The following is a 72089-nucleotide window of genomic DNA, read 5'->3' as shown; positions in this document are numbered from 1 at the left end:
CTTAATCTTTGAAATCAGAACACAACTCTGCTGCCAAAAACTTCCTAATCTTCTACATTGATCAATTACACAATTATAAAAATGTTGGAACATTAAAAGTCATTCTAAATTAACCCCTTCCTCACCTTATAGGAAATAAAACAGGTCCAAGAAGGATAGATGACTTAAACAAGGTTATACAACTAGTAGTGAAAACCAAGGAAGACACACCATCAGTCCAATGATTCAACTTTTTTCTTAGCTGAATTAACATTTTCCTTCCTTAAATTCCTAGGATTTTTTTAATCTAAAAGAAAAATTATATTAGAAAGAAGGAGACAGACCTATTTATCTTTCATATTGTCTAATAACTATTACTAGATTGTAGGAAATATTCAAAAAGGGGTTAAGAGAATAAACTATGGCATCTTTCTGCTTCTCTCAATGAGAAAAGGCAACTATTAGTACTTAGAGGTTTTACTTTTGAAAGATAATACAACATAAGAATTCATAATAATAGTTAAGGAAAACAACAAAGACTACTCTTTCCTCCAGGGAATGGAAATAGACACTTAGCAAAGATGGTAAGTATGTGGAAATGTATATCTGATCCTTCAGGGAGATGTCAAATTTAATTCAGAGGAAAATGTCTCTCAAATATTTTCCAAAGTTCCCCTTTGAGACCCATTTTTTGGTGGCCTTTATATGATAATGGCAAATATAGGTGCAAAGTAATTTTTTTTTTTTTGGTACTTACTCACTCAGGAGATTTTTTATGATAGCAAATATTTTCTTTCAAGTGCATATTTGGCCTTTTTACCAAGAAGCCTGGGCTTCCCTTGTGGCTCAGCTGGTAAAGAATCTGCCTGCAGTGCGGGAGACCTGGGTTCAATCCCTGGGTTGGGAAGATCCCCTGGAGAAGGGAAAGGCTACCCACTCCAGTATTCTGGCCTGGAGAATTCCAGGGACTATACAGTCCATGGGGTCACAGAGACTCAGACACAACTGAGAGACTTTCACTTCACTTCACTTCACTGATCTTCCCAGATAGCTCTAGTGGTAAAGAACCTGCCTGCCAACGCAGGAGACACAGGTTCAATCCCTGGGTCAGGAAGATCCCCTGGAGGAGGGCATGGCAGCCCACTCCAGTATTCTTGCCTGGAGAATCCTACGGACAGAGGAGCCTGGTGGGCTACAGTCCATAGGGTCTCAAAGAGTGAGACAGGACTGAAGCTATGTAGCACACCAAGAAGCAACTTTTAAATGGGGGAATTTTTCATTTGTTTACAATCAAGGAGGAAAAGATATTAAGTTTCATTGATATATGATTTTTTAAAAAAACCATCATTCAATGCTGACCTTCAAAAGCTTATACAAAAATTCATTAGACAACTTACAACCAGACGGTAGCTCAGTGATTGTGGAGTCCAGTATTTTCCTGACTATGTCCACATGTGTCTGCAGATAGCATTTCAGAGGAAGTATCGGGAGTTGGGGGAGAGGAACGGGAGGGGAAAGATAACCATAACAACAAATACTGTTACACGCTCAATTTAGTTTAGGAAAGTCTGGGTTAATCAATAAATATTTAATGAGCACCAAGTATGTATCAGACTTTCTACTAGATGCTAGAGCGAAGCATGTTTATGCCAGGATTTCTTAGAGCTTCAAACATGCTAATGTTTTTACTAAGATGACCATATGTAGTTTGCCTGGACAATTAACCAGTGTTTTTTTCAGCATCACTAGTACCCCCTTTTCATTCCTGTCATCTTACCCATGACTCTCTAAGTCTGAGTGGTACACAGATCTTTCCTAAACTTACATGACCAATGAAATACTTGTATCTACATTCCTAAAGCCATCTCTTAGAACAGCAGTCCACAAACACGGTTCAGGAAATGCTGACTTACTCCGTTCTCTCCACTGATAACTAGGAAACTAGGGCCAGAGATCTGAAGCCTAGGATACCTGGCTCCTATCTCTGATGTGCTTTCCAATACACTGCAGATTGCCACAGATAAAACAATCAACATGAAGCTGAAAAGTCTTATTATTAGATAACAGGTATTATGTATTTTCTCCAATTAAAAAAATTAATCGCCCAATTTGCATACCAATTCCAACTTAAATAGAGTTCAACTCAAGTATTTTCTTTTAAGATCATAACTATAAAATTAACCAAAGATGGAGTCAATGAGAAAACATTATCTTGTAGTCCACTCTTAAAGTTTATGTCAAGTTTATCATTTCCTATTCTCTGCATTTCTTCTACTCTCTCTAAAAAATATAAGGTAACTAATTTCTTTGTATCTTCAAAGCCTAACTGGCCTCAGATGTGTTTGGAGCCAGGGTAGGGGGGAAAGGGGGAAGAAGCTAATTTTATCAACCAACAACTTTTGAGTACAAAGAGTTATACTCTAATATTTCCTCCCCTTTATGGTTCCCAGGTTTGTTTGTTTTTTTTTTTAAAGTAAGGTTGCTACTTTCATGGGCTATTTGATACCTATGAATACACTAAAGAGATTAAATTACAATATAAATCCCTTATTCTTTCTGAGTTTCTACAAGCTTTTAAACAAAGGCTATTTTCTAATTCTGGGTCCACCAAAAGTTTTAACTCTAGAAAAAAACAATGCAAAAAAAAATCTATCTTTAAAAATCAGTTATTCACATTTGGGGTCACATTTGGCCATTCCTATTTCTCGCTGTTAAGGCATTTTAGGTAACTTAGCTAGCTCTTTTAGAGAAGAGGGAGTAAAGGATTACAGAAACTTTAAAAAGAAAGCTATACCTTAGGAGCTAAGACATATCAATAGCTTTTTCTTAGGGAGCAAATGGTAGAAAATACTAGTTAAAATAGAGTTTAAACTCCTGAGAAATTCATCTCTGTATATTTTTCTTTTTTTGCCCATGACCAAGAAATGAGAGTTAATAATAAAAATAATCTTAGTCAGAACAAGATAACCAGTCAAGCAAATGGAAAGAAAATTACAAGGTGATGAAGGTAGAAGAGCATTTTTAGAGAGAATATGTTCTTGTAGCTGGTGATTTGATTTGCAGCTGGTGACATGAGAGAGATGTGACAGGACGGTTTTCTCCTAATCAGAATGGAGGTTGTGACTGTGTGGCAGAACTGTGAGAATACAGCACTTTCTACTGTGACTGGAAAAAGAAGGCTTGCCCAGGATACTTTATCATTTGAAATAATAAACTTATTCAAGTCTAACTACTGTGCTCAATTAGAACCACCCGTCTAAAAAAAAATAAAAGAATACAGGTACTGATTACATCAAACGTTTTCATTGAGAAGTTGACAAGGACACTCATACAGTTTATCGCGGCTGATCTCAAAAGCTTTCCTGTGTATGAGAAACAGAACTACAGGCCTTTTTGTATAAGTTCCTGTATATCTTGTCCATGCTGTTCTCAAAGATGGGTCGGTGGGATTTTCCTTTATAAGAGGCTGCCCTGTTGGACCAGTATTCACCATCATCCAAATGGAGAGTGCCACGTGGCCGTTGAAATGAGCTATACTCTGGGTCGCTGTCATAGGCAGAGTCTCTATATAAAAGACCTCTTTTCAGTTCCAGTTCCTCTTCTTTCTCTGGGTCTCGCTCATCATATAAATGTCTTTGATGAGCCTGATGTGATTTCAAGACATTCTTTACCCGGTCATGGATCTCATCACAGTTGGAAGGTGAACACCAATCAGAATGGAACCTTTCCCTGAGAGAAGCTCGATTTAACACAGGGCTTGGAGAATGCTTCGGCATGGTAGAGGGTGCTGAATGAACAAGTAAGGTCCTGGCTGAATGATGGGGCTTACTGCCTGACCTTGAACTCAAATAGTCTTCACACCTTTCCAAAGAATCATCGAAGTCTCTCCCATGAGGTGTTCTGATGACCTTATAATCCTTGGGTCGACAGCAGCCAAGACGAGAATGATCATTGGGCAGCCTGGACCATCCATCTCTTTCACAGTCTCTGCCAGGAGATCCAAATAAAGCATCGGCCCTGGGACTTGGGGGATCGACATGTCTAATCACAAATGGAGGTTTATCTGTTTCTTTCTTGAATTCATAAGGGCCGAGATTTAAATGGGCCAGCCGCCGCCTGGTGTCTTCTGATAGCTCACACATGCGTCTTTTTGTGTAAGGAGATGGAGAGTGTGATTTTGAAGAAATTGTAGGCTGTTCGTAGCTTTTTGCATTTATGCAATACTTATTTCTCTCAGGTGACTTGGATTTTTTCTTCTGTGACCTCGATGTTCTGTTTTGCAGTCTGCCGTGTGGTTTTTCAACTGGAGCCGTATGGTAAACGAATTTATCCTGAGTGCGGCACTTCCTTGAACTTATCAGACATTCAGTAATCACTGAGGTTGTAGAAAATTCCAGCTTTGGAGCAATTCCTCGAAGGCCAGAAATCCTCCTCATGGTAACCTGGCGGTTTGAATCATGGTGTCCAGAAATTTGATTTGGACCCGGGAACATGAAATCTCGTGTATTCTCATCATATGTAGACAACGTTTCACCCACTGGTGGAACTAGCTGAATCAACTCAAACAATGCTGTATCATATTCAAGCTGTGCAACCACATCTCCAGGGTCCACTGCTTCAGGGAACACCTTTTCAAACACCATTCTGGCATTGAAGACCAATGGAAAATTGGCTGGGACACATTGTGTCTTTTTGTATTGGCCAAACACACAGATGCTAAGATAGATGTCCTCCTTGTCTTTCAGCACCACTCCTGGGCAAGTTACAGAGCGGATCTCCAGCGCCAGGGCGCATTGCAGCGCCTTCACCTTCGGCATCCGGGCGGGGTTGGGGCGGCGGGGACAGACCCCGGCCGCGGACCCGAGGGAGGCGAGGAGACGCAGGGCGGGGCGGGAACGGGGAGGAGACGAGGTGGCGGCGGCGGTGACGGCTGTGGCCCCCAGGCCGGGGCCCGTGGTCCAGCCTGGGTCCCGCCCGAGCAGCAGCGGTGCGCGGGGCGCGGACTCGTTGTCATAGCAGCCGAAAAAAATAACTTTTTTTTAAAGTATGGTAAACTGAACTATTTTACAGTTAGGAAGGTTCCATTCATCAAGAAACATTAGAGAATGAAAGGCAGATATACGAGTCTAGAAGAGTATTCAGATAAATGTGGGAGTATGAATTTTCCCTGGATTTCTTATTGTTCCTATAAAATGTCAACCCTTGGCTGGCATTTGGGATTGCTAATTGGCAGTTGAGAATGCCAATTCCCAACTCTTCTCCTGCCTTAAGAATTAGACCTACAGCCATTTGGCTAGTTAATTGCTCTGATCCAAAAAGATAATAATAAATTTCTATCTCCCCTAGCAAGTCAAATGGTTACAGACAAAGACTGTCTTTAGGTTAAACACCAAGGTTCCAGGAAGACTAGAATTGTTTCCCTAATTATTGTACACATCAAGGAAGAAGGAAACTCAGGAACTTGGCTGCCATCTCTAAATTGTAAAAGCTAAGATCTGCGTGGATCTTTCTGACTCCTAGAGACATTTTATTTCCCTATCAAACGGCTAAAGAGAAGACCCTTTCTGGAAGGGAGCAGACAGCTGCCTCCTTTTCCTTATAAGCAGAGAATTATTTCTCCTCGTCTGCTGCCTATGGGCTTCCCAGGTGGCGCTAGTGGTAAAGAACCCACCTGCCAATGCCGGAGATATAAGAGACACAAGTTCAATCCCTGGGTTGGGAAGATTCCCCAGGAGGAGGGCATGGCAACCCACTCCAGTATTCTTGCCTGGAAAATCCCATGAACAGGAGAGCCTGGCAGGCTACAGTCTATGGGGTCGCACAGAATCAGACACGACTGAAACGACTTAGCACGCATGCATTGCCTGTGGGTTTAGAATTGCTCACACAGGATATCTGACTTGGTTGTCATCATGTCACTGCAGTGACTAGACTTAGGGTGAGGAGACCTAATATACTTATTATTTATTTGTGTTAGTCGCTCAGTCACATCTAACTCTTTGAGACCCCAAGGACTGTAGCCCACCAGGTTCCTCTGTCCTATGGGCTAATAAAGTTTTACTAATAAAGGTTGAATCAGATGCACTTTCTTAAGATCAGAGGATTACACAGCTACTCACCAAATGTTGAAAATGTTAGTCACTCAAGCATGTCCCAACTCTTTGTGACCCCAGGGACTGTAGCCTGCCAGCTCCTCTGTCCATGAGATTTCCCAGGTAAGAATACTGGAATGGGTTGCCATTTCCTTCTCCAAGGTATCTTCCCAACCCAGGGATGAAACTGGAGTGTTCTGCATTGCAGGAGGATTCTTTACTGTCTGAAACACTAGGAAAACCCCATTATTTATTTACTGAGAGGGGTCAAGACCATACCCATGGAAAAGAAATGCGAAAAGGCAAAATGGTTGTCTGAGGAGGCCTTACGAATAGCTGTGAAATGAAGAGAAGTGAAAAGCAAAGGAGAAAAGGAAAGATATTCCCATTTGAATGCAGAGTTCCAAAGAATAGCCAGGAGAGATAAGAAAGCCTTCCTCAGCCGATCAATGCAAAGAAATAGAGGAAAACAATAGAATGGGAAAGACTAGAGATCTCTTCAAGAAAATTAGAAATACCAAGGGAACATTTCATGCAAAAATGGGCTCAATAAAGGACAGAAATGGTATGGACCTAGCAGAAGCAGAAGATATTAAGAAGAGGTGGCAAGAATACACAGAAGAACTGTACAAAAATTTCTTCACGACCCAGATAATCACAATGGTGTGATCACTCACCTAGAGCCAGACATCCTGGAATGTGAAGTCAAGTGGGCCTTAGAAAGCATCACTACGAACAAAGCTAGTGGAGGTGATGAATTCCAGTTGAGCTATTTCAAATCCTGAAAGATGATGCTGTGAAAGTGCTGCACTCAATATGCCAGCAAATTTGGAAAACTCAGCAGTGGCCACAGGACTGGAAAAGGTTCGTTTTCATTCCAATCCCAAAGAAAGGCAATCCCAAAGAATGCTCAAACTACCGCACAATTGCACTCATCTCATACTCTAGTAAAGTAATGCTCAAAATTCTCCAAGCCAGGCTTCAGCAATACGTGAACCGAGAACTTCCAGATGTTCAAGCTGGTTTTAGAAAAGGCAGAGGAACCAGAGATCAAACTGCCAACATCCGATGGATCACTGAAAAAGCAAGAGAGTTCCAGAAAAACATCTATTTCTGCTTTATTGACTATGCCAAAGCCTTCGACTGTGTGGATCACAATAAACTGTGGAAAATTCTGAAAGAGATGGGAATACCAGACCACCTGACCTGCCTCTTGAGAAACCTGTATGCAGGTCAGGAAGCAACAGTTAGAACTCTGGACATGGTTCCAAATAGGAAAAGGAGTACATCAAGTCTGTGTATTGTCACCCTGCTTATTTAACTTATATGCAGAGTACATCATGAGAAACACTGGGCTGGAAGAAGCACAAGCTGGAATCAAGATTGCTGGGAGAAATATCAATAACCTCAGATATGCAGATGACACCAGCCTTATTGCAGGAATGTGAAGAAAAACTAAAGAGCCTCCTGATGAAAGTGAAAGAGGAGAGTGAAAAAGTTGGCTTAAACCTTAACATTCAGAAAACTAAGATCATGGCATCTGGTCCCATCACTTCATGGAAATAGATGGGGAAACACTGGAAACAGTGAGAGACTTTAATTTTTGGGGCTCCAAAATCACTGCAGATGGTGATTGCAGCCATGAAATTAAAAGACGTTACTCCTTGGAAGGAAAGTTATGATCAACCTAGAGAGCATATTAAAAAGCAGAGACATTGCTTTGCCAACAAAGGTCCGTCTAGTCAAGGCTATGGTTTTTCCAGTGGTCGTGTATGGATGTGAGAGTTGGACTGTGAAGAAAGCTGAGTGCTGAAGAATTGATGCTTTTGAACTGTGGTGCTGGAGAAGACTCTTGAGAGTCCCTTGGACTGCAAGGAGATCCAACCAGTCCATCCTAAAGGAGATCAGTCCTGGGTGTTCATTGGAAGGACTGATGCTGAAGCCTGAAACTCCAATACTTTGGCCACCTCATGTGAAGAGTTGACTCATTGGAAAAGACCCTGATGCTGGGAGGGATTGGGGGCAGGAGGAGAAGGGGACGACAGAGGATGAGATGGCTGGATGGCATCACCGACTCCATGGGCATGAGTTTGAGTAAACTCCAGGGGTTTGTGATGGACAGGGAGGCCTGGTGTGCTGCGATTCATGGGGTTGCAAAGAGTGGACACAACTGAGCGACTGAACTGAGGGCTTACTATATAGCACAGGGAACTCTGTTTAATGTCATGTTTCAGCCTGGATGGAAGGGGAGTTTTGGGGAGAATAGATACATGTGTATATCTGTGTGTGTATATATACATATACATAGGAGAAGGCACTGGCAACCCACTCCAGTACTCTTGCCTGGAAAACCCCATGGCCGGAGGAGCCTGGTAGGCTGCAGTCCATGGGGTCGCAAAGAGTCAGGCATGACTGATTGACTTCACTTTCTGTTTTCACTTTCATGCACTGGAGAAGGAAATGGCAGCCCACTCCAATGTTCTTGCCTCGAGAATCCCAGGGAGGGGGGAGACTGGTGGCTGCCATCTATGGGGTCGCACAGAGTCAGACACGACTGAAGCGACTTAGCAGTAGCAGCAGCAGCAGACATATACGTGTGTGTGTGTGTGTGTGTGTGTGTAGTTAAGTCCCTTTGCCTTTGTCTACCTGAAATTATCACATTGTTAATTGGATACTCTAACACAAAACAAAGTGTTTAACAAAAAAGTGAAATAGATGATAGTAAAGACTGTATAGCCCAGGGAACTCTACTCAGCACTCTGTAATGACCTATATGGGAAAAGAATCTAAATAAGAGCAGGTGTGTGTTTATGTGTAACTGAGTCAATTCACTGCACACCTGAAATTAACAGCACTGTAAACCAACTGTTCTCTAATAAAGATTTTATAAATAAATAAATAAAATTAAACTCATAGATACAGAGAACAGACTGGTGCCAAAGGTGGGGGATGGAGCTGGGAGACATGGGTAAAGAGAGTCAAAATATATGAACTTCCAGTTATAGAATAAATTAGTTATGGAGATGTACTATATAGTATGGTAACTATAGTTACTAGTATTGTATTGTATATTTGAAAGTTGCTAGGAGAGTCAATGTTAAAAAGCCTTTATCACAAGAAAAAAATTCTATAACTATGTACGATAACAGATATTAATTAGGCTTAGTATGGTGATCATTTTGTAATATATATAAATATCTACTCATTATCTTGTATTAATGCAATGCTGTATTCAGTTATGCTAATTGTAAAATTAATTAACTTTTTAAAAAAAAACAAAGTGAGTCCATTTGCAAGAAGCAGCATAATGGACTGAAATCAAATTCCTAAATGAGGAGCATGTTGCCTCTGAGAACCAATTAAGCATGTAAATGCTGCTGCTGCTAAGTCACTTCAGTCGTGTCCGACTTTGTGTGACCCCATAGACGGCAGCCCACCAGGCTCTTGCCGTCCCTGGGATTCTCCAGGCAGGAACACTGGAGTGGGTTGCCATTGCCTTCTCCAATGCATGAAAGTGAAAAGTGAAAGTGAAGTCGCTCAGTCATGTCCGACTCTTTGCGACCCCATGGACTGCAGCCTACCAGGCTCCTCCGTCCATGGGATTTTCCAGGCAAGAGTACTGGAGTGGGCTGCCATTGCCTTCTCCGATGTAGATGCTGAGACTCCTTTAAAATAGCAAATGCTAATAAAACTGGAGAATTGGTTCCTTACTACATCAGATATAAATCATTCCTGGGCAGAGGAGTATTGTTCAGAAATTTTAGTGCAATAGCGGGGCCTTGAATTTTATAGGATGCAGTGGACCAACTCTGATTAGAAAGTTTTATGAAAAGTTTTGTTTATCCCATTTGAAAGTATTGTTTGAATGTCCTTGCAGAATGATGTTATCAATACAATGTCACAGCTGTATTCCTGGAATAAGTTGGATGTGGTTAAGATCTTGCCTGCAGAGTTATGTGTAATAGGCAAGGCAGTTGGAATATCTCACAGGGAGGCAAGTGAAAATGTACTATTCCTACAGAAGGTGAAGGCAAATAGCTTCTGTGAGCCTGTAGAACTCTAGAATGTATACATAAAATAGAACATTAATCAAATCTTCCATAGAAAAATATTTTGCAGGTGCTGATTGGATGGAGTATTAATTTCAGAAAAAATAAGTATCAGATCTTAATGGGGGATACCATGGCATTAAAGTTGTTGTTGTTGTTTAGTTGCTAATTCGTGTCCAACTCTTTTGAGACCCCATGGACCATAGCCCACCAGACTCCTCTGTCCATGGGATTTCCCAGGCAAGAATACTGGAGTGGGTTGCCATTTCTTTCTCCAGGGGATCTTCCCAACCCAGGGATCGAACCCACATCTCCTGCATTGGCAGGTGGGTTCTTTACCACTAAGCCACCAGAAGCCCCAAGGCTGTGATAATCCACTGTGAAGTTACATTCATTTATATCAGGGTTGAGTACCGGCCAACTAGTTTATTAAAGGGAGAAATATGGGAATGATGACTCGGGCAGGCACACCAATCCCCTGGGCTCTCACTCCATCACTCTCAACATCCCAAACCTCGTGACTGTGCCAGATTCTTTCATGGGACCCTTATGGTCTCTCAGGAACTTCTCTCCTCAGCCACATGTTTACAACTTGTTCTCCAAGCTGTCAACTGAGGTTTATTTGCACCTTTTGTGCTTGGGTCCACAGGGCATCTTTAACTTCTTTAAGAAATTGATCCCCGTGTGCCTGCTCTAAAAAGAGCAAATAAAATCCATGTCACTCTAATGAACATAGAAACTGCAAAGAAGCCCACCCATATCCTGCCTTCTAAGAACTCTGCAATAATCTTTCTTAGAACAGAAACATTACGGTTGTTTTCAGGTTATTAAAGTCCTCTTTTCTAATTCTATTATTGCCGGGAGAAGGGGGCGATTATTTGCTCTTTTTTGTTAATTATACATGTGAAGGACTCTCTGTCTCAGAAACTGTGATTTGATTCTGACTCAGATTCAAAAAATGGAAGTAATACACTTGCTTCCCAGTTAAGCTCTAAAAATTCGGGTACTTCCATTGAGAGAAGAATTGAATATGGATGGGAAGCCAATTTTTAAAAATGCTAAATTTTATACAACTCAGAGACTCACATGGCACATCTCACCTTTGATTCATCTCTTGGGGACAACAAGGTAAACAGCCCAACACAGTCAATCAGATCATTGAAGGTGTGAATACTGTATGTTTTAAAGTAAACCATCCATTTAATCCATATACCTCCAACTGTGAAAATCTGGATGAAAATGAAGCATTTGCCAAAGACCACAGGTTAGTACAGACAAGGAAGGCAGGGTTGTAGCAGGATACAGGTCAATACCTCCAAAAGCTACATGGAATAATGGGGAAGTTGACAAAAATGATTGTGAGGGTCTAATTCTTGCAGCCATGAAATTAAAATATGTTTACTCCTTGGAAGGAGAGTTATGACCAACCTAGATAGCATATTAAAAAGCAGAGACATTGCTTTGCCAACAAAGGTACATCTAGTCAAGGCTATGGTTTTTCCAGTAGTCATGCATGGATGTGAGAGTTGGACTGTGAAGAAAGCTGAGTGCCGAAAAATTGATGCTTTTGAACTGTGGTGCTGGAGAAGACTCTTGAGAGTCCCTTGGATTGCAAGGAGATCCAACCAGTCCATCCTAAAGGAGATCAGTCCTGGGTGTTCATTGGAAGGACTGATGCTGAAGCTGAAACTCCAATACTTTGGCCACCTCATGTGAAGAGTTGACTCATTGGAAAAGACCCTGATGCTGGGAGGGATTGGGGGCAGGAGGAGAAGGGGACAACAGAGGATGAGATGGCTGGATGGCATCACCGACTCGATGGGCATGAGTTTGGGTAAACTCCGGGAGTTTGTGATGGACAGGGAGGCCTGGCGTGCTGCGATTCATGGGGTCACAAAGAGTCGGACACGACCGAGCAACTGAACTGAACTGAAACGAATTTTTCTTACTCTTACACATGTGAATTAGAGTGGCCTTTTACATTGTTTTTGCTTCTTAATCAGAAAAATCTAAAGAGGCACACAGGATACCACCAGTAAAATTTCCTTCCTTGGGGATTACCAATTTATGTAGAAGGACTCATTGTCAGAAACATGAATGTTCCTCTTCCTGGGTTTGGTATGCCAAGAAAATTTGAAGCATGATAAATTTATCATCCTTAGTTTGCCTCTGAGGACTCTTTGAGGCTTTGAGCAAAATCTACTCAGAGATGCTGTCTGTGGATCTCTCAAGATTTCTATTCTCAGAAATGTAGTCCAAATCAGTGTGTTCAGTTCAGTTCAGTCGCTCAGCTGTGTCTGACTCTTTGGACCCCATGAATCGCAGCACACCAGGCCTCCCTGTCCATCACAAACTCCCGGAGTTTACTCAAACTCATGCCATCGAGTCGGTGATGCCATCCAGCCATCTCATCCTCTGTCGTCCCCTTCTCCTCCTGCCCCCAATCCCTCCCAACATCAGGGTCTTTTCCAATGAGTCAACTCTTCACATGAGGTGGCCAAAGTATTGGAGTTTCAGCTTCAGCATCAGTCCTTCCAATGAACACCCAGGACTGATCTCCTTAGGATGGACTGGTTGGATCTCCTTGCAGTTCAAGGGACTCTCAAGAGTCTTCTCCAACACCACAGTTCAAAAACATCATTTTTTCAGCATTTAGCTTGCTTCACAGTCCAACTCTCACATCCATGCATGACTACTGGAAAAACCATAGCCTTGACTAGACGGACCTTTGTTGGCAAAGTAATGTCTCTGCTTTTTTTTTTTTTTTTTTCATTTATTTTTATTAGTTGGAGGCTAATTGCTTTACAATATTGTAGTGGTTTTTGTCATACATTGACATGAATCAGCCATGGATTTACATGTATTCCCCATCCCGATCCCCCCTCCCACCTCCCTTCTCCACCCGATCCCTCTTGGCTCTTCCCAGTGCACCAGGTCCGAGCACTTGTCTCATGCATCCCAACCTGGGCTGGTGATCTGTTTCACCCTAGATAATATACATGTTTCAATGCTGTTCTCTTGAAACATCCTACCCTCGCCTTCTCCCACAGAGTCCCAAAGTCTGTTCTATACATCTGTGTCTCTTTTTCTGTTTTGCATATAGGGTTATCGTTACCATCTTTCTAAATTCCATATATATGTGTTAGTATACTGTAATGGTCTTTATCTTTCTGGCTTACTTCGCTCTGTATAATAGGGCTCCAGTTTCATCCATCTCATTAGAACTGATTCAAATGAATTCTTTTTAATGGCTGTGTAATATTCCATGGTGTATATGTACCACAGCTTCCTCATCCATTCGTCTGCTGATGGGCATCTAGGTTGCTTCCATGTCCTGGCTATTATAAACAGTGCTGCGATGAACATTGGGGTGCACGTGTCTCTTTCAGATCTGGTTTCCTCGGTGTGTATGCCCAGAAGTGGGATTGCTGGGTCATATGGCAGTTCTATTTCCAGCTTTTTAAGAAATCTCCACACTGTTTTCCATAGCGGCTGTACTAGTTTGCATTCCCACCAACAGTGTAAGAGGGTTCCCTTTTCTCCACACCCTCTCCAGCATTTATTGCTTGTAGACCTTTGGATAGCAGCCATCCTGACTGGCGTGTATAATGGTACCTCATTGTGGTTTTGATTTGCATTTCTCTGATAATGAGTGATGTTGAGCATCTTTTCATGTGTTTTTTAGCCATCTGTATGTCTTCCTTGGAGAAATGTCTGTTGAGTTCTTTGGCCCATTTTTTGATTGAGTCATTTATTTTTCTGGAGTTGAGCTAGAGGAGTTGCTTGTATATTTTGAGATTAATCCTTTGTCTGTTGCTTCATTTGCTATTATTTTCTCCCAATCTGAGGGCTGTCTTTTCACCTTGCTTATAGTGTCTCTGCTTTTTAATATGCTATCTAGGTTGATCATAACTTTCCTTCCAAGGAGTACACGTCTTTTAATTTCATGGCTGCAATCACCATCTGCAGTGATTTTGGAGCCCCCAAAATTAAAGTCTCTCACTGTTTCCAGTGTTTCCCCATCTATTTCCATGAAGTGATGGGACCAGATGCCATGTTCTTAGTTTTCTGAATGTTAAGATTTAAGCCAACTTTTTCACTCTCCTCTTTCACTTTCATCAGGAGGCTCTTTAGTTCTTCTTCACTTTCTGCCATAAGGGTGGTGTCATCTGCATATCTGAGGTTATTGATATTTCTCCCGGCAATCTTGATTCCAGCTTGTGCTTCTTCCAGCCCAGGGTTTCTCATGATGTACTCTGCATATAAGTTAAATAAGCAGGGTGACAATACACAGCCTTGATGTACTCCTTTTCCTATTTGGAACCAGTCTGCTGTTCCATGTCCAGTTCTAACTGTTGCTTCCTGACCTGCATACAGGTTTCTCAAGAGGCAGGTCAGGTGATCTGGTATTCCCATCTCTTTCAGAATTTTCCACAGTTTATTGTGATCCACACAGTCGAAGGCTTTGGCATAGTCAATAAAGCAGAAATAGATGTTTTTCTGGAACTCTCTTGCTTTTTCAATGATCCAGCGGATGTTGGCAGTTTGATCTCTGGTTCCTCTGACTTTTCTAAAACCAGCTTGAACATCTGGAAGTTCTCGGTTCACGTATTGCTGAAGCCTGGCTTGGAGAATTTTGAGCATTACTTTACTAGTGTGTGAGAAGAGTGCACTTGTACTATAGTTTGAGCATTCTTTGGGATTGCCTTTCTTTGGGATTGGAATGAAAACGGACCTTTTCCAGTCCTGTGGCCACTGATGAGTTTTCCAAATTTGCTGGCATATTGAGTGCAGCACTTTCACAGCATCATCTTTCAGGATTTGAAATAGCTCAACTGGAATTCCATCACCTCCACTAGCTTTGTTTGTAGTGATGCTTTCTAAGGCCCACTTGAACTTCACATTCCAGGATGTCTGGCTCTAGGTGAGTGATCACACCATTGTGATTATCTGGGTCATGTCTTTTTTGTACAGTTCTTCTGTGTATTCTTGCCACCTCTTCTTAACATCTTCTGCTTCTGTTAGGACCATACCATTTCTGTCCTTTATCGAACCCATCATTGCATGAAATGTTCCCTTGGTATTTCTAATTTTCTTGAAGAGATCTCTAGTCTTACCCATTCTGTTGTTTTCCTCTATTTCCTCTATTTCTAAATCAGTGTGTAGGAGACTTTGAAAATGGCAAAGAAATAAAAGTAAATGCTAATGAATTTGATTTATTAATGCTGTAAACTTGTTCATGTAGTCAAAATAAAATGATAGAATATTGAACTAAATGTCTTTAAGTCCTAAAGCACTGTTAGAAACTCACCTTACAAAAGAACTGGTGTGTGCATGCTTATTCATGATCAACTGTTTGTGACCCAATGAACTGTAGCCTACCAGGCTCCTCTGTCCATGGAATTTTCTGGCAAAAATACTGGAATGAGTTGCTATTTTCTTCTCCAGGGGAATCTTCCCAAACCAGGAGTCAAATCTGTATCTCTTGTGTCTCTTGCAATGAGCTAACAGATTCTTTACCAAATGTGCCACCTGGGAAGGGGGCGGGGGGAGTCTAGAAATATCAGTTATGCATCGAGATCTTCAGAATTATCTACTTGGGGAAATTTCTATTGGTTGCTGGAACAAGGGAAGTCAGAGATCTGTATAGTAATGGAGATGAGGATCTGTGGCATGTATCCATCTAAACATTAAATAGTACAAGGAGGGTGAATATTACAGGGAAGGGGAAATAGTATAGGGAAAGCACCAGAGGGGAGAGGGAAGCACAGAAAATAGAATCAGGTAGAAATATTTCTACCAAGTGCCCAGAAGTATGAGATTAATAGAGTCAGAGAAATGTGACTTCAATAGGGAGATTTTGTAAATATATTGGAAGGAAAAGATGGGTACAAAAATTTATTCTTCCAAAAAAAATTAAGTAATTATTCTGTAACAATTCTCTTATGTATGCAGGAATATATCAACTCGAGGAATTACAAAGACTTTAGGAATAAGGTCATTTACATGAGCAACAGGGGGGCTTCCATGAAACAAGTCCAGTCCAATGGACACTGGTTTGGGCCAACTGGATGGAGAGTTATATATGATCTGATTCTGTTGATTACAATGAGCTTTATCTCCCCAACCCCAAGAAACTTTAGTTTTCATCATTTTCACCTATTCCCGTTAGATCTACTCTAGGTCAACAATGAAAAACCGAACCACATTTACTGAGTTTATTTTGTTGGGCCTCACAAATCAACCTGAGGTCCAGGCAGTGATATTTATCTTTCTGTTTCTCACCTACATGCTAAGTGTCCTAGGAAATCTGACTATCATCATTCTCACTCTAGTAGACTCTCACCTCCAGACCCCCATGTATTTCTTCCTCCGGAACTTCTCCTTCTTAGAAGTTTCCTTCACATCCATTTTTATTCCCAGATTTCTGACCAGCATGACAACAGGAAATAAAGCCATCAGCTTTGCTGGGTGCTTAATTCAATATTTTTTTGCTATCTTTCTTGGGGCAACAGAGTTTTACCTCCTGGCTTCCATGTCCTATGACCGCTATGTGGCCATCTGCAAACCCCTGCACTACCTGACCGTCATGAACAGCAGAGTCTGCATACAACTTGTGTTCTGCTCCTGGCTAGGGGGATTCCTAGCTATCTTTCCCCCAGTCATCTTGATGAGCCAGGTGGATTTCTGTGCCTCCAACGTTCTGAATCACTATTACTGTGACTATGGGCCCCTCCTGGAGCTCGCATGCTCAGACACAAGCCTCTTAGAACTCATGGTCATCTCCTTGGCAGTCGTGACTCTGGTGGTTACTCTGGTGCTGGTGACACTCTCCTATGCATGTATTATCAGGACCATCCTCAGGATTCCTTCAGCCCAGCAGAGGACAAAGGCTTTCTCCACGTGTTCCTCCCACATGATTGTCATCTCACTCTCTTATGGCAGCTGCATGTTTATGTACATTAACCCTTCTGCAAAAGAAGAAGGTGCTTTCAACAAAGGAATAGCTGTGCTCATTACTTCAATTACTCCCTTGTTAAATCCCTTCATTTACACTCTAAGAAATCAGCAAGTGAAACAAGCCTTCAAGGACACCATCTCAAAGATTGTAAGGCTTTAACAAAACAAAATACACTTCAAGGAAAGATATACTTCATTTAGTAAATATGTATTGAGTGTCTACTATACTTCAAGTGCTGACCTGGCACTTAAGGATAAAAATATGAAAGGCATATGTCCAAATTTCAGGGAATCTACAGTTTAATGTGATAGAAATGCATACAAACTAAATTGTCAAGTTTGCAGTTTACTTATAAGTCACAAGCTTGCGTGCGTGCGTGTGTGCTAAGTCACTTCAATCGCGTCTGATTCTTTGTGACACTATGGACTGTAGCCTGCCAGGCTCCTCTTTCTGTGGGATTCTCCAGGCAAGAATACTGGAGTGGGTTGCTATGCCCTCCTCCAGGGGGTCTTCCCCACTCAGGGATTGAACCAGCATCTCTTATGTCTCCTGCACTAGCATATGGGTTCCTTACCACTAGCGCTACCTGGGAAGCCCCAAGTCATAAGTTTACAAAAAATAAAAGAGTATGATAAGTGTTAATAGAGAAGGATGAATGAGAATGTCTAAAAATAACAACTGGAAAAAATTAGCTGTTTTCTGGAGTAAACTGGACATTTGGGAGTCAAGAGATGTTTTAAGAAAGGAAGTGATGCTATGAGCATTGTTTCTAAAGAAATCTAGCATTACTGTTCTTCATTATGGAGCTGTAAAGTCTTGCTTCTATTAAAGTGAAAATATTTTTTATTATCCTTCTCTTTTTCATTTATCTTACAACTGCAGCCACTGAAACTACCATCCTCCTGTAAATTAGGTCCACTGTTCTCCAAATGAGGCAAAAACTCTCAAGATTTTATCAACTTACACACTCGTTTTCTAGAAGTTGTGGTTAGAGTTCTAGAGGCAAGGTTTACATCCTCTTACCTGTTGTTGCTTTTCATAGCTGACATCTTCCTAAGTTAATGGCTGAGTCACTCACTCTGTCTCTCTCTCTCTCTCTCTCTCTCTTTGGTAGTCTCTGAAAAATTTTTTTTCAATAACAATTTAAATTTTCATCTTTTTGTTTACTTTTGTTAGGTATTATAAAGGACAAATTTTGTGATATGGCTTCATTCTTTCAACTTTTCCCCAAATTTTTGCCTTTTTTATATAACCCATGGATACCTGTTTCATAAAGTGAAAAAAAATATAAAGTATCATACAGTTTTATATCTAGAATGTTCCAAATTATGAATCTTCACAACCAACTGGGAACAGACTACCCTACCAAGGATTCCACACGTGGATTTTAGGTAACAACAAACTGAATTTGAAGAGATGATGGTAGGGACTCAACGTCAATGGAACTTAGGACATTTTGGAAAGCTGATTATTTATACATAGTTTAGTAACACCCTAATTCATTGCAAAATGCTGATTGAGATGCAAGTGGAGCATCATCTGATGTATTCACATGTTTTATTTGTGGTAATAATATTCAGTGGAATGATGCTTCTTAGTCACCTAAGGAAAAAGCTGTACCGGCCTGATTATGAGAGAAAGTTTCTAAAACCACAGAAGATAGTGAAGAGTGCATAATATTTTTAATAAATGAACTTTTTTGTAAGCCATGGCCATTTTGAATATCTGAGTTTCCTTGATGGCTAAGCTAGGGATTGTGTTAGTTGCTCAGTCGTGTCTGACTCTTGCAACCCCACTGACTGTAGCCCACCAGGCTTCTCTGTCCATGGAAGTTCTCCAGGCAAGAATACTGGAGTGGATTGCCATTCCCTTCTCCAGAAGGACTTCCCAACCCAGGGATCGAACCCTGGTCTCCTGCATCACAGGCAGATTCTTTGCCATTTGAGCTACAGGGAAGTCCAAGCTAGGGATTTGTGATGCCTTTTAATTTATTCCAAATTCACTGAATTATTATTAATTAATAGAGAAATGTTCTCAAATGGTCACACCTGAATCATTAACTTCTCCCACATCCACATTTCTACCAAAGCCCATGGTGAAATGGAAGACAATGCCATATAGTGGTTGAAAATACAGGCTTTAAAAACAGAAAAAGAGACACAGATGTACAGAACAGACTTTGGGACTCTGTAGGAGAAGGCGAGGGTGGGATGTTCTGAGAGAACAACATTGAAACAAGTATACTATCAAGGGTGAAACAGATCACCAGCCCAGGTTGGATGCATGAGACAAGTGCTCAGGGCTGGTGCACTGGGAAGACCCAGAGGGATCAGATGGGGAGGGAGGCAGGAGGGGGGATCGGGATGGGGAACACATGTAAACCCATGGCTGATTCATGTCGGTGTATGGCAAAAACCACTGCAGTACTGTAAAGTAGTTAGCCTCCAACTAATGAAAATAAATGAAAAAGAAAGAAAATACAGGCTTTAGTTCAAATCCCAGATTTTCAACCTTCTACCCAAGTCTCCTTGGAACAGTTTTTGTTCCTGCCTAAAGCTTATTTTTCTCAACTCTAAAATGTGGATAATAAAGTGTCTATCTTATAGGGTAGTTTTGAGGATTAAATAAAATAATAGGTGCTGGGAGCCGGCACATGAGATCCCACCCATGACAAGGTCATGAGGGAGAAAACCTGACAGGCAAGGTGGATCAGGTTTTCAGGGATTCCAAAAAGCTGCCCCCGGCGCTCACCTTAAAGATGATATCTGTCTTTCTGATGCTCCCTAACTTCTGTGACACAGGCAGAAGGCCTTCCCTGATCTCTTCCAAAATAAGGATCAATTTAGAACTTCAATAAGTTTCCCAGGTGGTGGTATTTTATGAGATTATCCAGGGTGAAAGGAGTGTTTTAATTTAAACTCCTTTGCTGGTATTTTAGTTTGTTTGGCAAATGCATTTATGCCCTTGGTACTAATATGCATGACTGCTCATAATACCCTAATCATAAAACAGCATAAGAACCTGATCACATAAAGGCCCTAATAGGCATAGAGCCCTTCAGGGAGTGAGGAAGCCCTATTAGAAAACACAAGAAAAATTATTCTAAAAGTGGTTATTGGGTTAACATTTGCTTGCTGTGTTTTTGCTCTTAATGTGCTAAGGTTGTGTTATGGAAACCATTGTTAATATAGTTATAGATCTAGAAAAATAAGAGCTTAGCCCTAGTGTGGTACCAATGAGATGGTTGTTAATTGTCAGCCAGGAGTGCTAGGCAGAGGCTGCCTCACCAAAGTCGCAGAGTCAGTGTGGGGTAAACTTCTTAGATAAACGCAACTGACAACTTCTGCAGAAGGATTAATTTTTGTGTTAACAAGGTTATACTTCTACTCTGTACTGTTGCCCTATGAGACTGCTACCTTTCAGTTAAGGTCACCATAGAATCAGAAAATAGGTTTACATTCACCTGCCCTGCATAAAATGTTAATAGGCCTAAGGCCAGAAGATAATGCACAAGACCCTCATAAACAAAGAAGTATGCAGAAAACACCCTGGTTTCGTGAAGGACAAGCTGATGTAATGTTAAACTATCCTCCCCTCAGAAATGTACTAACTTAGGGTATAAAAGCTACGGTAAAAAATAAAGCATTGCCAGACCCTGCTGCACCCCCCGTCTGGTCACTCTCTCTCTCTCTCTCTCTCTCTCTCTCTCTCTTTCTCTCTCTCTCCCTCGCAGACTTGGCCCTATCAAGGCTGGTCTCACGTGTCTTCTCTCGCCGACGCCGTTCATCCCGAGGGTACCCCCTGGATCCTGCCGAGGCTGGACCCCGGCAAATAGGCATAAAATTTTTGAGTCATTATTTATTATGTTTAAGAAATGACATACATTATAACAGTAAGGTAATGATAATCAATGTCCTTTTCAAGAAACTCAGGCTTAACTAGTAAGAATAAACATTAAATTGATTGGTTTAACATAAGCAGGAATGTAAAAATGCTGGTCATTCTATTTGAAATCCCTATGCAACAAGACCCATTTATTTCCATTCCTTTATGTCCACTTGCATCCTTGGATAACTAGACTATTCACACATTTGATAAAGCAAAGTAGAGCATTTGGTAGCAGATTGTTAGGACTAGGCTACCATCAACCCCATGTGACCTGGGTATCTCTGAGTATAAACGAGATGAAGAAGAAGAGGACTTGGTGTAAATCACAGTACAGTGACACTAGCCAAGGCTTCACCCAGCCTTCATAACATAAACATCTAGAAATTAGTTGGGGAAGGAATTTATCACCTTTTAAATGTACTTGTTCAAAAAAGAGAGAGAGAGAAATAAAAAGACAAGTCATGCTCTTTTGAAACTGTTCATCTTGCTAGCTTTATGTCAGTACTTACTGGGTAAGTAACTCAAGTCACAAAGCAAAGGAATGAATTTACTGACTCTGCAGCTGAACTTTTGGAATGTTCAATGTCTACATTGAAGGTTGTAGGTTGGTAGGTTTTACCTCTCCTGTCACCACTGTAGACAAGAGTCAAAAGAAACAGCTTTACCTACCTAGTATTCTCAAGATAATATCAGAGCAGTGCCAGGGTGAGGAGAAAATCAAAACACCGGGCATTCATTCTTCTATCCTCTCCCCAAAATCCCCAAGGTTGTGGACTTATGAATTACAAATCTAAACAAATGGTCTTTTCTGAATGCTGCTTCTTGCAAAGAGTTTAAAATGAAATTTTAAAATTTTTAAAAGAACTTTTTAAGAAGCCAAGTAAGGTAAGAACTGTTCTATAATGACTTGGACATTCTGACCTGAGGATCAGCTTTGTTTTCTTTAAATTCATCCAGAAGATCACAGACAAGGGCTTAAGCTTCAGCCCACACACATCACTGGACGGGATAGCTGAAGCTACACAGAGGTCATGAGTTTAGAAGCCAAAAGAACTACCTATCTGAGGAGTGCATCCACTGCGGGTTACGGTAAGGGCTGGGGGCAAGATTACACAAAAGACAATGTGTGATCCAAAGAACAGAAGCATCAAGAGCTTAAAATAAGTATAAGTTCCTCAAAAAGACAGGAATGATACTGATAAAATGAAGGATAAAACATTATAAAAATAACTAGGTAAAAAATACTGCTGAAAACCATAAATGAAATAAAGAGGAGACTAATACAGGAAAGAAAAATATAAAACAAAAATAATGAGCTAGAAGATCAGATCTGATAAACCCTCCCATAAAGCAGTAGATAAACAACAGACTGGTTCCAAATCAGGAAAGGAGTACATCAAGGCTGTATATTGTCACCCTGCTTATTTAACTTACATGCAGAGTACATCATGAGAAACACTGGGCTGGATGAAGCACAAGCTGGAATCAAGATTGCTGGGAGAAATATCAATAACCTCAGATATGCAGATGACACCACCCTTATGACAGGAAAGTGAAGAAGAACTAAAGAGCTCTTGATGAAAGTGAAAGAGGAGAGTGAAAAAGTTGGCTTAAAACTCAACATTCAGAAAACTAAGATCATGGCATTCAGTCCTATCACTTCATGGCAAATAGATGGGGAAATAATGGAAACAGTGAGAGACTTTATTTTGGGGAGCTCCAAAATCACTGCAGATGGTGACTGCAGCCATGAAATTAAAAGATTTTTGCTCCTTGGAAGAAAAGCTATGATCAACTTAAACATATTAAAAAGTTGTTTTTTAATAAGTAATGTCTCTGATACAGAAAAGTAAACAAATATACTTTGCCGACAAAGTCCCATATAATCAGAGCTATGGTTTTTCCAGTGGTCATGTATGGATGTGAGAGGTGGACCATAAAGAAAGCTGAGGACCAAAGAATTGATGCTTTTGAAATGTGATGTTGGAGAAGACTCTTGAGAGTCCCTTGGATTGCAAGGAGATCCAACCAGTCAATCCTAAAGGAAATCAGTCCTGAATATTCATTAGAAGATGCCAAAATCTAGATAATAAGTGTTACAGGTGGAGAGAAGATTAGCAAAAGGAAATAATAGTGTATTTCCTATACTAGAGAAAAATGGACATCTCCAAGAATGCTGAAACAAGATGTGCTCAGTCGCTCCGTCATATCTAACTTTGTGACCCCGTGGACTGCAGCCTGCCTGCATGGCAGGCAGTTTCTTTACCAACTGAGCTATGAGGGAATCCCTACTGTAAGGTTAAAAGAGATAAACTATGCAACATGTTTACAATAGCACTTAGCACTTAGCATAATTGTTCAGAGGGTAAAGAATTGGTTCAGAGGGCAAAGAATTTGTCTGTAATGTGGGAGAACCCCAGTTCAATTCCTGGGTTCGGAGAATCCCCTGGAGAAGGAAGTGGAAGCCTACTCCAGTATCCTCACCTGGGGAATCCCACGGACAGAGGAGGCTGGCAGGCTACAGTCCATGGGGTCACAGAGTCAGACACGACTGACTGACTATTAATTTAACTTTTTTCACATAATTAATATTATACATATATTTGACATTTTTTAATTTCTGAATCTCATCTCAAGAAGGCACTTTGCTCTACAAGAAGTATCTCTCACTCTCTCACACACTCACACCCTCTCTGCATCATCAGTTTCTTCCACTTTTCTAGATTTATTTCATGAGCATAAAAACATTTTCTAGTATTCTTCTATATTTTAAAAAAGAGTTAAAGTATTATTAAGGAGTACCACTTCCATCAATATACTCGATATAATTTGACTTTAAGAAACATGTAAACCTATATATTTAAAAATAAAATACCATATCTGCCTAGCAGATAATTTACCTTCTTTTTATTAATACCATTTCTATTTTTACTCAGCCTTTTTTTCAATGTAATATTAAGACCAATGCCCAAGTATTACATGCCTACTCAGGGTTAGGGCAATAGCCATACTGAATAGTTGTTCTTGAAATAACCTAATTAGTTATATTGGTCTATTCAGCTATTTATCTTCATTTAATGTTCCAGGCCTCCACTACCCAATAGAATAGCTACCAGCCATGTATGGCCATTGAGATGTGGTTAGTCCAAACTGAGTTGTGCCATAGCTGTAAAATGCACAACAGATTTCAAGACTTAGAAAACAAGTAGGTAAAAATATACCACTTCTATTTTATACTGACTATATGTTTAAATGTTAATATTTTTGATATGTAGAGTTAAATAAAATAAATTATAAAAATTAAGCTCACCTGTTTGTTTTTATCTTCTTAATGGTACAACCAGAAATTTTTAAATTACAAATGTGGCTCACATAAATTTTTGTTGCACTGTACTATTTTAGGTTTTCAAGTTCTTTCACATTGGGGAATTGTAAAAAAAAAAAAAAAAAAAGGAACTACTCCTGAAACAAATTAATTTGTTTTCTAAATGTCTTTCACTCTTTTTTCAATAAAACCCTCAACTACATTTGAAGTGTATGCCCCTGAGTCTGAGAAAATGAAGCTCTTTTTGGTCTTTGTGAAGTGAATAGTATCTGCTCTCACCAAATACAGATTTGCTAGCATGCATTGCCAGATATCATAACAGGAAAAAAGAACATTAACCTGGATTTATGAAGCAAATAGTGAAAATAGATGATACAGGCACTGGAAGAGGGAAGATATTTTTTTAAATGGCGTGTTTACCAGTGGTAATTGAGATAAAAGATTTAAACATAGAGATAGACACATAGACACATTTGAACATATAGATAAATGGGAGACAGACAAAGAGAGAGAATGAGAGATAGAGAAATTAGGAAGTTTTCCCCATGTGTAAATCAAATCATTGTACATGGGATTGCACCAACTCAATGAAGCATAAATGAATCCTACCCACATTTTCAATTAGGAAAAGTTCATGAATTCTATAGATAATCCCAGAAATAACTAGTTCTCTTAATAACATATCAGAAACAAATACTGAAAATAGTAATTACTTTTTTTTTACTATATGAATAATCACAAGCATTTTCTCTATAAATTACCCATGGAAACATGCCTTGCTTGAAAACATCCCAGTACTTAACTTTGATATTCTTCATTGTTTCACCAGAAAGCTATACCACAAATGACATTTGTGAACTTCATGGTTTAACAAAAACATACCAGTAGGGTCATCTAAATGCATTCCTAGTCCCTTACCCCCAGAACCTATACTCACCATATATACACATCTTTCTAAAATTATTAAAAAAATACCATCATATTTTAAAACTTGGTTATATTTCTGTGCATTGTAGATAGCTGAAAGGATGCTAAAGTTCAAAGAGCAAGGAGGAGTTAAGAAGCCTCTCTTGCTCTGCAAAAATGGGTACTCTGATTTTCACTGGACAAATAGACTACTCTTTTTTATTTCCTTCATCAGCAACAGGAGTGCGTAAAACAACTAAATAAAAAAGTCCTTAGAGGCCCTGACTCAATGCACTAGTGAATTCACTCTAGTGAATTTAAAACATAACTTACTCTGCCAAATAAAATCACAAACTAAGCACCAATGAGGATAATTTCTGTAGAGTGAAAAGCATAATATAATAGTAACAAATTCAGTTCAAGAACAAAAATAAGAATTCCATGGAGAAAAGACAGTCTCTTTAATAAATGGTGCTGGGAAAACCAGACAGGTATATGTAAATGAATGATATTGAAACACTCCCTAATACCATGCACAAAAGTAAACTCAAAATGGATTAAAGACCTAAATGTAAGACCTGATACTGGCAGGCAGATTCTTTCACCATTGAGCCGCCAGGGAAGCCCTTATACCAGTAGATTGTCATAAGTAACGTGTGTATTGTAATGCCCAAAGTAACCACTGAGAAAATTATACAAAATGATATGATCAAAAATCTTGAATTAGTCAAAATGGAATCTTAAAATGTGTTCAAACAACCTACTTAAGTGCAGAAAAAGACAAACAAGAAGCAAAGGAAATAAACAGAAACAAATAAAAGACAGATGAATCTGAATACATAATTATCTTAAGTATAAATGGTTTAAATACATCACTTGAAAGGAAGAAATTGGCAGAGTGGATTTATTCCTAAAATTTACCCAAATACATAATGTTATTAGAAACTCAACAATATGCATAGATTGAAAGTAAATGATAGAGAAAAATGTATCATGAAAAAAATCAAGAAAAAACTGGCATGGCTATATTAATATTAGGTAAAGTAGAAGCGAATAAAATTGCAAATGGGAAGTAAAGGGAAATTATATAATGATAAAAGCATCAATCCACCAGGAATCAATCCACCAATCCACCTTGCTTTATTTATTATTGCATTTATCATCATCTCACTTATTTTAGGGGCTTCCTGGTGGCTCAGATGGTAAAGAATCTGCCTGCAGTGCAGAAGACCTGGGTTCGATCCCTGGGTTCAGATGATCCCCTGGAAAAGAGAAAGGCCACCCACTCCAGTGTTCTGGCCTGGAGAATTCCATAGACAGAGGAGCCTGGTGGGCTACAGTCCATGGGATTGCAGAGTCGGACATGACTGAGTGACTTTCACTTTCGCTTATTTTATATTTACCTGTGGATTCATTTATTGGCCCTATGCTACATCTAGGCGGGGGCTTCAGTGGCTTTGTTGACAGCTGTATATTGTTGTTGTTGTTTAGTAGCTCAGTCGTGTCTGACTCTGCGACCCCAAGGACTGTAGCCTACTAGGCTCCTGTGTCCATGGGACTTCCCAGGCAAGAATACTGGGTTGTGATTTCCTTCTCCACGATACCTGTATATCCAGTGCCTAAAATGTTAGTTCCACATAGTATTGAAGCTGAAGCTCCAATTCTTTGGCCACCTGATGCAAAGAACTGACTCATTGGAAAAGATCCTGATGCTGGGAAAGATTGAAGGCAGGAGGAGAAGGGGACGACAGAGGATGAAATGGTTGGATGGCATCACCGACTTGATGGACATGAGTTTGAGCAAGCTCTGGGAGTTGGTGATGGACAGGGAAGCCTGGCGTGCTTCAGTCCATGGGGTCGCAAAGAGTCAGACACAACTGAGCGACTGAACTAACTGACTGATATGGTAAGTACTCAATAAATATTTGTTGAATGAATAAAAGGGTTAGCTTATTATCTACTGAGACCTGTTCTTTAAGATACAGGCACTATATATATGGAATTTTAAAAGATGGTAACGATAACCCTATATGCAAAACAGAAAAAGAGACACAGATGTACAGAACAGACTTTTGGACTCTGTGGGAGAAGGCGAAGGTGGGATGATCTGAGAGAATAGCATTGAAACAAGTATACTATCAAGGGTGAAACAGATCACCGGCCCAGGTTGGATGCATGAGACAAGTGTTCAGGGCTGGTGCACTGAGAAAGCCCAGAGGGATCGGATGGGGAGGGAGGCAGGAGGGGGGATTGGGATGGGGAAACACATGTAAATCCATGGCTGATTCATGTCAATGTACGGCAAAAAGACCACTATAATATTGTAAAGTAATTAGCCTCCAACTAATAAAAATAAATGAAAAAAAAAGATACAGGCACTAATCACTTTAAGTTCAAGGTCTTTAAATGCTTAGTTACACTACAAACTAAAATATTCCAACATCAAGTTAGAAATGACCAAACGTTTTACTGATTCTTCTTACAGCTTCTCATGCAAACAGAAACTTCTGACATTAAAGTGCTTCCTGAAAAAAAAGAGTTATCATTTCCAAAATAACTGTCTTCCATCAATCACATTTACCTCAACCCCTTCTTTATCACACAATCTAGGTACATCTTAAACTTAAGAAAGAAGTGTAGCCTTTCCAAATAAATAATTATCGAATAATTTCCTCCATGGATCACTTCCCAAGCAGATTTCCACCTCTTGCTCTCCTTGTCTTACTTTATGCTGATTCTTGTTCTCAGATCCCAAGCCTGCACAATCTGCTGCCTCGACTGACACATCAATGAGCTAGAACCTGTTGGTCAATTTAACTTCCTCTCCCTCTGCTGTCTATCTAAGAATGAATATCTAGGGAAGAGATTCCTTCCTTATTTTTTTTAACTTTTTATTTTATATTGGGGTATAGCCAATTAACAATGTTGATAGTTTCAGATGAACAGCAGAAGGGATCAGCCATACATGTACATGTATCCATTCTCCCCTAAACTTCCCTGGGAAAGAGATTCCTTCTAAACTAAGAGTATTTGAAATTTGTCAGGTCCAATGAGTTTTCAATGATAACTTTGGCTTTCTTCTCTATAAACACATCTGAAAGAAGTAACTGCACTGTTGCCAAATAGTTATATAGCAATTCCCTCGTCAGAGAAGAGAACGGGAATATTCGTGAGACGTGTGTGTGTGTGTGTGTGTGTGTGTGTGTGTGTGTGTGTTTTCACTCAGTTGTGTCTGACTCTTTACGACCCCATGGGCTGTGACCCATCAGGCTCCTCTGTCCACGGGATTTTCTAGGCAAGAACACTGGAGTGGGTTGCCATTTCCTTCTCCAGGGGATCTTCCCCACCCAGGGATTGAACCCAGGTCTCCTGCATTGCAGGCGGATGCTTTACCATCTGAGCTACTAGGGAAGGCCATATGTGAGACATACTATGTAATATGGTTGGATAGCGTCACTATGTAATATGGTTGGATAGACTCAATGGACATGAGTTTGAGCAGACTCTGGGAGATAGTGAAGGACAGGGGAGCCTGGTGTGCTGCAGTCCATGGGGTTGCAAAGAGTCAGACACAACTTAGCGACTGAACAAATACTATGTAACAGATACTTAACAATGATCATCCTATTTAATGGGCTTTATGATCCCCATTTTACAGCAGAGGAAAGTGAGAATCAGAGAATGAAGTTTCTTGTGTTGATTATTAATAATCAAGATCAAGCTGATTATTGTGTTAGAGTTGGTGAGACCACATTCCTTCTCTGGGCCCCGCATTTTTGTGAGAATTGTACACACCCTAAGAGGAGCACCCATGTGTAAGACATGTGTGTAATAGGTAATTTGTCCCTAATTCTGGCATTTTGTTCCCAAGTCTAGCTTTGTTTTTTCTGGTGTTTGTACTATACTGATATTAAATAGGTGATTAATCTGATGAATTAACTGCTATGAAGGTGCCTGTGGGTGGCAAAGATTTAGCCCTCCCAGGTAACATATACGTATTTTCCCAAGTTCCTCTCCTTAAACTGGACATTTGCAAGTGTGTCCTCAGCAGCAACCCACAGGTCAATGTGGGCTCTGCTCTCTCTCAGTCTGAGCACTCCATTTTTATCTATTTTATATTTGGTTTATGCATACACTCCAAAAAATGAAAATTACTGCTTTGTCTTTAGCCAGTAGTGTCTATAACTAGGCTAATTATAACCAGGCTAACAGTGCTTAGCAAGTGTGAGTTTTCAGGACTTTCATGACCTGCAAATGGTTCCAACTAGGCTGTTTGTCCATGGCCAAGTCCAGCTATGCCCACCCACTGGGGAAGGCAAATGCCATGACTCTATAGCCTCCCTCTTCCCTGCAGCTCATGCTCTTATTGCTATGGCAGCCCCACCTCACCTCCAAGCTAGTCTCTCTGGAGACTCATCCATTAGCCATATGCTTAAAATTTGTTCCCAGAGTTGTCGACAGAGGACAGTCTTTAGCCTGCTCCAACAAGAATCCCCAGGGCAACTTATGCCTCTTCACTCAATTAATTCCCCAGTGCATGCTCTCAATAGAACAAATATAACCTGTGTCACTTTGGGTTAAGTATAACCTGGATTGGGAGGTGGAGTTTATATTCTGTCTTCTGAGATCATCAACCTCATTTTTCCTAGGACAGAAAAACCCAGGACTACTCTGCTCCTCAAAGTCCTTCTTTTAACCTCCTATATCCACTTCACTTTTAAGAGGACATCCAAAAACTCTGATTCAGCTCCAATTTGAATTATTGGAAAAACAGAAATGGGCAAGTCCCTGTTTACCTGATAAGGGGCAGGAAAAGACTATTTCTTACTAAAGAAGCCCCTGGAAGTTTTTATTATTCCTGTGAAATGCAGGATAGGACTTGGTGGCTGATAATGTAGAAAATGTAATACATTTGATATCATTTTGTAATGGCACAGCCTTACAATTTTCACGCACCTCTAAGAATATCTAGGACTAAAATGCCACTATAAGCCATTTGGATAGCCAAGTGAGGAAGAACATTCTTTGTTCACCACCACATTGACTTCACTTCTCTGTGACTGGGAAAAGTGAAACAGAATGACTGCTCAACCTTTCCCTGAAGGTTTCAGGTTGGTAACCTGGAGGGCAAGGGCACCCAGAGCATTGTGTAACTTTACTTGATCTCTGATTCCTACTGTGAACTGCAACCCACTAGTGGTTTATGGAATCAATTAATGCATTTCAATCAGCATTTGAAAAATAATTAATAGAATAAAATAAAATAAAAAATACCTGGTTGTATCACATGCAGTAAGGAGTGTTCCATAAAACTTTTATTTATGTTAGATATATACGTGTTTACCAGAAAATTACTTAAGTGAAGAATACTCCAAAAATGCTTGAAAATGGCTGCCATATAAAACAACATATAGGAAAAAATTATAAATCAGTAAGGGCATTTTCATATAATGTGATTCTTTAATAACATGAGCTCACAAATCAGTAGAGATTTGAAATGATTTTTAAAGTGCTTAAACATGAAGTCTCCTAGAAAACCTTGAATCACAGTTTTTATATACTTTCCCCATAAAATTTCCATTCTCACAAACCCAAAATGCTTTATACATGATTTAGTGGATTCATAGACATGGCAAATTCAATCTAGAATTGTTTAGAAATCCTACTTTAAATATTTTTAAGCTCTTAAATTTTGTTTAGAAAGTAATAAAAATTTCCTGTCCTTATGGGGAAGCAAAACTCTAAATATTCTGAATGTGCTTATGTAAGTAAATGCAAATTTTTATTCTAATCTAACACCGACTCAATGGACATGAGTTTGGGTAAACTCCGGGAGCTGGTTGTGGACAGGGAGGCCAGGCGTGCTGCGGTTCATGGAGTCGCAAAGGGTCGGACATGACTGAGCAACTGAACTGAACTGAACTGAATATTTACTGAATCCTAGACAGGTATATGGAATGGTTCAAAGAACAGAATGACATAATCCTAGTACAGAGAACTTTGAATTCTAATGGACAGGCAAGGAAAGAAGCATGGAGGGTCCACTGGGAAGAAGTGAGGAGCTGGTACTTTTTGACGTCAAGGGAATCAAAGGGAGTTGAACAAGAAGGAAAATGAGAGACTGCTATAGTCACATGAAAAAATAAAAGCAAAAATGGCAGGGGAGAGTAAGGAAAACAGCTAGTCTGAGAAAAGCTAGACAAATGACATAGAGCAATACATGGAATCAGTGGGAAGAAAGAAATGAGAATATAGAAGAAAGAAAATTACAAACTAGTCTAGAAGGAGGCAGCTGCTGGAAGCATTCCTTTAATAACTCATTCCAAAAGCTATTTAAACATCATCTATAAGGCATATATTTATTTCATATTGGCACTGGGGAGAATATCATGTGGGAAAATAATGACTTTTCTATGCAGGGCAAAAGAGACTGGCAAGGACCCAGCAACATTCAGTTGGGCCACTGGGCTGGGTCATATTATCAGAGGAAAAGTTCATCTCCTTTGTTTTTTCAGATTCCGTCTCGCCATTTCAGAGCTCCTCTTCCTTTTTCACCTTTCATTACTGTCACTTTTCTACCTTGAGATAAACTTTTTTAGCAATGAAAAATAAAACTGTGTTGACTGAGTTCATCCTGCTGGGTCTAACAGATGTCCCTGAACTCCAGGTGATGGTTTTCATCTTTCTGTTCCTCACCTATTTACTCAGCATCATTGGAAATCTGACAATCCTCATCCTCACCTCGCTGGACTCCCATCTTCAGACCCCCATGTATTTCTTTCTCCGAAACTTCTCCTTCTTAGAAATTTCCTTCACAAGCATCTTCATTCCCAGGGTCCTGTTCAGCATCACAACAGGGAACAAGAGTATCAGCTTTGCTGGCTGCTTTGCTCAATATTTCTTTGCCATATTCCTGGGGGCCACAGAGTTTTATCTTCTGGCTGCCATGTCCTACGACTGCTATGTGGCCATATGCAAACCCTTGCATTACACAACCACCATGAGCAGCAAAGTCTGCACCCAACTTGTTGTCTGCTCTTGGCTGGCTGGGTTAATGGTTATTATACCACCAATCACTCTGATGACTCAGCAGGACTTTTGTGAATCCAACAGGCTGAATCATTATTTCTGTGACTATGAGCCCCTTCGGGAACTCTCCTGTTCAGACACAAACCTCATAGAGAAGGTTGTCTTTCTTGTGGCATCGGTGACCCTGGTGGTCACTCTGGTACTAGTCATTCTCTCCTACACATTCATCATCAGGACTATTCTGAAACTTCCCTCTGCCCGTCAAAGGACAAAAGCCTTTTCCACTTGTTCTTCCCACTTGATTGTCATTTCTCTCTCTTACGGAAGCTGCTTCTTCATTTATGTTAAGCCCACAGCAAAAGAAGTGGACACGTTCAACAAGGGAGTGGCTCTACTCAGTACCTCAGCTGCACCTTTGTTGAATCCCTTCATTTACACCCTAAGGAATCAGCAAGTAAAACAAGCCTTCAAGGATACAGTCCGGAAGCTCGTGCATCTTAAAGAATTTCAGAATTAAAGCCCTAATGCATGAGTCCTTACCATGTACCAAACTCTCTGCCAATTACTAGGCTTCCAACATACAGTTAAACTTCAGGCCAGTGAGAAAGACTGGAAAATAAATAAATTATAACCTGTAAGTGTTCATATAAAGAAACGATTAGGCTTTATCAATGAAAAAGCAGTTCAACCTGAATTAATGAGTCAATAAATGTTTTCAGAGGGAGTGCCATTTAAACTCAGTCTTACCAAGTAGGAATAGGTCAAGCAGTAAAAATAAGAGGAAGAAACTTGGGTAGAAAGAATATTGTTGGTAGGAATGCCAAATTTCCGTCCTACAAGATTGAGTAAACGTTGTCATTCATTTCAGTGAAATAAAAAGGATAAGGAGAGAGTTGAGGAGATAATATATTTTAGTTTTGAATTAAGTTAAATCCCATTTTAAGTAAATTAAGTGCTCATAATGTCAAGTCATTTGGATTTGGGACAAGCTTTTGGCTCAGATGGTAAAGAATTCACCTGCAATGTAGGAGACAGGAGTCCAGGAAGATCTTCCCTGGGTCAGGAAGATCCCCTAGAGAAGGGAAGAGCTACCTACTTCAGTATTCTTGCCTGAAGAATTCCATGGACAGAGGAACCTGGCAGGTTACAGTCCATGGAATCACAAAGATTTAGCAATCCGTAGCTATTGAAATAGAAATTGATGTGAAAATTGAGGGTGTCATGAATAGAAGAAGGTGAGCCGAAGAGGCAGAGGAGATGATGAGAAGTCAACAGAGGGCTCCCTGGTGGTCCAGTGGTTAGAATCCACCTGCCAATGCAGCGGACAAAGTTTTAACCCCTGGGCCAGGAATATCCACGTGCCGCTGAGCAACTAAACCCATGCGCCGCAACTACTGAGCCACGTGCCCGGAGCCAGTGCTCTGCGGCAGAAGCCGCCACAGGGAAGAGTAGCCCCGCTTTCAGTAACTAGAGAAAGCCTGAGCAGCAATAAGGACCCTGCACAGCCAAAAATAAAATCTTTAAAATAAAAAAAGAAGTCAATATATCTATGGAATTCATGGGAAGAGAGTATTTCAAGAAATATAGATAGTTGGCAATGTGAATGCAGAAACCAATTAATATGCAGAATGACATTATGACAATTAGGGCATTCTTATTGATCATAACCATCTTCAAAAATGTGGAATTTGAGGATGGGATAGGAAGTCTAACTGTAGTGGGATACTGCCTGGTAAAAGCTAAAAAGTTAGGAATTGTAAAATGGAATGTCAAGAGTGGAGAAATGAAAATAAAAACAACCTCCAAGTTGTATTCCCTATCATTTCTCACTACTAGTATCTATGCTTTCACAGTACACAGTATATCACAGTATACATCACAAAAATGGTTATATTAAACTACATTCTCTTCTTGTCTGTAAGATTGCAAAATTCAGAGTTAATATTTTTGATCACAGTTCCATCTACAATATCAACCAGTGATAGGTGTTCAATAATTCATTGTTGAATGGATAAATGAATAATGGACGAGTAGATGGGTGGATGGGTGAACAAATGAATGAGGGAGCCCAGAACTGAATCTTTGTAAGTGAAGAATCTCAAACCTTTGAGAATTTACATACCGAGAGCAATGAATTAGCAAGACATGCCTCATGTGGATGACTTAGATCTGCCTGAAAATTCCTCTCTATTTTACAAATGAGGGAATGGAAGATTAAAAGGCTGAAATAAGTTGTGCAAGGTCACACAGCTGAGTGCCTGTGTTAGAATTAAATACTAAATATGTCTGATGCCAGAGTCCAACTGCTGAACTTCTGAGTAGTACAACCTTCTACCCACTCTAACTAAAGTCCACTCTTCTAAATGTTTCTAAGCATTTTAAGTAGCCTTGGATTTTGGCTTTCTCCAAGCTCTCAACAAGCTTTCATTAGAAGCCTTTAGTAGGTGAATGTCTTTAGGAAGTTGAAAGCATGCAAAAGCCTTTATTATCCCACCTATGGCTCCTGACCTCTCTAAAGAAGCTTCTCCTTTCCACATTCATATCTCTTCTGAACAACATGGATCTTCTATTATCCTCTTTAAGAGGGATCAGCTTTTCATCCACGGAGCACAACTCCACTCAGTTCAAGATGCTGAAAAACTGCAGAGTTGATGTTTGAAAGACAGAATTGTGGTGCTTGGAAGCAACTTTTCATGGAAATTAGGTGTATTTGAACATGTGACAATTGAGATATACAAAATAGAGGTTTTACTTTCTTTGTGCCTTTCATGGTGGTAGCAGGTGTGAACTTTCAGAAAGGTACCAAATACTGATATCTGTAAGAACAGATATCTCAGGAATTCCATGATGGTCCAGAGGTTAGGGCTTGACAATCTCACTGCCATGGCCCAGGGTTCAATCCCTGTTTGGGGAACGAAGATCGTGCAAGACACATGGCATAGCTAAAAAAGAAAAAACAAACAAAAAAGCACACATATCTGCTTTCAGAGAACTTCTATAGAATTCCATTCCAATCAGCTGTACTCCAATACAAAATAAAAAAATTTAAAGTTTGGGAAAAGAAAGAATTCAATTCCATTATATAAAATGGGTTTTCTATCAACCAGCCCCAGACCCAGTAACTAGACTAGCTTTTCTACAACTATCTTAAGACAACTTGTCAGCTGCTTTATTGACAAAAGTTATTTTCAAATCTCATTGTAAAAGAATATTCAAAAGAATGTTCTAAATGTATGTTTCAAAGTATGCTGTTAAAAATTTGGGTTTTTCTGCTTGCAATTTTTTCTTTACTAGACCATTTGATGACTAAATTTGACATCCTTGACAGAAAACAGATCAGTGGATTTTTAAGGATCGGGGAAGCGTTCACTGCACAGGGTTTGGGGGTGGAGCGACTGAAGAACTGTTCTACCCCCTGACCATGATGGTAACTGCATTTGTCAAGTTTTGGCGTTTTACTGGATGTAGATTCTACTTTAAATAAACATGACTTTTTTTTCCCTTCTTTTTTAAAATTAATTTATTTTAATTGGAGGCTAATCACTTTACACACTGTGGATTATGCAAGAGCCTTTCCTCACCAAGACTGATCTGCCCACTCTCTCTGCTGCATCCAGTCTCCCGTGGCATGGCATCATATGCCATCAACCACTCGCTAGTCAGTTAATTATACAGGATCTATCCTATCATGGTGGGGAGCAGCAGTTGTCTTCACTAGAATAAAATTTCATTCAGGGTATGAATTTCTTTTCCCAGTTCAGCATTTTCATCCATCCAAATTACGTGTTTTATTTACCATGATATTATCCCATGATGTCTCTTATAAACAAAGAGAAGGGATTGATAGATGCATACTACTATATATAAAATAGATAACTAATAAGGACCTACTATACAGCACAGGGAACTCTACTCAATACTCTGTAATGGCCTATATGGGAAAAGAACCAAGAAAAGAGTGAATAGATGCACATGTGTAACTGACTCACTTTGCTACACACCTGAAACTACCACCGCATTTAAATTAACTGCACATCAACAAAAACTTTTTTAATAAAAATTCTTAAGAAGTAATATTTATTTGTGTGTATTACCTTCTAGCTCCATCACCCATCATTTATCAACATAGTCTCTGTACCTAACTCCAAATTCCAAAAAGGAGAGTGTAATTAGCTCATGTCTATACCTAGGTCATTCTCCTCTGGCCGAGTTCTCTCAAAAGGAAGTGTGGACTGAGGGGGGAATAAATTCTATCATATCTGTTGTAAAATTATCTCTTTGCTAGTCTGTGACATCAAGGATTATCCACAAATAAATATCCTTTCCTTTGACGTTCTAGGCTAGATTGCATCAATCCCTTCTGCAAATCTTAATGTTAAGATTCTGCTACTCCATCTCTCTTGCCTTTTCCTTATACACCTACTGTCATGGTTATTGCTCTCTGATATTCTCTCAGGCCTATGTTTGTCTTCCCTAAAGAGCTCTACTTGCTATAACGCTGGATCTCATTAGCTTTTTCAGGAATGCATATATGCCACACCCACCCATTCCATCTCTCCATCCAAAGCCAAACTGGGAACAGGGGGAGAAGTTGCTCCCACAAGCAGCTAAGGTAACTCTCAACTGTCAAGGAGCAACCCCAGTTAGAAACATTCCTCACACTAAGCACAAGCGGAAAATTAGTATTATATAGCAGATTTTGGCCAAAGCAAATCCTTGATCTTATTCCTTTGACCAAGCCAATCTGAAAATCCTTTTATAAAGGAAATTTGAATTTTAAGCCCTTGGGGAGCCACATGACAATTATCATATCTGTGTAAAGGTTTAAAAATTGAGAGAGTCAGTAAATACGTGGAGGAGGGGTTTTCAAAGCCCATAGAAGAAACAGAAGAAGGACACAGGGCCTCCAGTCTTCCTTCAGAGAACAGTTCTCAGGACACAAAAGACTGGAGGGAAGGGAAAGAAACTAATGCGGAAAACGCTAAGCCCTCCACAGGATTCGTGTTGCTTGACCGAGCTAAGATCACCACAGCAACAAAAGGCAGAGGCTCCGCTACTGTTCTGTTCTTCAGGAGGTATATGACATGGTGCTATGAGCATTAGGCAAGTTATTAAGGTATATGCCTAGCATTATGCATAACATAATGAAGATGTGTTTAGAATTATGCCCGGCATGTGGTAAATGGCTCAAAAAACATGTTCCTCAGTCTCTTTGGGCTTCCTCCCCAATCCCTTATTAAAAGTTCAGTTCCAGAGTTCTCAACGAACAGGGTTCATTAGTATGCTCTGAATGTGGGCCTCTTGGGATCTTTTCTTTCCTCAACTGATTGTTCTGAGGTCTCCCCTGAATAGAACATTTAAAATATGCTTCTATCTAGTATAAAGTCAGAGACAGCACATATTCAGGTTCAGAAGGATCAGAACAGAAGAAATCAGACTTTGAAGGGAGGGTGCTTTCTACTATCACTACAATAAATGTGTTTTACTTAAATAAATCACATTTCAAAGGATTATTTGCTGCCAGGGTGCATTTTAAATTAATGCAGAAATAAAAAGTAGTGAATGACAGCTAAACTGATATACAGAGGAGAAGTAGCATTTTTCCTAGGAAATTTTCATAGGCTTTTGAATTTTTCTGAATAATTAGGTCAAAAAGTAATGGTGGGAAATGAAACAAGTCCAATTTTATGCTACCTTTCCTCTACATCTGACTGCTAAACTGTGATTCATCGCACAGACACATACGGGTAAAATCCTACAGGACCACCCTGAAAGTCAAGTGTGAGTATATTCTCAGCTTATACTTATATCAGTGTTACTCGTTCGTGACTACAGAGCATGAGATCATATTACTGTGATTTTTTTTTAATTAAAAAGCAACTTATGCTTGCTTTGTAGCATTCATATAATGTAGACAAGTATAAAGCAAACAGATAGCTCCCCTCACGTCCCCACCTCTTCCTCTAGCTCCACAAAATAATTCTGATAGCAATCTTTCCAGATCTATACAACCGTGCACATAAACATATACTTTTAGAGCATAAGATGTACATATTTTTAGCCCAAATGGAATAATACAATACACAATTGTTCAGCAGCTTCTTTTATTCATATAGCAATATACCAAATATATCCTTCCAAGTGAGTTCACATAAATCTTTGCCATTTATTTTATTTATTATTGCATTTTATAGTTTGGATGCACCAAAATTACTTGGTCATTTTCCTATTAATGGAAATTTTCTTTGTTTCCAAGTTTTTATGTTTACAGACAAGGTTGTAATAAATAGCTTTGTAAAATTACTGAAGCAGAACTACTATAGAATTTGTGTGGAACATGAATATAAAAGTTTGAATGACAATACACAGTTGTTCATCCAAAAAGACCAAAAATTAATGACCAGAAAGTTCAACAGCCCGGACGTTCAGGCACTGGATGACGTGGCCGTGTTCCATGCATCCTTGTGATTAGGGTATTCTTAGGGACAATGGCGCAGATGGCTCCCTGGTGATGCAGAGAGGCCAGGGGTGTAGGGAGTGGGGCTAGAATTTCTCTATTTCAGGGACCTTAAAAGATCAGAACAGCATGAAGATGTCTAAAGGATTCTAGAAATTTGAGGCTTCTTTCTTGGGACAAATGCTGAGCTTTTGTAAAAGTATAATATGACCAAATAATCTGGTAGTCCCTTTCCTGGTTCTGTGTTGGAGCCGTTCCTGTATCCCAAGCGAAGTGACTCAGCCCATCTAGGAGGCTTAGAGGGCGTAGGATGGAGGAGTCTGGGTGCAAAGGAACACCAGTCCCTTAGAGTCAGTGGTCAGAGGAGCCTGGCGAGTTACAGTCCATGCGGTCACAAGAGTCGGACGTGACTTAGTGACTAAACCACCACCAGGTGTTGATGGTAAGAAGTTTAAGTAGTTCCTGAAAGCCCCTCCTGAAGTTATTTGGTGTCTGAGATTTGCCTTTCCATCAGTGACAGCTCAGTATTATGAAAACTAAGCAAGAGAGAGTCCAACGAACTTTATACACATTTGTCGTTGTTGTTCAGCTGCTAAGTCACGCCTGACTCTGTGGCCCCATGGACAGTAGGCCCCAGGCTCCTCTGTCCATGGGATCCCCCAGACAAGAATACTGGGCTGGGTTGCCATTTTCCACTCCAGAGGATCTTCCCAACCTGGGCTTCGAAACAGACGCCTGTGTCTCCTGCATCGGCAGGTGGCTTCTTTACCACTGTGCCACCTGGGAAGTCCTTATATATGTCTTAAAATTACTGCATTCCCCTCATGCACAGCAACAAATAAGAAAAATATAGATTTTTATAATCTGGTGGTTGAAAAGCGCCAAGTGTGAACAAGGGGAATCTCAAAATACAACCTTGATGATAGAGGTTGGGCTCTCAGCTCTGAGAGCAGAGACCAGATAACACGCATGACTCCTTGACTTTCATCAGTGGGAGAGAGACAGGAAACAGTAAAGTCAGTTTATAGGCTCAAGAGACTTTACCCTAGACTGACTCTTAAACACTCTTATTTGTTGTTAGATTTTAAAAAGCTAGGAAAATGTAGTTTATATAGCAAATGGCCAAAGATAAAAGGCTTAATGAAGAGCAAAATAAGGAGTAGAGAAAAAAGGCACTATCTTTTTTTCATTTATTTAACAATTATGTACTTATTATGCTGTGTGCTTTTGCCAGTGTTGTTGGGGGGGTTAAAGAATACCAAAAAAGAAGAATATAATTTATGAAAGAGCCTACTTTAATACCAACACTACAATCATTCAATAAGTATTGGTTCTCCTGCTCTTCCTCTGCTCTTAAGGAACTTACAATCTGTTTTTGGAAAGGTGACATATACCCATAAAACAGAAAATGGATAATGTCCAAATAGAATGCATCATTTATGTTAATTCTTATCTTAGAATCAGACAGCTCTCTGTATTTATCCTGTGCCACAGACATTCAGATATTCATTTTGATATAAAATTTCCACATAGAATGTGGCCCCCATGGAAAGTTGCGTGGCTATTTCTAACAAAACTAAAAATAGAATTATAATATGATCCAGCAAAATATGCTTCTGGATACATATCCAAAAGAAATGAAAGTAGAATCTTGAAGATATATTTGGACACCCATGATTATAGCAGCTTTATTCACAATAATCAAGAAGTGAAAGCAACCCAAACATCCATCAGCAGATGAATGGGTAGATAAAATGTGATATATACATACAATGGAATATTATTCAATCTTTAAAAGGAAGGAAATCCTGTCACGTGGATTATTAACCTTGAGATCATTACACTAAGTGAAATAAGCCAGTCACAAAAATACATACATACATACATACATACATAGTGTATGATTCCACTTATATGAGATGTCTAAAGTAGTCAAAATCATAAAAATAGAAAGTAGAATGGTGGCTGCCAGGAAGAGCAGTTGAGTGGGAGTAGGGAGAGTTGTTCAACAGGCATAACATTTCAGCTTTACAAGATGAAAAATTCTGGAGATCTGTTGCACAACAATGTGGATATGCTTAACATCGAACTCCACGCTTTGGCTGATTCATGTTGATGTTTGGCAGAAACCAACAAAATTCTGTAAAGCAATTATCCTTCAATTTTAAAATAAATGTATTTTTTAAAAAGAAAAAAAAATGGTTAAGATGGTAAATTTTATCTTGTGTTTTTGACCACAATTTTTTTTAATGCCATAAAACATCTCACAAATGCTAATTACACTTTGCACAGATTATCTTACTCAGATAACATACTTAGCAACTGGACTTAACTCGCTGATTTTCCTCCCCATTTGCACAGGAGATCTGCTGGAAGTGAAGGAAGAGGCCAGCTCTCACAGAGGCCTGTAACTGCTATAGCCTTATGGCTACAGAAACAGAGAGAAACTATTTGCTTGAGCCATATATTGCCAGGGTCAATGCAAGGACTATAATTTTCCTTTTGAATGTGAGTGGCTAAATGCTCAGAAAATTAAACTTCGGTCAGTGGTCTATTCTGGGGAAAGAAGCAGCAGCCCACTGCAGTCTCCTTGCCTGGGAAGTCCCCAGGACAGAGGCGCCTGGCAGGCTGCAGTCCATGGGGCTGCAGTCGGACACGACTTGGCTGCTAAACAACAGTGGTCCATGAACAGTTTTCTCAACTGACTTCTAGCAGAAAACATGAAGTTATAAAACTGCCACTTTGTATAAAGTAGTATTTTTAAGATAGGAATTAATGTATTCTATTCAGTCATTAATCATTTTCTATTTTTTAAATTTATTTTTGTTTTTGGCTGAGTTGGGTCTTCATTGCTATGCATGGGCTTTCTCTAGTTGCAGCAAGTGGGGCTACCCTCTAGTTGCGGTGCACAGGCTTCTGGTAGTAAAGGCTTCTCTTGTTGCCGAGCACAGGCTCCAGGGCACGCAGACTCAGTAGTTGCAGCCTACAGGCTTAGTCGCCCTACGGCATGTGGAATCCTCCTGGGCCAGGGATCAAACCCGTGTCCCTTACACTGGTAGGTGAATGCTTAACCCCTGGACCACCAGAGAAGTCTCAACCATTATCTATTTCATGTGTACATTACATCTCTCCAAAGACTGAATGTAGGTTCCTTAAGAGCAGAGGAAACGCAAGAGAACCAACACTTATTTCAAAAGTAAATATCTTAAAACATCAAACAAAAAAAAAAATCTATCAAAGAGCTTGGACATTTAAAGATGTTTTTGATCACAAGGTAGAAATATGCTGATATAATTTTAACATATTAAGTTTAGTTAGAGGGGAGAATATCTAAAAGAAATATGTTAAAGTTAATGATACGGAGATGAAAATGAAATAAGAATTCAGGCCTACAAATATCCACTTGAGGGGTAGCATGAGACAGGTGTAAGTACCATTTCACTCATGTGGAAGCTAAAGCAGGCGAACCACCCGTATGTGTGTTTGGGAGAAAGAAGTGCCAAAGTAAGAGATGCCTCATCAGTGTCTGAAGAAAGGAGGAAAAATTAGGGAGAAGCCACTAAAGGCAGAAATTTTAAAGATACTAGAAGAAAAAAATCAAATTTCTCAATAAGGCTCACAACTTTTGATTCCAGTTATATTTTTCTAGCCAGAGTAAAATTACATGCTTATCAACAAACATGGACATGTAAGAAAATGATAGCAGGTATCTGATTGGAGAGATACTGTCTGTTCCTCTGCTGAAGGCCCCTAAGACAGGATAACCGGGACCTGAGGGAAAGCTGGCAGCAGCAGCAGTGATTGTGAGACTGGTGACGTTAGTTACAATGGTCTCAAATTTGCAACATCAGAGAAAAGTTGGGGCATCTTTGGTTACCACAGTCATAATGGCATTGCTGATTCTATTCTAAAGACTCCTCAACTGTAGCTAACAAGTTAGCATTTCTTCTCACACTGAGACCAAGAGAGTTACAGAAATGAAATTTCACTGCCAACTTAGCAGAAATAAAGAAAAATCAAAAGTAAAGTTAACTTTGAAAATGAAAATAAAAATAGGAAATATAGAAAATGATAACTTAGGCATTGGTTTAGAAGGTAGGCTAGGGAAGTACATGAAAAGTTGAAAAGGACCATGGAGAAAACCCTCATACATGAAAATTTAAGAAAATAATCCTTGGGACTCCCCTGGCAGTCCAGTGGTTAAGATTCTGCACTTCTACTGCAGGGGGCAAGGGTTCCATCCTTCATTAGGGAACTAAAATTAATTAATTAATCAGTTAATAAATTAATTAAAGTTAAAAACTTATCCCCAGCTTTCATTCAAGAGACCATGAATGAAATGAAAGACAACCAACCAGAATGGTAGATAATATTTGGAAACCACGCATCTGATAAAGGGTTACTAAATCGTAAAGAACTCACACAACTCAATAGCAAAGTAAAACAAACAAACAAAAAAAAACAATAAATTGATTTTTTTTAAAAAAGAAATTCTTGTGAAGAGTCAACTTCTGTCCAATAGAAAAACTCATTTAAGTCAAAATGACAGGAAAAAAAAGGCATTTGAACCAACTCAACAAGTAAAGCTTAGGCTCTCCCAAAGGTTTCCGAGCTCCTCTTCCATCCTCATCACTGATTTCTTTCCTTTGTAGGCAGCAAAGGCTAGCAATGAAAAACCAAACCTATATAACAGAATTCATTCTGCTGGGACTAACAGACATCCCAGAGCTTCAGTCTGTAATCTTCATACTTCTCTTCCTCACCTATGTATTCAGCATTATTGGAAACCTGACGATCATCAGCCTCACACTACTGGACTCCCACCTCCACACGCCCATGTATTTCTTCCTCTGGAACTTCTCCTTCTTAGAAATTGCCTTTACAACCACTTTCACTCCTAGGCTACTATTCAGCATATCAACTGGAAACAAGAGCATCAACTTTGCTGGCTGCTTCACTCAGTATTTCTTTGCCATATTCCTGGGGGCCACAGAGTTTTACCTTCTGGCTGCCATGTCCTATGACCGCTATGTGGCCATATGCAAACCCCTACATTACATGACCATCATGAACAGCAGAGTCTGCATCCAGCTAGTCCTCTGCTCTTGGCTGGCTGGATTTCTCATCATTTTATCCCCAATCATCCTGACCAGTCAATTGGACTTCTGTGCCTCCAATGTCCTGAATCATTATTATTGTGACTATGGGCCCCTCATAGAAATATCTTGCTCAGACACAAGACTCCTGGAGCTGGTTGACTTCATCTTAGCAGTTGTGACGTTGGTGGTCACCCTGACGCTGGTGATTCTTTCCTACACAAACATCATCCAGACTGTTCTGAAGATCCCTTCTGCTCAGAAAAGGAAGAAAGCCTTTTCCACATGTTCTTCCCACATGGTTGTCATCACCCTCTCTTATGGAAGCTGCATCTTCATGTACATAAAACCCTCAGCAAAAGAAGGAGTTGCCTTCAATAAGGGAGTCGCTGTGCTCAATACCTCAATTGCCCCTTTATTGAACCCATTCATTTACACTCTGAGGAATGGACACGTAAAACAAGCCTTCAAAAATGTGGCCAGAAAGATTGTGAGTCTTCAATGAATGTAAAGACCTCAAACTTCAAACAGAATCTGAATAATATTTATGAAGTTCTTCTCAAGGATAACTTCTTCAACCCTCTTCTTTTTAAAGCAGTATCTCAGGGGACTTCCCTGGTGGCCCAGTGGCTAAGACTCCACACCCCCAATGCAGGGAGCTTGGGTTCAATTTCTGGTCAGGGAACTACTTCTCACATGCCACCACTGAGACTCGAACTAGAACTAGACCCTGAGATTTCTGATTCTGTTATAATAACACACCAGAATCACATCATGCAGGGGTACCCATCTGAACTGCCACATCTCAATAAAATATTTTAGTTGTTGTTGTTCAGTTGCTAAGTCATGTCCAACTCTTTGTGACCCCATGGACTGCAGCATGCCAGGCTCCTCTGTCCTCCACTATCTCCTGGAGTTTGCTCAAATTCATGTCCACTGAGTCAGTGATGCTATCTAACCTATTTCATCCTCTACCACCGCCTTCTCCTTTTGTCTTTCAATCAGGGTCTTTTCCAATGAGTTGGCTCTTCCCATCAAGTGGCCAAAGTATTGGAGCTTCAGCTTCAGTTCTTCCAATAAATATTTGGGTTGATTTCCTTTAAGATTGACTTGTTTGATCTCCTTGCAGTTCAAGGGATTCTCAAGAGTCTTCTCTAGGACCACAGTTTGAAAGTATCTGTTCTTCAGCACTCAGGCTGCTTCATGGTACAACTCGCACATTCTTACACAACCCCTGGAAAAACCACAGCTTTGAGTACATGGACCGCTGTCAACAAAGTGACATCTCTGCTTTTCAGGTTGGTCATAGCTTTCCTTCCAAGGAGCAAGTGTCTTTTAATTTCATGGCTGCAGTTACCATCCACAGTGATTTTGGAGCCCAAGTTTAAAGCTATCACTGTTTCCACTTTTTCCCCATCTATTTGCCATGAAGTGATGGGACCAGATGCCATGATCTTAGTTTCTCAAATGTTGAGTTTTAAGCCAGCTTTTTCACCCTCCTCTTTCACCTTCATCAAGAAGCTCTTTAGTTCCTCTTCACTTTCTGCCATTAGAGTGGTATCATCTGCATATCTGAATTTGTTGATATTTCTCCCAGCAATCTTGATTCCAGTTTGTGATTTACTGACCTGGCATTTCACATGATGTCTTGTGGCTCAGCTGATAAAGAATCTGCCTGCAATGTGGGAGACCTGGGTTCGATCCCTGTGGTTGGGAAGATCCCTTGGAGAAGGGAAAGGCTACCCACTCCAGTATTGGCCTGGAGAATTCCATGGACTGTATAATCCATGGGGTCACAAAGAGTCGGACATGACTGAGTGACTTTCACTTTCACTCTGCATATAAGTTAAACAAAGTGAAGAGTCATGTCTGACTCTTTGGGACCCCGTGGACTGCATCCTGCCAAGCCCCTCTGTCCATGGAATTCTCCAGGCAAGAATACTAGAGTGGGTAGCTGTTGTGATCCACACAGTCAAACGCTTTAGCATAGTAAATAAGGCAGATGTAGATATTTTTCTAGTATTCCCTTGCTTTCTCTATGATCCAACAGATGTTGGCAATTTGATCTCTGGTTCCTCTGCCTTTTCTAAATCCAGCTTGTACATCTGGAAGTTCTCAGTTCACATACTGTTGAAGCCTAGCTTGAAGGATTTTGAGTATTACCTTGCTAGCATGTGAAATGAGCACAATTGTGCAGTAGTTTGAACCATTCTTTGGCATTGCCCTTCTTTGGGATTGGAATGAAAACTGACCTTTTCCAGTCCTGTGGCCACTGTTGAGTTTTCTAAATTTGCTGACATATTGAACTGCCACATCTGAATAAAATATTTTAGTATTATAGTAGGATTTAAAGCCAACTAAAAACTTCCCTGGTGGTCCAATGTTTAAGAATCACCATTGCCTGCCAATGCAGGGAACACAAATTTAACCCTGGTCTAGGAAGATCCCACATACCTCAGAGCAGCTAAACACACGAGCCACATTTACTGAGCCCACACTCTAGAGCCCGGAGCCCCAAAGAGAGAAGCCTTCACATCACAACTAAAGAACAGCCCCCACCTGCCACAACTAGAGGAACCTACCACAGACCAAGGACCCAGCACAGCCAGAAACAAATAAACAACACATTTTAAAATGATTTACACTGATGAACTAACTCAGCATTTATAGATGCTTGTGAATGGACCAGCCAAAATTGTAAGAATGACAAACTTGTCTTCAGTGCCTTCCAACATACTCATCAGTTCAGTTCAGTTCAGTCACTCAGTTGTGTCCCACTCTTTGTGACCCCATGAACCACAGCACACCAGGCCTCCCTGTCCATCACCAACTCCCGAGTCCACCCAAACCCATGTCCATTGAGTCGGTGATGCCATCCAACCATCTCATCCTCTACTGCCCCCTTCTCCTCCTGCCCTCAACTTTACCAGCATCAGGGTCTTTTCAAATGAACCAGCTCTTCCCATCAGGTGGTCAAAGTGCTGGAGTTTCAGCTTCAGCATCAGTCCTTCCAATGAACACCCAGGACTGATCTCCTTTAGGATGGACTGGTTGGATCTCCTCACAGTCCAAGGGACTCTCAAGAGTCTTCTCCAACACCACAGTTCAAAAGCATCAATTCTTTGGCACTCAGCTTTCTTTATAGTCCAACTCTCACATCCATACATGACCACTGGAAAAACCATAGCCTTGACTAGATGGACCTTTTGTTGACAAAGTAATGTCTCTGCTTTTTAATATGCTGTCTATGTTGGTCATAACTTTCCTTCCAAGGAGTAAGTGTCTTTTAATTTCATGGCTGCAATCACCATCTGCAGTGATTTTGGAGCCCAGAAAAATAAAGTCAGCCACTATTTCCACTGTTTCCCCATCTATTTGCCATGAAGTGATGGGACCAGATGCCATGATCTTAGTTTTCTGAATGTTGAGCTTTAAGCCAACTTTTTCACTCTCCTCTTTCACTTTCATCAAGAGGCTCTTTAGTCCTTCTTCAGTTTCTGCCATAAGGGTGGTGTCATCTGCATATCTGAAGTTATTGATATTTCTCCCAGCAATCTTGATTCCAGCTTGTGCTTCCTCCAGCCCAGCGTTTCTCATGATGTACTCTGCATATAAGTTAAATAAGCAGGGTGACAATACACAGCCTTGATGTACTCTTTTCCTATTTGGAACCAGTCTGTTGTTCCATGTCCATTTCTAACTGTTGCTTTCCTGACCTGCATATAGGTTTCTCAAGAGGCAGGTCAGGTGGTCTGGTATTCCCATCTCTTTCAGAATTTTCCACAGTTTATTGAGATCCACACAGTCAAAGGCTTTGGCATAGTCAATAAAGCAGAAATAGATGTTTTTCTGGAACTCTCTTGCTTTTTCGATGATCCAACGAATGTTGGCAATTTGATCTCTGGTTCCTCTGCCTTTTCTAAATTCAGCTTGAACATCTGAAAGTTCATGGTTCACATATTGCTGAAGCCTGGCTTGTGTGCAACTGTGCGATAGTTTGAGCATTCTTTGGCTTTGCCTTTCTTTGGGGTTGGAATAAAAACTGACCTTTTCCAGTCCTGTGGCCACTGCTGAGTTTTCCAAATTTGCTGGCATATTGAATACAGCACTTTCACAGCATCATCTTTCAGGATTTGAAATAGCTCAACTGGAATTCCATCACCTCTACTAGCTTTGTTCGTAGTGATGCTTTCTAAGGCCCACTTGACCTTCACATTCCAGGATGTCTGGCTCTAGGTGAGTGATCACACCATCATGATTATCTGGGTCGTGAAGATCTTTTTTGTACAGTTCTTCTGTGTATTCTTGCCACCTCTTCTTAATATCTTCTGCTTCTGTTAGGTTCATACCATTTCTGTCCTTTATTGAGCCCATCTTTGCATGAAATGTTCCCTTGGTATCTCTAACTTTCTTGAAGAGATCTCTAGTCTTTCCCATTCTATTGCTTTCCTATATTTCTTTGCATTGATCACCAAGGAAGGCTTTCTTATCTCTCCTTGCTATTCTTTAGAACTCTGCAACATATTCATCAGTTCTCAAAAACATTTTCAACACTTGTTACCAAATATTGATACATTGTTAACAAATGACAGGTGCACATATTCTTTTAGGAGGAGTTTTTACGTAAATGTCCCTTTCTCTGGGGATTTTTCACAAATTGTCCTGCTTACAACTGTGGCCAAAACAACCACACCCAAAGCTCATTAGCAAATTCTGAGCACAGATCCCCCTGAGGACCATTTGTTGTTTCCCATAATTGATCCTCTGGGTCCATAATAATAGAGTCTATAAAGCAAATGTCCCATTTTGATTGAGTGGGACCTGTTCAGAAGCCTCTTGCAGACTTCCTGAGACCCGACTGGCGGTGCGTGCTGGGGCCGCGGAGGGAAAAAGCGTGCCATACCCGGGGAGATTGCGCCCAAGCCTCTGGCTGCCTGGGCCGCTCGCCGCGGAGGGAAAAGGCGTGCTGCACCCGGGGAGAGTGCGCCCAAGCCCCTGGCTGCCTGAACCGCTCAGGCCGGGGAAGGCACAAAACGCAGGCGCAACCGAATCCGCGCTTTTGTGGAGTACCCGAAAACTGGAACCGCACTCAACGCAGGGCCCGCTCCATATAGAGCAGCCGGGAGCCTGAGCAGTGTAGACGGGGAAAGCACTGACACCCGTGAGCGGGGCAAACCCAGTGTGGCCGGAACACGGTGAGTGCTATCCACACAGAGCAGTATCTGTCTGCAGCGCCCCGCCCTCCCCGTAGCAGGACTGAACTGAACTAGAGAACCTAAATAAGAGATCACCTCCGCCCGCCTGTGTCAGGGCGGAAATTAGACGCTGAAGAGACTGCAACCAGAAGCCAAATAAACAAATGGAACCGCTTCAGAAAGGACCAGTGCAACAGATTAAAATCCCTGAAGGTAACACCGACTACACGGGAAGGGGCCTACAGATATCGAGAAGTGTAAGCTGGAAAGAGGAGCTATCTGAAATTGAACTGAACCTACGCTGACCGCAACAACCTCAGAGAAATTCCTAGATATATATGTACATTTTTTTTTAATTAAAAAAAATTTTTTTTTCTTTCCTTTTTTTTTAATTTTTATTTTTTATTTTTTCTCTTTTATTTTCTTTTATAATTCCCTATTACTCCCCCATTACTCCTCAACTTTCATTTTCATATATTTTTACGATTTTTTTTAATTAGGGGAAAAAAAAAAAAATTTTTTTTCTTTTTTTTTTTTTTTTCTTTTTCTTGTTTTTCTCTCCTATTTCCTTTTAGAGTCCTCTAATACTCCTCTATTATTCCTTAACTTTCATTTTCATTTCACTATAACCTTGCCAAAAAAAAAAAAGAGAGAGAGAGAGAGAAACCCTATTTTTAAACTGAACTTCATATACATTTCTAAATTTTTTGTGTGTGTGTTTTTGTTTTTTTTTTGTCTTTAAATATTGTATTTCAAAGAGTCTAACCTCTACACTAGATTTTCAATCTTTGTTTTTCAGTAGTATGTGATATAAATTTTGGTCATTTAAGAATCCAATATTCAGTTCCCATTTCTATTCAGGAGTGTGTTGATTACTCTCTCCCACTTTTGACTCTCTGTTTTCTACCTCAGAACACCTCTATTTCCTCCATTCCCCTTCTCTTCCCAATCCAACTCTGTGAATCTTTGTGGGTGTCTGGGCTACGGAGAACACTTTGGGAACAGATAACTGCGTAGATCTGTCTCTCTCCTCTTGAGTTCCCTTTCTCTCCTCCTGCTCACCTCTATCTCCTTCCTCCCTCTCCTATTCTTCATGTAACTCTGTGAACCTCTCTGGTTTCTCTCACGGTGGAGAATTTTTTCACCATTTATCTAGAAGTTTTATTATCAGTGCTGTATAGTTGGAGAGGCCTTGAGACTATTGGAAGAATAAAACTGAAATCCAGAGGCAGGAGACTTGAGCCCAAATCCTGAGAAAACCAGAAAACTCCTGACTACACGGAACATTAAGGAATAAGAGACCATCCAAAAGCTTCCATAACTACACCAAAACCAACCACCACCCAAGAGCCAATAAGCTCCAGTACAAGACATACCACGCAAATTCTTTAGCAATGCAGGAAAATAGACCTGAGTGTCAACATACAGGCTCTCCAAAGTCACACCTAACACACAGACCCATCGCAAAACTCATTACTGGACACTCCATTGCACTCCAGAGAGAAGAAATCCAATTCCATGCACCAGAATGCTGACACAAGCTTCCCTAACCAGGAAACCTTGACAAACCAATCGTCCAACCCCACCCACTGGGTGAAACCTCCACAATAAAAAGGAACCTCAGACCACAAGAATACAGAAAGCCCACTCCAGACACAGCAATCTAAACATGATGAAAAGGCAGAGAAATACCCAACAGCTAAAGGAACATGAAAAAAGCCCACCAAGTCAAACAAAAGAGGAGGAAATAGGGAATCTACCTGAAAAAGAATTTAGAATAATGATAATAAAAATGATCCAAAATCTTGAAAACAAAATGGAGTTACAAATAAATAGCCTGGAGACAAATATTGAGAAGATGCAAGAAATGTTTAACAAGGACCTAGAAGAAATTTTAAAAAATCAATTAAAAATTAATAATGAAATAATTGAGATCAAAAACACTCTGGAGGGAACCATGAGTAGAATAACAGAGACAGAAGATAGGATAAGTGAGTTAGAAGATAAAATGGTGGAAATAAATGAAGCAGAGAGGAAAAAAGAAAAAAGAATAAAAAAAAATGAGGACAACCTCAGGGACCTCTGGGACAATGTGAAGCGCCCCAACATTCAAATCATAGGAGTCCCAGAAGAAGAAGACAAAAAGAAAGGCCATGAGAAGATACTCGAGGAGATAATAGCTGAAAACTTCCCGAAAATGGGGAAGGAAATAGCCAACCAAGTCCAAGAAACCCAGAGAGTCCCAAACAGGATAAACCCAAGGCGAAACACCCCAAGACACATATTAATCAAATTAACAAAGATCAAACACAAAGAACAAATATTAAAAGCAGCAACGGAGAAACAACAAATAACACACAAAGGGATTCCCATAAGGATAACAGCTGATCTATCAATAGAAACCCTTCAGGCCAGAAGGGAATGGCAGGACATACTTCAAGTAATGAAAGAGAATAACCTACAACCTAGATTACTCTACCCAGCAAGGATCTCATTCAGATATGAAGGAGAACTGAAAAGCTTTACAGACAAGCAAAAGCTGAGAGAATTCACCACCACCAAACCAGCTCTTCAACAAATACTAAAGGATCTTCTCTAGACAGGAAACACAGAAAGGTGGTATAAATGTGAACCCCAAACAACAAAATAAATGGCAACGGGACCATACCTATCAATAATTACCTTAAATGTAAATGGGTTGAATGCCCCAACCAAAAGACAAAGGCTGGCTGAATGGATACAAAAGCAAGACCCCTATATATGCTGTCTACAAGAGACCCACCTCAAAACAAGGGACACATACAGACTAAAAGTGAAGGGCTGGAAAAAAATATTCCACGCAAACGGAGACCAAAAGAAAGCAGGAGTCGCAATACTCATATCAGATAAAATAGACTTTCAAATTAAGTCTGTGAAAAGAGACAAAGATGGACACTACATAATGATCAAAGGATTAATCCAAGAAGAAGATATAACAATTATAAATATATATGCACCCAACATAGGAGCACCGCAATATGTAAAGGCAAACGCTAACGAGTATGAAAGAGGAAATTAATAGTAACACAATAATAGTAGGAGACTTTAATACCCCACTCACAACTATGGATAGATCAACTAAACAGAAAATGAACAAGGAAACACAAACTTTAAAGGACACAATGGACCAGCTAGACCTAATTGACATCTATAGGACATTTCACCCCAAAACAATCAACTTCACCTTTTTCTCAAGTGCACACGGAACCTTCTCCAGAATAGATCACATCCTGGGCCATAAATCTAGTCTTGGTAAATTCAAAAAGATTGAAATCATTCCAGTCATCTTTTCTGACCACAGTGCAGTAAGATTAGATCTCAATTACAGGAAAAAAATTATTAAAAATTCAAACATATGGAGGCTAAACAACACGCTTCTGAATAACCAACAAATCATAGAAGAAATCAAAAAAGAAATCAAAATATGCATAGAAATAAATGAAAATGAAAACACAACAACCCAAAACCTATGGGACATTGTAAAAGCAGTGCTAAGGGGAAGATTCATAGCATTACAGGCCTACCTCAAGAAACAAGAAAAAAGTCAAATAAATAACCTAACTCTACACCTAAAGCAACTAGAGGAAGAAGAAATGAAGAACCCCAGGGTTAGTAGAAGGAAAGAAATCTTAAAAATTAAGGCAGAAATAAATGCAAAAGAAACTAAAGAGATCATAGCAAAAATTAACAAAGCTAAAAGCTGTTTTTTTTTTTTCAAAAAATAAACAAAATTGACAAACCATTAGCAAGACTCATTAAGAAACAAAGGGAGAAGAACCAAATTAACAAAATTAGAAATGAAAATGGAGAGATCACAACAGACAACACTGAAATACAAAGGATCATAAGAGACTACTACCAGCAGCTCTATGCCAATAAAATGGACAACTTGGAAGAAATGGACAAGTTCTTAGAGAAGTATAACTTTCCAAAACTGAACCAGGAAGAAATAGAAGATCTTAACAAAACTATCACAAGCAAGGAAATCGAAACTGTAATCAGAAATCTTCCAGCAAACAAAAGCCCAGGACCAGATGGCTTCACAGCTGAATTCTACCAAAAATTTAGAGAAGAGCTAACACCTATCTTACTCAAACTCTTCCAGACAATTGCAGAAGAAGGTAAACTTCCAAACTCATTCTATGAGGCCACCATCACCCTAATTCCAAAACCAGACAAAGATGCCACAAAAAAAGAAAACTACAGGCCAATATCACTGATGAACATAGATGCAAAAATCCTTAACAAAATTCTAGCAAACAGAATCCAACAACATATTAAAAAAATCATACATCATGACCAAGTGGGCTTTATCCCAGGAATGCAAGGATTCTTTAATATCCGCAAGTCAATCAATGTAATACACCACATTAACAAATTGAAAGATAAAAACCATATGATTATCTCAATAGATGCAGAAAAAGCCTTTGACAAAATTCAACATCCATTTATGATTAAAACTCTCCAGAAGGCAGGAATAGAAGGAACATACCTCAACATAATAAAAGCTATATATGACAAACCCACAGCAAGCATCACCCTCAATGGTGAAAAATTGAAAGCATTTCCCCTGAAATCAGGAACAAGACAAGGGTGCCCACTCTCACCACTACTATTCAACATTGTTTTGGAAGTTTTGGCCACAGCAATCAGGGCAGAAAAAGAAGTGAAAGGAATCCAGATAGGAAAAGAAGAAGTGAAACTCTCTCTGTTTGCAGATGACATGATCCTCTACATAGAAAACCCTAAAGACTCTACCAGAAAATTACTAGAGCTAATCAATGAATACAGTCAAGTTGCAGGATATAAAATTAACACACAGAAATCTCTTGCATTCCTATACACTAACAATGAGAAAACAGAAAGAGAAATTAAAGAAATGATACCATTCACCAATGCAACAAAAAGAATAAAATACTTAGGAGTATATCTACCTAAAGAAACAAAAGACCTATACATATAAAACCTATAAAACACTGATGAAAGAAATCAAAGAGGACACAAACAGATGGAGAAATATACCGTGTTCATGGATTGGAAGAATCAATATTGTCAAAATGGCTATACTACCCAAAGCAATCTATAGATTCAATGCAATCCCTATCAAGCTACCAACGGTATTTTTCACAGAACTAGAAGAAATAATTTCACAATTTGTATGGAAATACAAAAAACCTCCAATAGCCAAAGTAATCCTGAGAAAGAAGAATAGAACTGGAGGAATCAATCTGCCTGACTTCAGACTATACTACAAAGCCACAGTCATCAAGACAGTATGGTACTGACACAAAGACAGAAGTATAGATCAATGGAACAGAATAGAAAGCCCAGAGATAAATCCACGAACCTATGGTCACCTTATCTTCGACAAAGGAGGCAAGGATATACAATGGAAAAAAGATAACCTCTTTAACAAGTGGTGCTGGGAAAACTGGTCAACCACCTGTAAAAGAATGAAACTAGAACACTTTCTAACTGCCATACACAAAAATAAACTCAAAGTGGATTAAAGATCTAAATGTAAGACCAGAAACTATAAAACTCCTAGAGGAGAACATAGGCAAAACACTCTCCGACATAAATCACAGCAGGATCCTCTATGACCCACATCCCAGAATTTCAGAAACAAAAGCAAAAATAAACAAATGGGACCTAATGAAACTTAAAAGCTTTTGCACAACAAAGGAAACTATAAGCAAGGTGAAAAGACAGCCCTCAGATTGGGAGAAAATAATAGCAAATGAAGCAACAGACAAAGGATTAATCTCAAAAATATACAAGCAACTCCTCCAGCTCAACTCCAGAAAAATAAATGACCCAATCACAAAATGGGCCAAAGAACTCAACAGACATTTCTCCAAGGAAGACATACAGATGGCTAACAAACACATGAAAAGATGCTCAACATCACTCATTATCAGAGAAATGCAAATCAAAACCACAATGAGGTACCATTATACGCCAGTCAGGATGGCTGCTATCCAAAAGTCTACAAGCAATAAATGCTGGAGAGGGTGTGGAGAAAAGGGAACCCTCTTACACTGTCGGTGGGAATGCAAACTAGTACAGCCACTATGGAGATTTCTTAAAAAGCTGGAAATAGAACTGCCATATGACCCAGCAATCCCACTTCTGGGCATACACACCAAGGAAACCAGATTTGAAAGAGACACGTGCACCCCAATGTTCATCGCAGCACTGTTTATAATAGCCAGGACATGGAAGCAACCCAGATGCCCATCAGCAGACGAATGGATGAGGAAGCTGTGGTACATATACACCATGGAATATTACTCAGCCATTAAAAAGAATTCATTTGAATCAGTTCTAATGAGATGGATGAAACTGGAGCCCATTATACAGAGCGAAGTAAGCCAGAAAGATAAAGACCATTACAGTATACTAACACATATATATGGACTTTAGAAATATGGTAATGATAACCCTATATGCAAAACAGAAAAAGAGACTCAGATGTATAGAACAGACTTGTGGACTCTGGGAGAAGGCAAGGGTGGGATGTTTCAAGAGAACAGCATTGAAACATGTATATTATCTAGGGTGAAACAGATAACCAGCCCAGGTTGGGTACATGAGACAAGTGCTAGGGCCTGGTGCACTGGGAAGACCCAGAGGGATCGGGTGGAGAGGGAGGTGGGAGGGGGGACTGGGATGGGGAATACATGTAAATCCATGGCTAATTCATTTCAATGTATAACAAAAACTACTGTAATGATGTAAAGTAATTAGCCTCCAACTAATTAAAAAAAAAATTAAATAAATAAATAAAAAGCCTCTTGCATGCCCCAAAACTTCAGAACCTTAGGTTCCAGGGGGAAACCATGTGCCATGGCGCAAGGGGAAGCGTCCAGCCCCATCACAGACTCTCTCTGACCCTTCTGATACACGGTTTGGACGTTGACTAAGCCACAGAAATTTGTCCTTGGGTAGCTATGTTTTAGAACTGTTACAGCTGAAGGGGCAGATATGATGCAGAAGGCCAGGTAGAAATTAAAATGAGTCAAGAAAAGAAATTTTTATGGAAACTTAATCCTGTGATTATTTTACAGTGTTGCCTCCACATTTGGCTGCAAGTCTGAACTCTTCATGAAACATAGGACATTCAGGTCTGTACACTTCCTGCTTTCTTTCTGAAGGATCATCACCTGAGGTGCTTGTGTTGTCCCTGGACTAACGAGTTCCTGAGGCCACTTCTCAGATAACAAGTCATTGTACTGAGAAAGAGGGAGTTGCAGGTCACAGCTTCCTTTTCCAGGCCCCAGAAATGACCCAAGACCAAGGCTTCTGAATCACTGGGCAAATTCTCTACTGCCCCTGGGAATTCCTTTGGGCTCATTCTGAGAAAATAACAGGCTCAGAAATCTTTCTTTAATGAGTCTAAAGGAGAGTTGCATGTGTGTGTGTGTGTGTGTGTGTGTGTGTGTGTGTTAGTTGCTCAGTCGTGTCCAACTCTTTGTGATCCCATGGACTGTAGCCGCCAGGCTCCTCTGTCCGAGGAATTCTCCAGGCAAGAATATTGGAGGAGTTAGCCATTGCCTTCTCCAGGGAATCTTCCCAACCCAAAGACTGAACCCAGGTCTCCTGTATTCAGGTGCATTTTTACCATCTGAGCCACCAGGGGAGCCAGAAGTATATTTCCCCTCCCCAAAGAAATAGACCTGTTTGCAAACACAGACCGCCCGGGGGTGGGGGGGTGGAATAGGATATAGCCCCAATATATGTGTATATTAATTTATTTTAAAACTATTTATATGTACTTCTATATAAGCATTATAGATTATGCTTTATAGCAATTAAAAAACAGGAAATTTAAAAACAAACAAAAAAAATAAAAAACAGGAACTTTTTAAAGAGCTAAAAATAAATAAAATACTTCATCAACTTCAAAAAACACATTTTAACATCTCTGAAACTGGGAAATGTCTTATGATCAATGGTAATTTAGCATAGTGTCATAGTCTAGTCACTACTATCTTTTCTTCCTTAAAGCCACATAAAACAATGCTGTATGGAACATTTGATTGTGTCTTAGATTTCACAAAATAAGGTATAACTAGAAGACTGACATATCTCCTTCACAGACCCCAGTAAATCCTCTGGCTCACCCCCTGATGTGAATGTTCCCCACGTTTAGAGACCAGTGACAGAGATCATGGAGTTCCTGAGTCATTGATCTCAAACTAAAAGGGGTGAGAGAAAATAATTCAACAGAACTTCATAGATTTCCTCAGGGGAAAGTCTCTTTTCTACACAACAAAATAACAAACCTGAGGGCATCATAGATCTAATCCTGGCGAGGAAACATTGAAGAGGCTTCCACATCGTTTTTAGATTCTCCTCACAGCCCTAGGCAAATAGTTAATTTCTGTGGAGTTTACTTTCTTTATCAAAAAATGAGCCCAACTAGCCTCATAGTACTTTATTTCTTGTCAGTTCCATCCCAGCAATCTATAGAGATACCTATCACATGTCAAACACCAAAGATCAGTGTGAGAAAGGGGTCTGAGCACCTGAACAGACAGTTTTCCAAAGAATATATACAAATGGCCAACAAGTACATGAAAAGATGCCAACAGCCCTAAACCTTAAGGAAATGTAAATCAAAACTTCAATGAGAGATCATCTTATATTTGTCAGGATGTCCACTATCAAAAAGACAAGAGGGAACAAGTGTTGGCAAGGATGTGGAGAAAGTAGAGCCCGTGTACATTGTTAACGGCGACGTAACTGGCACAGCCACTGCGAGAAGCAGTACAGAGGTTCCTCAACAGACTAAAAACAGAGCTAGCACATGACACAGCAACCCCACTTATGGGCACACAGCCAAAAGAAACAAATCACCACCTCTAAGAGATACCTGCACTCCCATGTTCATAGCAGGATTATTAACAGTAGCCAATGCACCTAAGCATCCATCAACAGATGAGCAGATTAAAAAAAAATGTGGTCCATATATAATTTATTTTATGAATATTAAATTCTCAGAAAAGAAGGATATTCTGCCATTTGCAGTAACATAGATGAATTTGGAGGATATTATGCTAAGTGAAATAAGCCAGACAAAGACAAATACTATATGGACTACTTACACAAATACTTCTAAGGAACCTAAATAAAAAGTCCAACTCACAGAAACAGATTGTTGATTGCTGGTGGAAGGTAGAAGTGCTAGGCATAAGTTGATAAGAGATTTAATTGTAAGATGAATATGGTCTGAGTAGTTAATGTATAACATAGTGACTATAGTTGATAATACTGTAGTATATAATTGAAATTTTAAGAGAATAGAGCTTACACATTCTCACAAAAGAAAAAAAAAGTATTAATATGTGAAATAGAGGGTGTGCTAATAAGTTGGATGGGGGAATCCTTTCACAAAACATACGTGTATCAAATCATTACCTTGTACACTTTAGAAAGTGAAACTGAGTCGTGTCTGACTCTTTGCGACCCTATGGACTATACAGTCCATGGAATTCTCCAGGCAGAATACTGGAGTGGGTAGCCATTCCCTTCTCCAGGGGATCTTCCCAACCCAGGGATCAAACCCAGGTCTCCCACATTGCAGGCAGATTCTTTACCAGCTGAGCCACAAGGGAAGCCCAAGAATACTGGAGTGGGTAGCCTATCCCTTCTCCAGGGGATCTTCCTGACCCAGGAATCGAACCGGGGTCTCCTGTGTTGCAGGCTGATTCTTTACCAACTGAGCTGTCAGGAAATCCCTTTAAATACCTTACAATTTTGTTTGTCAATTGTACCTCAATAAACCTGGGTGAGAGAAGAAAGTGGTCTGATGCAAAATGAACAAGACATTCCCCATCTTTAATGTCCAGATGCAATGTCAAGCAATTTTTAATAAAGATTCAATGTAAGTAAGAATGGCCTCATATTACAAGACTGCATGCTACATATGTGAGGAAGTAGGAGGGTTTTTGTCAATACAGACCTGAGAAGATGCGTACCGATACTGAGTAAGGGGGGAAAGTGAGTGATGAGATACACAGATGAACAAAGCGGTCCCTGAGCTCAGGTGTCTGTGGTCTTGCAAGGAAGACAGGCTCCACCCTTTATAACAGGCCCTATGGAAGGATACCCGGCAGGCGCTCAGTCACTAAGTCATGTCCGACTCTTTGCAACCCCATGGACTGTAGCCCGCCAGGCTCCCCTGTCCATGGGACTTTCCAGGCAAGAATATTGGAGTGGGTTGCCACTTCCTCCTCCAGGGGGTCTTCCTGACCCAGGGATCAAACCCACATCTGTGTCTCCTGCACTGGCCAGGGGATTCTTTACCATGAGCCATCCGGGAAGCACCATACCAGGCACAGACTATAAATTATGGGAAACAGGAGGAAGCAGTGAATTCAGCCTAGGGCTTACAGGGAAGGCTTCATATAAGAGGTCTTAAGGGGACTTCCCCAGTGGTCCAGTGGTTAGGACTCTGAGATTCCACTGTGGTGGACATGGGTTCCACCCTTGATCCAGGAACTAGAATCCCACATACACATTCTGCACGGTGTGGACAAAAATAAATAAAGCTTTTTTAAAAAAAGACGTCTTAAGCTAGATCTTGAAGGATGAATAGGTGTTTGCCAATTCTAAAGAGGCCTGGGAGAACAGCAGAGGGTTTTTTTTGCTTGTTTATCTATTTAATATACTAATGTAATAATTGCTTTTTGAATATCACCACGTGGGAGTCACTGCTAAAATCTTTACAAGCATTATGTCATTTCATTGTCATAAATATCCTGTTACTATTCCTATTTTACAGAAGATTACTTAATGAGTTTCTTGCAAGGACAGGCTATGATGAACTATTTCACCAAAACTTAGCCTCTGTTCACCGATGCCAAATGGAGACATGGAGATAGAGTTTTGGGTGAAGTAGAGAAAAAATAGGTTTTATTGCTTTGCCAGTAGGCTAGTGCCCTCAAGACTGTGTGACTCACCCTGGAGAGGGTAGTGAGGAGTAGGGTGTGATCAGCTCACGGACAGTTCTGGGATTGGCCAGCATCAAGTTGAAGTTCTAAGTATCATCAATCTTCTAATTTCAACCAGTCTAGGGTCTATGTGCTTGCTGTCAGCAGTTTTCATCTGGAGGGAGTCTGCTTCCTGTAAAAATAACTTAGGAATATGTGTCAGGCCTTTATCTATATCTTTCAGGGAACTGTGAGTTTGGAAATTCTGCTATGTGGCAGAATTATAGTCTAAATTGTTACCAGTTTCCCAGACCAATAGCTACTCTTTATTTCTACATCTTCACATTTCCCAATCATTATCTCTTGAGTCAGCATTTTACTTCAGAAGACAAGGACACAGGGGCTTGTACACGGTTTCACTATTATATCATCTTCATTAAACTGAGAACTGTGTTTCGCAGAATGCCCTCACCTGTGTGGTCCCCCTTCGTATAGTCAGACAGAAGAACTAGCAAGAGGTCTGAAAATAGAAAGTGATGCAGCATTACTCTGAAAGTTGTTTTGTAGCCAGATGATGTGATCAACAGAAGAAGCTGTCATCAGTGGATCAGAACACATCTTAGTTCTTCTGATCTTAGCAGAGGATTCTGTATAGACTTTCTCGGATGAAATAAAAGGGAGAAATGAAAGAAAAGAGGAATGGAAGAAGGGAGTGAGAGAGGACAGTCACTGGCATCCAATAATTCTTTCAGGATTCTAAAAAAGGTGACATTTTTGACTAGGGAAGGGCCTCTAGAAGCTTCTGCTCTGCTTCCCTCAACCCAGTGGGAGGCATATCTGATGCTTCTATCTGCCCAAGATTGCTAATGTCTGATGTCTCTATCTGCCCTGGATTGCTAATGTCTGATGTCTCTATCTGCCCAGGCTTGCACGTTTCTGGAAAGGACCTGAAATCCACAATGGCCAATCAGACCGTGGTGACTGAGTTCTTCCTCCAAGGCCTGACAGACACCAAAGAGCTTCAGGTGGCAGTTTTCCTGCTCCTGCTGCTTGCCTACCTTGTGACTGTCTCTGGAAACCTGGCCATCATCAGCCTGACCTTGCTGGACACCCTCCTGCAGACCCCTATGTACTTCTTCCTCCGGAATCTGTCCTGCTTGGAAATTTGATTCCAGGCTGTCATCATGCCCAAGATGCTTCTCAACATTGCCACGAGAACTAAGACCATTAGCTTTGCTGGCTGCGTCGCCCAGGACTTTTTCCACATCTTCCTGGGGGCCACGGAGTTCTTCCTCCTCACAGCCATGGCCTACGACCGGTACATCGCCATCTGCCGGCTCCTCCGCTACCCCATCCTCATGAGCAGCAGAGTCTGCAGGCGGCTCATCCTCGCCTGCTGGCTGGCAGGCTTCTCCCTCATCCTCATTCCCCTCATCTTCACCAGTCAGCTTCCGTTCTGTGACACCCACATCAGCCACTTCTTCTGTGACTGTACGCCTCTGATGGAGGTGGTCTGCAGTGGGCCAGAGGTGCTGCAGATGGTGGATTTTACCCTGGCTTTGGTGGCGCTGCTCAGCACGCTGGTGCTGATCTCCATGTCCTATGTCCAGATTATCTGGACAATTATCCGGATCCCCTCTGTCCAGGAGAGGAAGAAGGCTTTCTCCACCTGTTCCTCCCACACCATTGTGGTCACCATGGCTACGGCACCTGCTTCTTCATGTATGTAAAGCCTTCTCCAGGCCAAGGGGTTGATCTCAACAAAGGAGTGTCTCTAATCAATACAGTTATTGCCCCTCTCCTGAACCCCTTCATCTACACTCTCAGGAACCAGCAAGTGAAGCAGGTGGTAAAACACTTGGTCAGAAAAATGACTGGGCTCCAAAATAAATAGCAACACTACAAGGCACCTTCCAGGGTGTGTGAGGAGTCGCAGCTCACTCACTCCCGTTGCTTTGTCCTCCACAACCCATCTCAGATTCACTCTACCTCTGTATTTCAACACACAATTCATGTGTCAAAGATGACCAGCTGTCAGAGACTGCAACTGACTAGAGCACACTCTTTGCTTCCCTGTAGCACCTACATTGGTTGTGCCCTCCCACACTGACATTGGGTTTGGCCATGTGGCTTGCTTCATACAAGTGACACTTAATGTTTCCACTGTTAGTTGCTCAGGCATGTCCAGCTCTGGGAGCCCATGGATTGTAGCCCACCAGAGTGTTCGTGGAATTCTGCAGGCAAGAATACTGGAGTGGGTTGCCATTCCTTCTCCAAGGGATCTTCCTGACCCAGAGATTGAACCCGGGTCTCCCTCATTGCAGGCAGATTCTTTACCATCTGACCACAAGGAAACTTGCAGAAACTCAAGAAGTCTTAGAAACCTACAGCTATGTGAACAAGGCTGGACTAGCCTAGGCAAAATTTGCCCCCATCACCCTTGCAGATAAATTCACACACAGAGACACACACAGACACGCACGCTCCCTGCCACCATGAAACAGAGCTGCCCAGCTGACAGTGGTCAAAGATACATGGATGAGCCCATCAAAGACCGACAGAGAACCATCCAGACAAGCCCAGCCCAAATCGCCAACCCACAGAACTACGAATAAAACAAATGTGGTTGTTTTCAGCCACTAAATATCACAGTGGTTTATTAGTCAACAAAAACTCATCAACAAAAAGTAAGCATATATGGTAAACATATGCAGGGTCCTGATTCAAGATCTATCACTAAGAAGTGAGGGACAGAGAGTGATTGCCCATACGAGCTATAGTTGGGATGATCAGGTCAGGAAGGAGGAAGACGTCAGAAGAAGGTCTCTTCTCACCCATGGTCACAGACCATAGTTACCGAGAAATGGATTGTCTACAGGATGCATATTGAGACAGTTATTTATTTTTCTTCTGGGGCACTCAGTGTCCTCGTCACAGGTAATCTGGCCCCTGAAGTAAGACTCAGATAGGGAGGTTGGTAGATTTTGAAGGTCTTATCCTGTGGAGCCTAACTTTAGCACATTCTCTGTGTAAAATGAGGTTTTTTAATTTCCCAGAAAGCTCAGGAGCCACACGTAGCCTCAACTCCTCCACACTCTCTTCAAGGGCACTTCTGAGACATTGTTTTCCAAGGACTTTGTCACCCAAAATAAAGTTCTCGGATGAAGGTGATGGCCTATGGGAGAGAAACCCAGAACTTCCCTAACTGGGTATGTATTTCTCAGAAGCTGCAGGAAATGGTCAGGCAAGAGGAGGGTGTGCTGATTTACCTACTTCCCAGACTGAATCAATTTTTTTTAATATTTTTTACTACACTGGGTCTTTGTCAATGAACACTGAAATCCTCTAGTTGCCATGCGCAGGCTTCTCATTGCAGTGGCCTCTCGTTGCAGAGCACGAGTTCTGGGGTGTGCAGGTGTCAGAAGTTGCAGCTTGTGGGCTCTGGGTGTGTGGACTCAGTAGTCACGTGCATGGGCTGAGTTGCCTGGCACATGCAGGATCCTGCTGGACCAGGTGGTGAACCCCTGCCCCCTGCCTTGGATCCTGCTGGACCAGGGAGTGAACCCTTGCCCCCTGCCTTGGCAGGTGGGTTCTCCACCACTGCACCACCAGGGAAACCTCTGAATCAGTCTTAACTCCATTCCCCAAGCCCAGTAAAGACAGACAATTAAAAAAGAAGTAAAAGGAATCCAGATAGGAAAAGAAGAAGTGAAACTCTGTTTGCAGATAACATGATCCTCTACATAGAAAACCCTAAAGACTCTACCAGAAAATTACTAGAGCTAATCAATGAATACAGTAAAGTTGCAGGATATAAAATTAACACACAGAAATCTCTTGCATTCCTATACACTAACAATGAGAAAACAGAAAGAGAAATTAAGGAAACAATACCATTCACCATTGCAACAAAAAGAATAAAATACTTAGGAGTATATCTACCTAAAGAAACAAAAGACCTATACATAGAAAACTATAAAACACTGATGAAAGAAATCAAAGAGGACACAAACAGATGGAGAAATATACCGTGTTCATGGATTGGAAGAAATCAATATTGTCAAAATGGCTATACTACCCAAAGCAATCTATAGATTCAATGCAATCCCTATCAAACTACCAACGGTATTTTTCACAGAACTAGAATAAATAATTTCACAATTTGTATGGAAATATAAAAAACCTCGAATAGCCAAAGTAACCTTGAGAAAGAAGAATGGAACTGGAGGAGTCAACCTGCCTGACTTCAGACTATACTACAAAGCCACAGTCATCAAGACAGTATGGTACTGGCACAAAGACAGAAATATAGATCAATGGAACAGAATAGAAAGCCCAGAGATAAATCCACGAACCTATGGTCACCTTATCTTCGACAAAGGAGGCAAGGATATACAATGGAAAAAAGACAACCTCTTTAACAAGTGGTGCTGGGAAAACTGGTCAACCACCTGTAAAAGAATGAAACTAGAACACTTTCTAACACCATACACAAAAATAAACTCAAAATGGATTAAAGATCTAAATGTAAGACCAGAAACTATAAAACTCTCCTAGAGGAGAACATAGGCAAAACACTCTCCGACATAAATCACAGCAGGATCCTCTATGACCCACATCCCAGAATTTTAGAAACAAAAGCAAAAATAAACAAATGGGACCTAATGAAACTTAAAAGCTTTTGCACAACAAAGGAAACTATAAGCAAGGTGAAAAGACAGCCCTCAGATTGGGAGAAAATAATAGCAAACGAAGCAACAGACAAAGGATTAATCTCAAAAATATACAAGCAACTCCTCCAGCTCAACTCCAGAAAAATAAATGACCCAATCAAAAAATGGGCCAAAGAACTAAACAGACATTTCTCCAAGGAAGACATACAGACGGCAAAAAAACACATGAAAAGATGTTCAACATCATTCATTATCAGAGAAATGCAAATCAAAACCACAATGAGGTACCATTACACGCCAGTCAGGATGGCTGCTATCCAAAAGTCTACAAGCAATAAATGCTGGAGAGGGTGTGGAGAAAAGGGAACCCTCTTACACTGCTGGTGGGAATGCAGATTAGTACAGCCACTATGGAAAACAGTGTGGAGATTTCTTAAAAAGCTGGAAATAGAACTGCCATATGACCCAGCAATCCCACTTCTGGGCATACACACCGAGGAAACCAGATCTGAAAGAGACACGTGCACCCCAATGTTCATCACAGCACTGTTTATAATAGCCAGGACATGGAAGCAACCTAGATGCCCATCAGCAGACAAATGGATGAGGAAGCTGTGGTACATATACACCATGGAATATTACTCAGCCATTAAAAAGAATTCATTTGAATCAGTTCTAATGAGATAGATGAAACTGGAGCCCATTATACAGAGCGAAGTAAGCCAGAAAGATAAAGACCATTACAGTATACTAACACATATATATGGGATTTAGAAAGATGGTAACGATAACCCTATATGCAAAACAGAAAAAGAGACTCAGATGTATAGAACAGACTTGTGGACTCTGTGGGAGAAGGCGAGGGTGGGATGTTTCAAGAGAACAGCATTGAAACATGTATATTATCTAGGGTGAAACAGATCACCAGCCCAGGTTGGGTGCATGAGACAAGTGCTCGGGCCTGGTGCACTGGGAAGACCCAGAGGGATCGGGTGGAGAGGGAGGTGGGAGGGGGGACCGGGATGGGGAATACATGTAAATCCATGGCTAATTCATTTCAATGTATGACAAAAACCACTGCAATGCTGTAAAGTAATTAGCCTCCAACTAATAAAAATAAATGGAAAAAAAAAAAAGACAGACAATTAAAGAACCAGGTCCAAAGCAGACAAATGTTGTATGCACCCACCTTAGCAGTTGCATCTTAAAGGCTAACACACTGCATTGATACCTCTAAATTCATTTCACCTCCCCTCCCAAGTTTTACAATGTGAAGGTAATTCCAGTGGAATGGTGGGGAGAGGGGCTGAGGACACAGGACACCGTTTATAACATGTGCTTAAAGAAGAAACCAGATGCTCAAGGCACAGAATCAATATTCCAGAGATAATCCGGTTAAATGGCTCTTTCCAGTGGGATTTTCTACCAAATTTTACCTACATACCACACAGGTTAAGAAACCTGACAGGATTTCAGTTCTCAAACAATGGAATCTCTGTCCCTGGAATAATTTAGGCAAATAACTCTCTCTGGAGGGGTTCTGTGTGGTTTTGTTTTGTGTTGTCTTGTTTTGTTTTAGAAAATGTCAGACAGCAAAGGGACACACCCAGGGAAAACTCTGCTTAGAAACAATCCTGAGGAGAAGTCTTAAGGATTCTCAATAAAATTAAAAGATCAATATAAAATCCTTTAAAAAAAAAGTGATAATTGAGCATACATCTACTCTTGTCTCAAACCTCAAAAGGGAAAAATAATAACTTGAAGTTTTGTTTTCCCCCCTTCCTAATAACAGGTGCCAGGTTGTCTCTGAAGGTGAGCGTGGAGCTCAGAGCGGCTCTAACTTTTCATTCTGTTTTAGTATGGGAGAGATCATCCCACACTAAACAGCCCATTCGTTTTCATCCTGGACAACACAACTCATTCTAGGAGTGGGGGAGCAGAGGAAGGGAGAGAGAAACGGATAAATAAAAGACAGGCAAGGGGGTGATCTTCCCTGGTCGCTCAGTGGCTAAGACTCTGAGCTCTCAATTCAGGGAGCACTCCTAATGCAAGAGGCCTGGGTTCAATCCCCTTTCATGCTGATCCCACATGCCACCCAGCGGAGCTTAAATAAATAAATGTTGGTTTTAAGGGGTAGGAGGGAAATGGGAAAGAATGAGAGGGAGTAGGAAAAATAGGAAGGATGGAGGGAGACAAAGAAATTCTAATCTTGAAACTCCTGTTTACAAATACATTTCAAGGTAGTCAAACCATGAGTTCTCCAAAATTATTTCCCCTTGGAAATTTCCTTCTGAGTGCATTTTTTTTAACTTTTTGTCAGCACTGAGAAGCATGTGGAATCTTAGTTCCTTGACCAGGGATCAAACCCAGACCCACAGCATTGGAAGCTCAGAGTCCTAACCATTGGACCACCAGCAAAGTCCCTATGTGGAAATTTTTTAAGCTCCTTATTGAAGTATAAAATATATTTGTAAAGATGCAAAAAAAGAATGTTTTTTGAAACTTGTTATTTAAAAGGTGAATATCTGGATGTGATCTGGCCAAACATTGGATGCTTGGAAGAAATCCACTGAGCACAGATATCTATCGCTTTCAGTGTTTCTAAAACCCTCCACGGTTTTCTGCTTGTTCTCAGTTGAAATGCCCTTGGTTCGATTAAAATGGTATCAAAATCTTCAAATTGCACGACATGAATGATTGGTTATGGAGATTCACTATTCTATATTTTGTCTGTTTATAAAAATTAAATTTTTTAATATAGAAGCATGAAATGGGTTGTATTTCAGTAGCTAATGTGTTGGGGCTCAATGTGAAGTTTTATGTCTCAGTATTTTAAAATGTTATATTTGGACAGAAATCTCTTGGTGGAATAATTTATTAGAACCTATTCTTTGACTACCTTAAAATCTACTTGGAAACATCAGTTTCAAGATTACTGAATTTCTCTCTTCCTTTCTCTTCAGGTCAAATCAGTTGTTCAGTCATGTTCAACTCTTTGTGACCCCGTGGACTGCAGCATGCCAGGCTTCCCTGTCCTTCACCAACTCCCAGAGTTTGCTCAAACTCGTGTCCATTGAGTCAGTGATGCCATCCAACCATCTCATCCTCTGTCGTCCCCTTCTCCTCTTGCCCTCAATCTTTCCCAGCATCAAGGTCTTTTCCAATGAGTCAGTTCTTCACATCAGGTGGCCAAAGTATTGGAGCTTCAGCTTCAGCATCAGTCCTTCCAATGAATACTCAGGACTGATTTCCTTTAGGATTGAATGATTTGATCTCCTTGCAGTCCAAGGGACTCTCAAGAGTCTTCTCCAACACCACAGTTCAAAAGCACTTCAGCTTTGGCACTTCAGCCCTTTCTCTTTCCTCCCCACCTTTTCTCATCCTTCTCCTTCCCTCCCCCTCCCCCCACTCTCTTCCTCCCTCCTTCTCTCATTATGACTATTCCGCCTTTTCTCACTATGAACCGGCATCCTTGATTCTTCATCCACTGTGACATAGCCCTTTATGCCTGCCCCATAAAATCTAAATCTTCTTCCATAACTGACTGCATACAGTTAGCAAACTCAAATACTATATAAGCACCCAGGAAAGAGATTCTAATTATGACAGCTTGGCCCTTGTGCTATCAAGTTCCCATCACCAGTGTTTAAGGAGCTACCAAGAAAGGTTCTCTTAGGAGAATGTGGGCTGGAAAGAAATGATCCCACATACTGAATACAAAATAATCTCTCTGTGCCAGCTTCTGACTGATCACATTTATCTCTTCTTTCACATGTTTACACCCACTTTGGCTTCTTTTTTATCTTCTCGTCCTTTGCTTCTTTGAAGAATCCATTTCCAGTATCTCTCCTGTCTTCGTTTACACACCTTTGTACTTCTGCCACTTCCATTAGCTTGTTTTGTCTTTCCTACTGGGGGTCTAAGGGTTGGAAGACTCTTGGTCAGTTACACATTATCGGTCTCAAACCCATACTTACTTACAGCTTTCTTTTTTTTTTTTTTTCCATTTATTTTTATTAGTTGGAGGATAATTACTTTACATCATTGCAGTGGTTTTTGTCATACATTGAAATGAATTAGCCATGGATTTACATGTATTCCCCATCCCAGTCCCCCCTCCCACCTCCCTCTCCACCCGATCCCTCTGGGTCTTCCCAGTGCACCAGGCCTGAGCACTTGTCTCATGCACCCAACCTGGGCTGGTGATCTGTTTCACCCTAGATAATATACATGTTTCGATGCTGTTCTCTTGAAACATCCCACCCTCGCCTTCTCCCACAGAGTCCACAAGTCTGTTCTATACATCTGAGTCTCTTTTTCTGTTTTGCATATAGGGTTATCATTACCATCTTTCTAAATTCCATATATATGTGTTAGTATATCTGTAATGGTCTTTATCTTTCTGGCTTACTTCGCTCTGTATAATGGGCTCCAGTTTCATCCATCTCATTAGAACTGATTCAAATGAATTCTTTTTAATGGCTGAGTAATATTCCATGGTGTATATGTACCACAGCTTCCTCATCCATTTGTCTGCTGATGGGCATCTAGGTTGCTTCCATGTCCTGGCTATTATAAACAGTGCTGTGATGAACATTGGGGTGCACGTGTCTCTTTCAGATCTGGTTTCCTCGGTGTGTATGCCCAGAAGTGGGATTGCTGGGTCATATGGCAGTTCTATTTCCAGCTTTTTAAGAAATCTCCACACTGTTTTCCATAGTGGCTGTACTAATCTGCATTCCCACCAGCAGTGTAAGAGGGTTCCCTTTTCTCCACACCCTCTCCAGCATTTACTGCTTGTAGACTTTTGGATAGCAGCCATCCTGACTGGCGTGTAATGGTACCTCATTGTGGTTTTGATTTGCATTTCTCTGATAATGAACTGATGTTGAACATCTTTTCATGTGTTTTTTTGCCGTCTGTATGTCTTCCTTGGAGAAATGTCTGTTTAGTTCTTTGGCCCATTTTTTGATTGGGTCATTTATTTTTCTGGAGTTGAGCTGGAGGAGTTGCTTGTATATTTTTGAGATTAATCCTTTGTCTGTTGCTTCGTTTGCTATTATTTTCTCCCAATCTGAGGGCTGTCTTTTCACCTTGCTTATAGTTTCCTTTGTTGTGCAAAAGCTTTTAAGTTTCATTAGGTCCCATTTGTTTATTTTTGCTTTTGTTTCTAAAATTCTGGGATGTGGGTCATAGAGGATCCTGCTGTGATTTATGTCGGAGAGCGTTTTGCCTATGTTCTCCTCTAGGAGTTTTATAGTTTCTGGTCTTACATTTAGATCTTTAATCCATTTTGAGTTTATTTTTGTGTATGGTGTTAGAAAGTGTTCTAGTTTCATTCTTTTACAGGTGGTTGACCAGTTTTCCCAGCACCACTTGTTAAAAGAGGTTGTCTTTTTTCCATTGTATATCCTTGCCTCCTTTGTCGAAGATAAGGTGACCATAGGTTCGTGGATTTATCTCTGGGCTTTCTATTCTGTTCCATTGATCTATATTTCTGTCTTTGTGCCAGTACCATACTGTCTTGATGACTGTGGCTTTGTAGTATAGTCTGAAGTCAGGCAGGTTGACTCCTCCAGTTCCATTCTTCTTTCTCAAGGTTACTTTGGCTATTCGAGGTTTTTTATATTTCCATACAAATTGTGAAATTATTTGTTCTAGTTCTGTGAAAAATACCGTTGGTAGTTTGATAGGGATTGCATTGAATCTATAGATTGCTTTGGGTAGTATAGCCATTTTGACAATATTGATTCTTCCAATCCATGAACACGGTATATTTCTCCATCTGTTTGTGTCCTCTTTGATTTCTTTCATCAGTGTTTTATAGTTTTCTATGTATAGGTCTTTTGTTTCTTTAGGTAGATATACTCCTAAGTATTTTATTCTTTTTGTTGCAATGGTGAATGGTATCATTTCCTTAATTTCTCTTTCTGTTTTCTCATTGTTAGTGTATAGGAATGCAAGAGATTTCTGTGTGTTAATTTTATATCCTGCAACTTTACTGTATTCGTTGATTAGCTCTAGTAATTTTCTGGTAGAGTCTTTAGGGTTTTCTATGTAGAGGATCATGTCATCTGCAAACAGAGAGAGTTTCACTTCTTCTTTTCCTATCTGGATTCCTTTTATTTCTTTTTCTGCCCTGATTGCTGTGGCCAACACTTTCAAAACTATGTTGAATAGTAGTGGTGAGAGTGGGCACCCTTGTCTTGTTCCTGATTTCAGGGGAAATGCTTTCAATTTTTCACCATTGAGGGTGATGCTTGCTGTGGGTTTGTCATATATAGCTTTTATTATGTTGAAGTATGTTCCTTCTATTCCTGCTTTCTGGAGAGTTTTAATCATAAATGGATGTTGAATTTTGTTAAAGGCTTTTTCTGCATCTACTGAGATAATCGTATGGTTTTTATCTTTCAATTTGTTAATGTGGTGTATTACATTGATTGACTTGTGGATATTAAAGAATCCTTGCATTCCTGGGATAAAGCCCACTTGGTCATGGTGTATGATTTTTTTAATATGTTGTTGGATTCTGTTTGCTAGAATTTTGTTAAGGATTTTTGCATCTATGTTCATCAGTGATATTGGCCTGTAGTTTTCTTTTTTTGTGGCATCTTTGTCTGGTTTTGGAATTAGGGTGATGGCAGCCTCATAGAATGAGTTTGGAAGTTTACCTTCTTCTGCAATTTTTTGGAAGAGTTTGAGTAAGATAGGTGTTAGCTCTTCTCTAAATTTTTGGTAGAATTCCAGCTTTCATTTTTTAAGTCACTCTGCCTACAGCTTAAGAGTAAGCACACCTTCACTACAGAGAACTAAAGATAAACTTCATGATCTCATATATTTACCTTAGACCAGTCCTGAAAATAGAAACCATTCTTATCACCAAACTCAAGAGGAAACTCCAGTACCATCTGCTCTCTTGACTAGAGTCAAGTGTAACAACACCACGGACCTCCCTCTCAACGATTCTGTGATCCTTGAAGCTCAGTCCGCTATTGAGTTTTCCATGTAAACGATCTGTGGATTCCAAGTATATGAATAGAAGCCACCTAGAGATGCAGAATCAAAAAGAAAATGGAGGTGGGGGAGACTTCCCTTGTGGTCCAGTGGTTAAGACTCTGCCTTCCAACATAGGGAAAGTAGATTTCATCCCTGGTGAACAGCTAAGATCCTACATGCCTCATGGCCAAAAAGTCAAAATATAAGACAGAAGAAATACTTTATAAAGTTCAATAAAGACTTTTAAAAATTGTCCACATTAAAAAAAAATTTAAAGAAAGAAAATGGGGAGGGAATATCAGGGAAGGTAGTTCAAGTGCATTGAGGAGAAGATAGATGCCTATATAACATCCTGCCTTTCATCAGAAAGCAAGAATCAGAGAACAATGGTCCAACACAGGAAAGAAAGAATTTCCTCTGAAATAAATGTTAAACCCCCCACCCCCATGGTGAAACAGTGATGCCAC

At 40.3% G+C, this 72089-nt stretch overlaps 3 protein-coding genes and 2 pseudogenes across 3 annotated transcripts; 4 read left to right on the top strand and 1 right to left on the bottom strand.

Moving 5' to 3' along the window:
* Window positions 1-3263: 3263 nt before the first annotated feature.
* On the bottom strand, window positions 3264-4946 carry LOC139033604 (spermatogenesis-associated protein 6 pseudogene; annotated as a pseudogene).
* An 11352-nt stretch (window positions 4947-16298) lies between these two features.
* LOC110132463 (olfactory receptor 6C4) lies at window positions 16299-17240 on the top strand. Its single transcript, XM_020885853.2, has one exon. It carries the CDS (start codon window positions 16311-16313, stop codon window positions 17238-17240), a length of 930 nt encoding a protein of 309 aa, XP_020741512.2. The 5' UTR covers window positions 16299-16310.
* A 14561-nt stretch (window positions 17241-31801) lies between these two features.
* LOC110123822 (olfactory receptor 2AP1) lies at window positions 31802-32746 on the top strand. Its single transcript, XM_020872052.2, has one exon. The coding sequence runs from the start codon at window positions 31802-31804 to the stop codon at window positions 32744-32746; it is 945 nt and encodes a 314-aa protein (XP_020727711.2).
* Window positions 32747-43354: 10608 nt separating this feature from the next.
* On the top strand, window positions 43355-44287 carry LOC110123823 (olfactory receptor 6C4-like). The gene has a single exon (XM_020872053.2). The coding sequence runs from the start codon at window positions 43355-43357 to the stop codon at window positions 44285-44287; it is 933 nt and encodes a 310-aa protein (XP_020727712.2).
* Window positions 44288-60912: 16625 nt separating this feature from the next.
* On the top strand, window positions 60913-61847 carry LOC110123821 (olfactory receptor 6C76-like; annotated as a pseudogene).
* The last annotated feature ends 10242 nt before the right edge of the window (window positions 61848-72089 follow it).

This window comes from Odocoileus virginianus, unplaced genomic scaffold, assembly GCF_023699985.2.
Source record: "Odocoileus virginianus isolate 20LAN1187 ecotype Illinois unplaced genomic scaffold, Ovbor_1.2 Unplaced_Scaffold_21, whole genome shotgun sequence".
NCBI lineage: Eukaryota > Metazoa > Chordata > Mammalia > Artiodactyla > Cervidae > Odocoileus > Odocoileus virginianus.
The sequence above is the reverse complement of the archived record's forward strand: the minus strand, read 5'-3'. Positions and strand labels throughout refer to the sequence as shown.

Excerpts from the sequence above, each read along its gene's own strand:
- LOC110123822 (XM_020872052.2), top strand. The coding sequence starts at position 31,802 with ATGAAAAATAAAACTGTGTTGACTGAGTTCATCCTGCTGGGTCTAACA.
- LOC110132463 (XM_020885853.2), top strand. The coding sequence starts at position 16,311 with ATGAAAAACCGAACCACATTTACTGAGTTTATTTTGTTGGGCCTCACA.
- LOC110123823 (XM_020872053.2), top strand. The coding sequence starts at position 43,355 with ATGAAAAACCAAACCTATATAACAGAATTCATTCTGCTGGGACTAACA.